We start from the raw sequence: 72,089 nt of genomic DNA, 5'->3' as shown, positions 1-72,089 counted from the left end.
GACCAACGGTCAATGTCAATACTGAAGATAATTCTGAGGACAATTTTCCTGAATACATAATACACAGAGGAGTTCGTTGCTACTGGATAGCTGTTGACGTTCCGAATGTTGTTCGCTGCTCAAAGTAATCACCTCGCTGTTATTTTGACCTCCTGCCTTGCCCAAAGCATAGAGATGTTTTATAGGGCTTCGCTTTTAAATGTTCCGCCCAAATAACTTTGTGTATAGGGCTTTGTTTTAAAAGTTTCCCTCTTTGTCCTGCCCAAGACAAATGAGTTTGTGTTTAGGGCTTTGTTTCAAAAATGAATCATAAATAAAGTGTCATTTTGAATTCCCTACATTATATGTTTTATTTTTGCTTTTTTCTGGAAATGGTAATCCTAAAAAACCAAAAAAAAAAAACCAAAAAAACTTTTTCAAAAAAAATCTGCATACACTCCTGCATTCATAAATTTTTTGAAATAAATATAAATCACATGTGCAGATTTACTATTGATAAACCCATTGAATGCAATAACCCTATGCCCTCTCCCAACTTTGAGTTTCCTGTGTTCGAAGCCGAAGAAGAGGAAGAAGAGGAGATCCCGACGAGATCTCTCGATTACTTAAGCACGAGGAAAGAGCCATTCTGCCTCACAAAGAGCCTTTAGAAAAGATCAACTTGGGTTCTGAAGAAGACAAAAAAGAAGTGACCATTGGATCGCTGCTTGATGCTGATATCAAGAGTAAGTTGACAGACCTTCTCAAAGAATATGTTGACGTGTTTGCCTGGTCCTACCAAGACATGCCTGGGTTGGATACCAATATTGTTCAGCATTTCTTGCCATTGAAGCCAGAATGTCCGCCAGTTAAGCAGAAATTGCGAAGGACTCACCCTGATATGGCTAACAAGATCAAAACAGAAGTTCAAAAACAGCTCGACGCAGGTTTTCTAGTCACCTCTGAGTATCCTCAATGGTTGGCCAACATAGTGCCAGTTCCGAAGAAAGATGGCAAAGTCAGAATGTGTGTTGACTACCGTGACTTGAACAAGGCCAGTCCAAAAGATGACTTTCCATTACCACATATTGACATGCTGGTTGATAACACCGCTAAGTTCAACGTCTTTTCCTTCATGGACGGGTTTTCCGGTTATAATCAGATTAAGATGGCTCCTGAAGACATGGAGAAGACATCTTTCATCACCCCATGGGGTACCTTTTGCTACAAAGTGATGCCGTTTGGATTGAAGAATGCAGGCGCAACTTACCAAAGGGCAATGACTACTCTCTTTCATGACATGATGCATAAAGAAATTGAAGTTTATGTGGACGACATGATAGCCAAGTCCAGCACAGAAGAAGAACATATTGAATACCTTTTGAAGTTGTTTCAACGACTAAGGAAATATCAGCTTCGCTTGAATCCTAACAAATGTACTTTTGGGGTTAGATCTGGAAAACTCTTGGGTTTCATTGTCAGCCAAAGAGGTATTGAAGTAGATCCCGACAAAGTCAGAGCTATTCAAGAGATGCCTGCACCAAAAACTGAAAAGCAAGTAAGAGGATTTCTCGGACGATTGAACTATATCTCCAGATTTATCTCTCAAATGACTGCTACATGTGGGCCAATTTTCAAGCTTCTCCGCAAAGATCAAGGGGTTGTATGGACTGAAGATTGCCAGAAAGCGTTTGACAGTATCAAGGAGTACCTATTATAACCACCAATATTGATTCCTCCGGTTGAAGGAAGACCACTAATCATGTACCTTACTGTGTTGGAAGAATCCATGGGTTGTATGCTTGGACAGCAAGATGAAACCGGTAAGAAGGAGCATGCTATCTATTACTTGAGTAAGAAATTCACAGACTGTGAGTCTCGTTACTCCATGCTCGAAAAAACATGTTGTGCTTTGGCTTGGGCTTCAAAACGTCTCCGCCAATACATGATCAACAATACTACTTGGTTAATCTCCAAAATGGATCCAATCAAGTATGTCTTTGAAAAGCCTGCCTTAACAGGAAGGATTGCCCGATGGCAAATGTAATTATCTGAGTATGACATCGAGTACCGTGCTCAAAAAGCGGTCAAAGGAAGCATTCTCGCCGATCATTTGGCGCATCAACCAATTAATGAATATCAATCTCTCAAGTTTGACTTTCCTGATGAAGATGTCTTGTACTTGAAGATGAAAGATTGTGACGAACCGTTACCTGAAGAAGGTCCTGATCCTGGATCAAGATGGGGCCTAATTTTTGATGGAGCAGTAAACGCTTTTGGCAATGGAATTGGGGCAATCATCATCACTCCCAAGGGTACTCATATCCCATTCTCCGCCAGACTGCTATTTGATTGCACCAACAACATCGCAGAATATGAAGCTTGTATCATGGGTCTCGAAGAAGCCATTGACTTAAGGATCAAGATCCTCGACATATATGGAGATTCAGCCCTCGTGATCAACCAAATCAAAGACAAGTGGGAAACTTACCACCCTGGCTTGATTCCTTACAGAGATTATGCAAGACGTCTGTTGACTTTCTTCAACAAGGTGGAATTGCATCATATACCTCGAGATCAGAATCGAATGGCAGACGCCTTGGCTACTCTATCTTCCATGTTCAAAGTCAATCATTGGAATGATATGCCTAAAGTCAGAATTACGCGCCTTGAAAGGCCCGCCTATGTGTTTGCAACCGAAGCAGTCATCGATGATAAACCGTGGTTCCACGACATCAAGCGCTTCCTTCAAACTCAAGAGTACCCGCTTGGGGCATCAAACAAAGATAAGAAAACTCTAAGGAGGCTTTCTGGCAGTTTCTTCCTGAACGGAGATGTGCTATACAAAAGAAACTTCGACATGGTTTTGCTCAGATGCGTGGATAGACACGAAGCAGACATGTTAATGCATGAAGTGCATGAAGGGTCCTTTGGAACTCATTCAAATGGGCATGCAATGTCCAAAAAGATCTTAAGAGCAGGATACTATTGGTTGACAATGGAATCTGACTGTTACAAACACGTGAAGAGATGTCACAAGTGCCAGATCTACGCAGATAAGATCCATGTGCCACCGACTCTACTCAACGTTCTATCATCTCCGTGGCCTTTCTCCATGTGGGGTATCGACATGATTGGAATGATCGAACCGAAAGCTTCAAACGGTCATCGTTTCATCTTGGTAGCAATTGATTACTTCACCAAATGGGTCGAAGCAGCATCTTACGCCAATGTTACAAGACAAGTGGTTGTGAGGTTTATCAAGAATAACATCATTTGCCGATATGGTGTTCCCAGCAAGATCATTACTGATAATGGTTCAAACTTGAACAACAAGATGATGAAAGAATTATGTGAGGAATTCAAGATTGAGCATTATAACTCTTCTCCTTACAGACCAAAAATGAATGGCGCTGTCGAAGCCGCCAACAAGAACATTAAGAAGATCGTCCAGAAAATGGTCGTCACTTACAAAGACTGGCACGAAATGCTGCCATTTGCTTTACATGGGTATCGTACTTCAGTGCGTACTTCAACAGGGGCAACTCCCTTTTCTCTAGTATACGGCATGGAAGCTGTGCTCCCCGTAGAAGTTGAAATCCCATCAATGAGAGTCCTCATGGAGACTAAGTTATCAGAGGCTGAATGGTGTCAAAGCAGATACGATCAGTTGAACTTAATCGAAGAAAAACGTATGACTGCTCTATGCCATGGACAGTTATACCAAGCAAGGATGAAACAAGCCTTCAACAAAAAGGTCCGACCTCGTGAATTTCGAGAAGGCGACCTCGTGCTTAAAAAGATCTTGTCTTTTCAACCAGATTCTAGGGGCAAATGGTCTCCTAATTACGAAGGCCCGTATGTTGTCAAAAGAACATTTTCTGGCGGCGCCATGACTCTTGCAACCATGGATGGTGATGAACTCCCACATCCTGTGAATGCCGATGCAGTCAAGAAATACTTTGTCTAAAAAAGAACAAAAGAACAGCTTGGTAAGTCGAAAACCCGCAAAGGGCGACTTAGGCAAAAATGAGCGTCTCAGTGGACTGAAAACCCGAAAGGGCGGTCCAGGCAAAAATTAGAGACAATAAACAGAAAAAATTCATCCTGGTAGATTGAAAACCTGAAAGGGAAATCTAGGCGAAAATTAAGGATTTATGACAAAGTAACTGCATTAGTCCGTACTTCGTCACCTGAGGAGTCTTTTTCATCAAAGGGTCTTCAAACAAATCATTGCCAATCTGAAGCGACAAGCACAGTTGGAACTCAAAGTTGTTAGGGGGAATAGTGGTTATTGCTTTCAATGTAGCCTTTTCCGCATAATTACCATTTCCAACTTTTGTAAATACTCCATGGAATCACGTCTTTAGCTGATTTCCATCCTATTAAATAAATTTGAGCCTTGTGCCCATTTGTTTGCAATCTCTAATTTCTTTTAGCTTGCAAAATGACGCTTTAATTGTGTTATTCGTTTTTGAAAGAAAAGAAAAAAAAGTTTTAAATGAATTTACTTTCCTTTTTTCAAAATAAAAGCAAAACTTTCCTTTGAGTTGTGAACAACAGAAGGAACATCAACAGCTATCTCCATAGGATGAATCAAAGATTATGATAGGAAAAGCTCTTCTATCCCCAGTGAAGAAGGTCTTTTATCCCCAGTGAAGAAGGTCTTTTATCCCCAGTAACGAAGATTTTCTATCTCCAGTGAAGAAGTTCTTCCATCTTAGTGAGAAAATATGCTCGTCTTCCCCAGAGAAGTTTAAAGCACGCAACACCATTCATCACCTGTGTTATCTACACCGTGTTGAAGAACATTTGCCAAGTATCTGGTTGTATTGCGACGTCGGTCCCTCTCCAGTATACTTCTTTATCTGTCAGTATTGTTAGCATGCATGCGACATTCATGACATTCATCATTCATACATATTTGCATCATTTATGCATTCTTGCATTTTTCAAATGTTTGCTTCGAAATCACTTGTTCAGGATATATCTATCCCAAAAAAGAGAAAAAAGAAAAAAAGAAGAGAAAAAAGAAAAAGAAAAACGAAGCAGATATGGGTGTGTCATCTCTCCAGTAGGTTGTCACCCATAAGCAGAAAGAACATCTTCTTTCTCCAGTTCCCCACTGAGATCATTCCTCGTGGAAGAAGGTTGCTTCAGTTTCTCCTTTCCAAACAAAGGAGAAAATCCCCAGTTGAGTTCATTCCTCATTGGGTACAAAGTCTTGTTTGACTGTCTCTTTCCAATTCATTCTTGGATAGAACCTTGTCTTTACCAGAGATTCAAATTCCGATTCCTCAAATAGAGTCGAGAAAAGTTGAACCAAAAACAATAGCCTCATCATCTGAGCATGAAATTCTGGAATCAGATACGTGATGTCGAAAAGGATGTCACGACATTACCTATCTGAACAATTCTATAATAATGAACAAGAAATAAAACAAATAACACAAGAGATTTGTTAACCCAGTTCGGTGCAAATACACCTACGTCTGGGGGCTACAAAGCCAGGGAGGAAGTCCACTATAAGTAGTATCAATTCAGAGTAATACACATCAAGACTACACCTTTCACTTAATATCTACCCAATGCAACTTCAATCTAAGCTACTTAGATCAGAGATCCTACTCGCTCCCCCTCAATCACAGCAGTTATGAATAACACTCAACAAATATGAAAAGAAGACACACTTCAAGGACACAACTTGATCTTGCTTAAAAGCTTCAATCAAGTACAATGGTACTCTTGCTTAAAAGCTTCAAGTACCTCTTACAACACAAACAAAAACACCTAGACCAAGACAACCATCACGATGATTGTTTGGCTCACAAGAAAACTAGAACTTCAAAAACCCTAATCACCAAACAACTTCTATCTCTCCAAAAAACTATTTTAGGGCTGCAGCTTCTTCAGTAATATATAGAGTCTTCAAAACGCAGCAGCTGGGCCTTGGATCCAAATTAGTCTTTAACCTAATTAAACTAATTTCCACAATTCAAGGAGCCAAAGATAATAGCAATCAAGTACGTTCTTGAAAAGTCCAATCAGATCATAATCTAATATTTCCAAGTAAGGCTCAGTCCAATATTTCCAAATAAAGCGCATATCGTAACAGATCACACCTACAGAATTAGTAACAGAATAATATGTAGCACTTACGGATGTCATGACATCGGCCTTGACATCAGGTAAAGGCCTGCACAAATAAAGGCTTCAATACATGTCATGACATCAGTTTTGACATGATAAAATCACAATGAGTTTTACCAAAAATTACAGCCAATCAACAACATCTACAGAGCAGTTTATGTCTCTTCCAAAAGATTTTTCCTCTCAAGGAAATCAATCATGAAGACCATTTGACAATCAAGGCCTTATTACTATTCACAAGGCTGAATAACCAGTAATTTCCCTAACAAAGTCTCCAGGATCATTTTATCACTCGGCTGATAATTGATCATGTCTTCAAAACCACTATCACGAGGCTGGTAGTCGGTAACCTTTTGTTCTGGTTATATTATTTAACATGTCTATCACAAGCCTGATAGTCGGTAATATTAACCGAACCTTTGAAACTCTTGTACCTTGTCAAGTCTATCACCATGCTGATAGTCGGTAATACAGTTTCATACCTTTCACCTTCGCATTATTAACAAGTTTATCCCTGTGCTGATAGTCGGTAATGTCGATAGGTAAGCTTTTCTTACAAAGCTATCATTCCCCGGTGAAGCATACACTTGCTTTCCCGAAAAGAAAAAACGGATTCTCTTCCTAAAACGGATTGAGACATCCTTCTCGATCTCTTGTCCCCAGTGGAGTCAGTTTTGATATCCCTCGGTAAAGATATCCTTGCATCATCCGCAATTTTGGTATCTTAGGTCCAAAATTCGCGTCTTCTAATATTTAAGTCTCTTCCACCCTATCAAAACGAAGATTTTCAATCTTCATGTCTCAGGTTGAAGAAACTTAAATAGGGGCATCTGTCATACCCCAATTTTTGACCTAAGATACCACCTCATATCATAGCATATGCATCATTTGCATCTCTAACAAATTGCATAGCTTGTGTTTGCTACTTGTGACTCAGCAGGGTTTAATCAAGAAATCACTCATCAGTACAAGCAACAATCAATTAGGGTTTTGTTCCCCCTTCATCTCAAATTAATCATCTTCATCAACAATCAACATTTGGTCCTCAAAGATTCATTTCAACAAGCTCAGGGACTTTGAATCAACCAAATTAGGGTTTTGACTGAAGATAGCATACCCCTGATTTTTGCTCAGGATTTGACCTAATGACTTGGGACATGACCTCAGGACCCCAAGTGAATCCTTTTTACCTAATCCATTGGTTCAAGACATCTCCTACACAAGGATTGATCAACAGTGAAATTTCAAATCATCAGAATAGGGTTTTAAACTATCAGGGACTGAAATCAGGGATCACATTTGGGAAACCCTAAAAATCCCCAGGAAGTCAATCAAAGGTTTCAATCATCTTCAAATAGTCCCTATGACAACATCCAATGGAAATTGTGTCTCAATTCAAGATCCACAATCATCAATTTCATCAGGTCGACAATTAGGGTTTTTTGACCTAAATCACCTGAACAACTGACTTTTTAATCAGAACATGGTGCCACAACTTAAACCATGGCTCAAGGTCTTCCAATAACTCAATGTGATCCATTCATACCACTCATTTGATGGGGATAGCTTGATTCATTTGAAATCTCCAGAAACGCGATTCGTCTGAAAAAAGTCAACTGTACAAGATCACCATTGACTTTTGGGGAATTTTGGTCAACCTTGACTTTTGAAGTTTTGAATCATCAATATATGATATATGAAGTCATTTGATCAAGAAAAATCAAGAAAATCAATCAAGAATCAAAAAGTCAAAAGTTTGACTTTCCATACTTAGAAAAATTCTAAGTGTTTTTCAATGGTTTTTTCCAAACTTTGGAAGGGAATTTCTCAAAATTTCACCTACAAACTGAAAAAAAACTTCCAACATGAAAGTTTTAGATTTTGATCCAATAAACAACTTTGTCACATATGATGATTTTCCAAAAGATCAACCATTTAAGAGATATGGAGCTTCAAAGTTGGCATCTTTTGAAAATTTCACTTAAAATCTCATTTTCTTCAAAGTTCATGGATCTTTTTCACCCATTTCCTTAAAGGTCTTGAAGAAACTTTCAACTAGGGTTTTGAAGTACATAACATGAGCTTTCCAAAATGTCCAAGAGCATGAAAAAACATGGAGTGTAGCTATGGTTTTGAATTTTGACATTAGAGGTCATTATGCATGAAATTACAAGCCATTTTCACTAAGTTCATACACTATATGGCCTATAATACAAGTGATGACACACCAATGCAATAATTGGAAGATATTTTTCTGGTTTGAGATCAGAATGGAAAGAGATAAGAAGCTTGGCAAAATAACCATGGTTAAGTCACTTTTAACCATATGCATTAAATGTGAAAGATTCCATTTTATCTCTTAAGCCAAATCATCACTCTTTGATCCACTTGCAAGGGCTTTGTATTCAGAAAGCTTGGCCTATAAATAGAGGTCATTTCCACTCTCCAAATCACACCAAAACCTCACAAATTATAGGCTTTCTCTTTCTTTCTTAAGTTGCAAGTTTCATGAGTTTCAAAGAGGTAGAAATCTCAACCTCCAAACCCTTGAAGTTCTGGCCAAAGTAATGATTCTAACATCTCATAAACATCATATGTGATATGTTTGATCCACTCACACACCCCAAATCACCCAAAAACTCAGAATCATCATCTCACCTCCATGTTTGCATAAATTGAACCTTAACATGCCAATTCTCACATCAAGCCATATCTGCCCAAACTATCACTTCTAACACCCTCCATATACTTCATATGAATGATCCAAACACTCACATATGACCTGTAACCTCATAATCTTCAAATTCGATTCACACTCCAAAGGCTCTGCAGATCGGGTTCCATAGCTTAGCACAGGTGAATTCAAATTGCTCCAAGCATCCAGACACCTTCCATAATCATCATTGAAGCTATTCAGATTGATACAAAGCACCTGTAACACCTCCAGATCAAAATTCAATTCTCAGTTTGGCCGTTTTTGAGGTAAGTACACTTGAACTTCAAACTCTATGAATCATGCATCATAAATGAAATATTGCTTTGCCATCTTGTTTCTGCACTATCACTGATCAATAACCCTTAATCAATTTCATAATTCATCAATCATACACAATTTCAGATTGAATGATAGAATTAGGGTTCTTCGTGTTCATCAGAAAATTGATAGCCTTAGAGTGAAAATAAATGAAATTAAAGGTCACCATCATGTTCCTTATGAAAAAACGAGTGAGATGGACCCTTTACTTGATCAATTTCATTCAGTTTCGAAGATTTTCAAATTCTTGTTGAGGGTTTGTTCTTGGCGCCAGATTTTGTTCAAAGGTTTTTTTGAAATTGATTGAAAATATATTTAATTGGGCGCGTGTTACTTACAAGCCACAAGCGTGGCTCAGTTGGTTGTTGTTTTGGCTGGTGAGAGTGAGGGCGTGAGTTCAAGTCCTTGTGGAGACAAAACCCAATTTTTTAACACTATTTTTCTTATTTTTCTTCACAACTTCATCAATTAATTTAACCAATCAAATTAACTCATTTTTTATTCATTTTTTACACACTTCTTATTTTATATATGTATTTTATGAATATCAAAAAAAATCACAAAAATATATTTATTTAATACATTTTTAATTAAGTTTAAAATGACATATTTTTAAGTGTTTTTAAATACTTTAAATATTGTTTTTTTATTTTGATTTTTCAAACTTAATCATTTGTAAATATTTTGTGATCAAACCCTAATCATCTAGGTGTTAATTAAGTATAATCTTTGTGTTTATTAATTTGATTTCTTTCAAAATTTCAAACCGTTTCAAAGCGAACGATCACCGTTTTTCAAAATGATAAACCATTTCTTTTTGAGTTTTTCTTTTCAAAAGAAACTATTGATTAAATCTTTTTGGGTTGATCAATTGATTTCAAAAATACCATGGGCCTCCATGTAGGTATAAGTCCCAAGCCCCTTTTTGTACATACTCTTTCCTTTTGCTTTGTACAATTTTTCTTTAAACAGAAAACTTCTTTCAAAACAAACTTTCAAACAGTTTTTCAAACGACGCACCTTTTAACAAAACAATCAACCATGTTTTATAAAATAAAACATGGGCCTCCACATAGGTATAAGTCCCGAGCCCTCTTGTAAATATTTGTTTGTATAACTTTTGAATAAACTCAATGGGCCTCTCCCCGAGTATAAGTCCCGAGCCCCCGTGTATACAAATGGATCATGCTTACAGGTATATTTCCTTCATAAACTCCATTGTATACACACACCTTGTCATATATATGTATAACTGTTCATATTTGTTCATGTTTGTCCATGTTTGTTCATACTTGTTCATATTTGTGATTGTGTTATATATACTTGTTCAACTTAGTACAACACTAGGTTCCCCATAGCCTCCTATTGGGCTTCGTGCAAAGAATCTCCCTAGTTTAGGTTAGGACATAGAGTATGGTTTCCCGGTGAAATCGCTCTAAGAGCTCAAACCAACTATACCACGCCTCCTCTTGGGCTTTGTACAAACGACTTGTCCCTCCCATAGCCTCCTCTTGGGCTTACAATGCAAGGACCCTCGATTGTCCCTCCCATAGCCTCCTCTTGGGCTTACAATGCAAGGACCCTCGGATAGCCTCCTCTTGGGCTTCGTACAAGGACCCACGGGCTTCTTATAAGCATCCCCAATATCCAAATCAAATACCCTAGGAGATTAGACATTTATCATCTCTATGATAGGAGTATCTCATCTATATCATCACAAACAATCAATCAATCAAATAACTCTTTTTTGCCACAAGGCTGGCTGATCAATCAAACCTTTTTTTTGCCACCATACTGGCTGATTAATCAAAGTTTTTGTCACAAGGCTGACTTCATTGAAACTTTTGCCACAAGGCTGGCTGATTAATCAAAACTTTTTGTCACAAGGCTGACTTCATTGAAAGTTTTTGCCACAAGGCTGGCTAAAAAACATCTTTATCATTCTAAGCACCATAAGTGGCATGGCCCAGGGCTTATAATGAAAATATTTTCAAACAAAAATCAAACAGATGTATGTGATGATATAGATTAGATACATCTAGCATTTAGATGACATTTGTCTCTTTTCTTTTGCTTCCACTAGCATAAGTGGGAACTACGATTGCTCTGACTTTCTCAACATCCCTTTGAGAATACGTAGGCACAAGGTCGTATCCTTGGAGAGCAAAACAAAACAAAAAAACCACTCAAACCTTAGCACCCGTAGACCCCGAGCTACAGATGCTCTGATTCCCTCTAAGGGATATGTATGCAGAGGATCGCGATGATCTTTGCGAGCATAATCAAACAAACACCTTAGGTCCCACTTATTTCACAAGAACCTCTCAATAACATGGAATGAAAAACATAACAAAGAAACCTATAGAGTACTATAGATACGTTGGGTGCTAATACCTTCCCTTCGTATAACCAACCCTCTTACCCAAAGATCTCTCCCCCCACTTTTAAGGTTATTGCAGCTTTTTTCCTTTTCCTACTTTGGAAATAATAAAAAGTTTGGTCGAAACAAAAGAAAAATCATTTTTTTGAGCACTCGAGCCCAAAGAAGGCATCAGGTGTCTCATCCCGAAAAAAGATACGATTTTTCCCCGCGACAAGTTTGTTTATTAAAGCTTTTCTTTGGTATAAATGTTTGAGACATCAATGTTTGTATCTAGACCTAACTTATCATCTTTCAAACTATAAGTTGCAGACATGGATTTAGCGTTTGATGTTTACTAAGTATCGGTTTTAAAACGTTATTTGTATTGTTTAAACGGTGGAGAAATCGTCGGTTAAACAATACGGTAAATCTAGCTATATCGTTGCGGACACGGACGATATAGACGTCGATACGTAATTATATTGATCGTTAGCAAGTTCATAGACATATATTTATAAGGAAACATACAAATTTAGGTCGATAAAATCGAATCTTGATACATTTTCTTTAACTTAGAACTTTCATTAATTTACTCTTTGCTACTAAATTGATTGAATGAACTTTTGCAAACTCAAAACTAAAGTAACATTAACTCAAGACAAAATAGGCTATAGAACGGCGGTGATATCACAATAATTCCTGTGGATACGATATAAGCGAAAAGTAAACCACAATACTCTTTCAACAATAAAACCACCATTCTTGACCTGAGAAATGACCCATAAGAGGTCAAGAAGTCTCTAAGCCTCCGAAGACACATGCACCATACTCATTCCCCTGATCCTGAAGGAACACATTCCTCATGAAGTTCTTTGTCCTACGAAAGAGAAAGGTATAAAGAAGATTATTATTATTATATTTATTGTCTTATTATTTTAAAATAAATTTATAAATATGATAATATTTTAATATGAGTATTTTAATAAATAATATTTAAATTATAAATAAATAAAATAATGCTAATGCTAACGAGTGCTCCCGGAACACCACTTAAGAGATTAAAAAGGTAACTTGCGCATTGTTTAATAGATTACAAAGATAAATTTTTTACCCAAAATATATGTATTAATGAATTGAAAATATAAATAATTAATTTTTTTAAAGAATATTGTGTGTATTCAATGCATTGAATCTAAAAATATTTTCTTTATTTAAAATGCTTAAACCATGCGCCGAAAATTCTCGTTAGCATGATAATATATTTTTTCAATTATTATTTATTGTTGATAAAGGAAAGACACTCGTTAGCATGATAATATATTTTTTCAATTACTAATTAGACAAATAAGTAGAGTAAGATTCTTCCAAGCTGATTAAAAATCAGACAAAGACCCAGACAAATTATTGAACTGAAAATAAAGGAACGACAATTTTTTTTCTTTTAAATTATCACTGTAACTAGACTTATCTTGATTGCAAGTTACACCGGTCCAATTATCATAAACACAGAAACTCATTCCAAATGAGTGTTCTTGAAGTTAGAAACTTGTTCACAAAATCAAGCAAAACTTCTTTATCCTCAACGGATTCACAATTTCCTTTCCACGTCTACACAATTAATCTGTTTCAGCAATAAGCTTAATACTGCATAGAATAGAATGAAATTACAAGAATGTAAGTATATATAAAAGTGAAATTACAAGAATGTAAGTATATACAAAACTTCTTTATCTTCAACGGATTCACAAGTCTATGTTACATTTTAAGACTAGACTCTGTGATGCCAACATTTAAGGTTTGAAAAACATAGTAGGATCATGCATAAAAGAAGATTAATTAAGATTTTTTAACTATTTGACTCTATGCTGCCAACATTTAAGGTTAGACCACATCTGATATGTTATAAGGTAGACAACCTGTTGATTTTGATTTGACTCTATGACTTTTCAGAAAAATATTTATCTGCCCTTACTCCTTTCTAACAGAATGCTAAGATGAATACCTGCATTGCTAACCTCACCTTTCTCTATACCTTCCTGCTTCACTCTTTGGGCCAATGTTCCAGAATTGGAATCCTATCAATATCACAGTGTAGTGGAATAAAAAAATTATCTACTCATTTGAATTCCAACTAGACTTTGTTCTGATGCTTTCGAAAAATGTATGGATGCATAGATTCAATCACCGATAATTTTGTTATCATTTTTTGTTCGGTTTCTTATCGAGTAATTCATATATGAATCTATTCTAAACGGGCGAGCTGAAAGTATTTGCAACATTTTCCTAAGTGTTTGAATACAGGCTGAATAGCTTGGATATTTGGCACTTATATCTATATAAAATTAACTCAACTCATTCAAACTTTTTCGCCTTTTGGTTTTCAATTTCAAAACCTTTTCATAAAACAAAATACGCTTTCTCCATTTCGCGACACACATTTGGATTTAGGCAGCAAAATTATAGTGTTAGAGTTGTACTTAGGAAGAATCTAACATGTTTTGAAGAACTGCATTACTTACATCATTCTTATAGGCCAGTAGGCGTGGTAGAAGACTCCTCCAAATCCATGAGGGCTAAGAGAAATGTATTTTCTAAGAATGAAAATCTTCATCTTGATCTCCTCTGAAGAAGAAATATTTGTGAGGAGTTGGTTCATTTTAGAGTCCACCAAAGAAGGAATCACCTCATCCACCATAGATAAATGTTAATATCTGCAAAATAAAAAATGTTTGTGAAATGTGTAACTAACTTCATGGTTTGACAACTCTTCAGGGTCATGAATTAGGTCCTAATTGTTTCTCAAGAACGTGATTGTGTTTTTGGAGTTTCTAATTTTTGCTGTTTTATGAAAGAAAATAGTATTTCTATCCCCCCTCGAAGTGCCATTTAACTTTAGATTTTTCTAACCAGATCATTTCTTTCTTAGCAAAGACTTGTGATAAATAATGTTTGGCCAATATTTCTTGATATCTAAGATTTACATTATTACAACCCAGGATGGATTGATTTTGAATGTTGAGTAGTCTTTTAGACGATGTTTAACAAGGCTATGAATGTTTCCAAATACTTCCATATTCCAAAACTTTGGCTTATTTTGAGCAGTTGCAACTTCATGCTAAGGATATACATGGGGAAGCCTATGACTGGAGTATACCAACATTTAGAAATGAAATCCTCACACTTGTTATAAAGAGCCCATATTCCTTAGAACCTGAAGTTAGAGGCATGCTTATGCAGTTATGCTGAGATAAACTAGCCTAAAAAGGAAAAAGATAATTATCCTACCTCAGTTTTGTCAAGGTTGAGACATTCATGGTTTTGCTTATTGTTAAAAGTTAGTGATTGCCAAAAGCCATGTCCAGTCTTCTTTCTACTAAACCACTTCCATGTTTACCATTTGACCAAGTGTAAGGGGGTCTTCTAGTAGGAATGTCAATTACACTGTTATGATCTGAGTTTTGACCAATTTTTTAAGTCTTCCATGTGAGTTTTGTTTGAAATATATTTTCCTCTATGCTCATGTGAGCCGGCATTTAAGTCTTATATAATGCACCATGGCATAGTATTGTTAAGTCGGTTGGAGGAGAGTTCCATCCAAAGTCTTCTTCTATTGATATGACAAGTGGAGCCATAAACAGCAGTGAGTCCAACTTAAATGGAGTCTTGAATGATTGTGAAGGAGACATGTTGTTCTAAAATTGAGGTTACTTGAGGATCACAAAACTTTTTGCAAATACACCACAAGTGGAAGAAGATTGATCCTCAGATTGCAAGCAAAAAATTTAAGGTCCATGGATTCAAAATAGTTGAAAGTCATGTTAGTTATGTTCATCCAGGGTTCTGCTATGAAGCAAAAGTCTGGCTTGTGTGTTTTGATATGATTCTTTAGAGCCAATATTATGGGGGGATCGAGTAAGGCCCTTACATTCCAAAATAAACTCTTTATTCTAAAGGCTTATAACAAGCATCATTTGCTCTTGTTATGTAAGTACATTTTGCTTTGGATATTTGCCTCAATTTTTTCTTCTTAGATTTTGAAATTACTAATTTAAAATCCTGTTGATTAGAGTTGTGTTCTCCATCAGAGTTAGTTAAGAATTCACCATCATTCATCTAAGCCATGTTGGCCCATGATTGTTTCAAAAAGTCATCATTATTATTGTGTTATAACCACCCTATCCTCCAAATTTTGTATTTTGGGTTGCATCCACAAATTCTGAATCATCTGAACTTACATAATCCAAAATGAAAGTAACTCATAGATCATTGAGCAATTATTAAGCAATTAGCTTGGCTAGCACGTTAACAACATTTAGCTTGGCTAGCACGTTAACAACATTTATAGCCTATAGGTGTTGAGCCCTTAGGCCATAAGGTTTTGCCATGGAGACTGTGTCCACAAGCTTCAAGGTCTAGCTTGTATTTTTCTTATGAAATAGTAATGGCAAGGCAGTCTCCTTTCAAACATGGCACTGGTAGTTAGTTTTGAGGGATGTTGCAGACATTAGTTGCCGCATCCGCAAAGATTTTGGTCTTTGTTATTTCCTTGGAGTCTTCACGTAGCTATTTGTGATTCCTTTTATTGTTACAAGTAGCATTGGTTTCACAAAATATTACATGTGGAAAAATGGATGACATTGCGTGAGAGAGAAGAAAGAGAAAGAAAAAGATGAAAATTACGTCAACAATGTTTTCCAACTATCTTGGAGCACCATTATTTCTTCTGGAACTAATAATATATTGATGGGAAACTTAACAATTAGTTATTTTTTTGTTTAAATTGATTTTGAATGACAATTTTAAAAAGAAAACCTAAATCGATTTAATTTTATACTATTTATTTTAGAATAATTTTGAATGTCTAAAATACAATATTATAAAAATGCGATAAAATAATATAGTTAACATAACATATAATATATTTAATATTAAATTTTAATATTATAAAATAAAATGTATTAAGTAAAATTAAATCATATGGAATAGTAAAAAAATTAAATTAATAAATTGTATTATTAATTTAAAAATCAATTAATAATAATTTAATGTAGGGCAACATTCGAATATATAAAATATTAAAATATAGTTTAAAATTTGTTCTAATTCGAATGGCTTTTATAAAATACATAGTCTATTCAATATTTTTAGAGGTCTCAAGTCACTTTTTAAAATGAAATCTTAAAATATATTAAAAATTAATTAAATTTTTATAATTGTAAAGAGTTAAATCAAAAATCAAAATGATCCGAAAGATTTCTTTTATGTACTCAATTTAGAATATATATTGAAATTACCTCATTTCTAAACCCTACCACCATACGTTATGGATTCATTCATTGTAACCTCTTTTCATCACCAAATCAAAAAAGTCAATAATGGAAATCGTAACCATCACCACCGACATCGCGTGAATGGGTTATCTTCATCGACGAAGAGTTTATCACCCTTCAAAAATGCAGATCTGCCACCACCGCTAATCGCTCACCTCCAAACCGCCAAAATCCCTCAGAACCTCACATGCCACCACATCGCAAAATCGGTATAAAGGAGGGCGTTCCGTGGTTGTCGACGTATCTGAACATCAATATGGAAGAAATCTAAAACCTCAACAACCTCGCCACCGAACTCAAGTGAATATTTACCTGTTCTGACACTCAATCTGTTGAAATGGCACCCTGATGAGTGGAGTCAACGCGGAGAGGCAATGCGGGTTTAGTGGTCAGATCTAGGCGACATATATTACACCAGGAGAGATTGCAGAAGAAGAAGAAGAAGATCTTCGCTAACATTCACTATTGCAGTGCAGAACCATGAAGCTAACATGATGCCGACCCCCCTAGTTAAAAGGTCTAAAACACTACTACAAATAACACATCTAACGTTGGCCGCAAAATGCTTTTAATCTCAGCTACATAGGTGAGGTAATAAAGGATGACAAGAAAAGCTATCACTTAACACATCAGTGTTCTAAAACTGAGGTTAGAATTTGATCCCCATCAACTGCATGTTTTGCATTTTCAAAACTGCATTACTTTTTACCTCGATTTTTTTATAGGACTTCTTACCTCGATTTTTATCAATAAAATTGTTAAATAGTACTAAATTTCAACAATATTAATAATATTTATTAGTTACTAGAGAAAAGATTAAACATTGAAAAACCAACCTTGAAATATTTTCTTACTCTTGCTTTCATTATCATTGTTTTTAATATGTTAAGTTTAAATTTCAGCACTTTGCATCCAAGATGAATAGTTGGGGCATTCATGTTTTGATTAGCTAATGAGACTTTCACGCGAATCACTAATGTTTCATGTGGATTGATGAGTTGACAATATCTTAACTATTGTTACTTTATAAATTGACACCAAAGATTCGTTACTTGATTTTTTCATCAAATGGGGCATAAATAAAAAATCAAAAAAAACACACTACTTTATTCCTCGGAAATACGAAAAAAAATCGGGTTTTTTTGGGAAAATAAAAAAATGAATTTTTTCCGAAATACAAAAAAATCGAGTTTTCCAAAACACAAAAAATCGAATTTTTTCGGAAAAACAAAAATCGAGTTTTTATGAAAAAAATGAGTTTTTCCGAAAATAAAAAAATATCGAGTTTTTTTCGGAAAAATAAAAAAGAGGTTTTTTGAAAAAAAATGAAAAATCTAGTTTTTTTAGAAAAAACAAAAAATCGAGTTTTTTTCGAAAATACAAAAATTCAAATTTTTGGATACACGAAAAATTGAGTTTTTTCAGAAATACAAAAAATTGAGTTTTTTTTTTTTAAAAACTAAAAATATTGAGTTTTTCGGAAATACAAAAAATCAAGGTTGTTGAAACTACAAAAATTTGAATTTTTTTCGAAAAACCAAAAATTAAAATATTTGAAAATTCAAAAATTGATTATTTCAAAAATAAAAAAAATCAAGTTTTTTTTCGAAAATACGAAAAATATCAATTTTTTTCGTAAATATGAAATATGGAGTTTATTTTTGAAAATGTACAAAAAATACTCTTATGCAAATTTTTTTAAAAAAAAATATTTGAATATATTTAAATTAATTTTTTTATATATGGATATCCATTTATTAAAATGATATTAATTGATGGATTGGGTGAATTTTTAATCTTAATGGATGAATTTGATTAAATATTTTTAAAATTTTTTAATGAATATCCAATCATCAGCCACCAGTCATAAGCTATAAGCTATCAGCTAGCTTATCAGTCAACCACTATTTTTATCAAACAGACTCCGACCCTGTGACACAGTCACTTACACTATTTGTTCCCGATCTTTGAAATTGTAATAGTTAAAGATGTGTACTATGTGCATGGATAATAATAGAGAAATGTTACTTTTACACTAAAAGTAACACCTACACCGTATTCTTATACGGTTTGATTTTCTAAAAAAATTTATCATTATTTTTTATTTGTTTTTATACAAAGAAATACATGATAATGCTCTATTTTATAGAGTGTAAATACATGGTGTAACATTTTTAGTGTAAGTATAGCAATCCTCATAATAATAGGAGTGTAATGCCATGTGAAACGGAGAAAATTTAGAGAATTTCTTTATCCACCCCCTATCTTCTTGGTGACCCCTGGTGAAAACCCCAAAATGTATCTTCGAAAATGCTTTTTTTATTTCAAAATTTGTCTTATTTCGGAAATGCATTTCCGAAAACAGGATTTCGGAAGTGCATTTCCGAAATACTGCGCGTTTGGCAGATTAAGCAAAACAACCCTTCCCCCTAATTCATTTATCCTAAATCAATTTCAAACTCAACCACAAAGAGATTTTCTGCAAACCAACTTCCAAGGCTACATCAAAGGCTCCATCTACTTGCTCTACTACATTCAAAAGCTTCCCAATCACTTCAATTTGTAAGTTTCTTAATCTCTAGATCCATGATTGAAATGAATGTTAGGGTTGTTAGAAATTACAAAAATGATATAGGGGTAGATTGTTAGTAGTATTTAGGTTGTTTAGAAGCATTATAACATGTTTGAACTACTGATTTTGGGGTCTGCCATGAAAGCTGCAGAAATGGAGTTCGTAGGGGTGTTTCGGAAATTCATTTCCGAAAACACCTCCCTCACTAGTTTCGGAAATGAACTTCCGAAATATGTCCAGAAGTGGTTTTTTTCAATGGTCAATTACTTCATCCATGCGTATCGGTGAATTCAAATTCATCTTTTTAGAAAGTATACAAGCACATGGAAGCCCGTACGTTTTTCTAATTGTGCACCCGCATTTAGAACTATCTGAAATCGTTGTCTCCGCTCGCTTCGCCTCATGAAACATAAAATTCAATCCCGAACGAGATATGTTGTAAATCAATTGCGAGAATAGATTTTGGCCCTTAAACCGGTGTTCCATAACCGTCTTGCTCCGATTAAAAGATGTTTGAATTTCATTGTGTTGATTTTCAAGCATTTCGTTCACGGTGTCCCATGCCCGACACAAATCCCCCTTGCTATCACCCAACCATCTCTTCAACGCCGCATGTGCGGATTCAACTCGGTTAGTTGTAGTGCAACAAAGATGTCTTACTCGATCCGTCCAAGCACAAACAACTTTTTCCTTTACTTTGTCAAGGATAGTGGATTCGACATAATGACAAAAAGTCTTAATAGAAACGCACAAAGACCTAAAGTGTACCAATTTCTCGGAATACAACTCTTCGAAACGTGCATCTAAAATCTCCCTCCATGTGGCCATAATCTTATCCACCACAACACCGACTTTGATGACTTTACCGTTTTCATCCGGTTTATCTTTCGTGCCTACCGCGGGTTTGAGCTTACTTCTCACGTTGCACGTTATGTGATACCGGCAAAGTAATGCAGCCGATGTCGGAAAGACGGTATCAACCGCATTCATCAAAGCATTGTCTCGGTCGGTAACAATGACACTTGGCATATTCTTTTGATCAACCAATAAAGACTTGCATATTCCCAAAGCCCGTGTAAAGTTATCTTCTTTTTCACATTCCAAAAAATCAAATCCAACCGAAAATGTCTTGTCCGTCAATGTCACACCGACAATCTCTGGAAGCGGAAGCCTATACTTGTTGGTCTTGTACGTCGAATCCATCACAAGAACGGTTGGAAATGTGTTGAACAATTTGATACTTTCGGGATGAGTCCAAAAAATGTCACGCACCGTAACTTTGTCCTCGCACGTTCAGAAATTTGAAATGTATTGGTTATCGCCTAATAGTTTCAAAAGTTGTTGCATTTCCGACTGTCGCACCCCAATTTTTGCCCTATGTATTTCATTCATTTGGATGTGTCGCACGCATTCATCGTTCAACCATCATATCGTTGCATATCGATTAAGGTCAACAAAAACACCTTGCATTTTGTATATTTTCATATTTTTCATTCAGGTTAAATATTTATCCGAAATTTCTTTTTTTAGACGGTAAATGTATGTATGTGTTTATTACTATTATCATCTAATTATTTCAAAAAAATTGTTGTGTTTAGTAATTTAGTTTAATTTTGTTCATTTTATTTTTTATTTTAATCATTTTTATTTTTATGATTATATAATAGAATTTATTGTGTGAAGCCCAAATCACATATATTTTTAAGTCCATTAAGAAAAAACAAAAATAGTCAAAACAAAAAAGGTCCTTCTTCACGGTTCAGTGTTCACTATGACCATGTCCCATTGCTGCTCTTCTCCTGCACTCTGCTCCAATACAAACAAACATAACAAGCCAAAATATTGCTGCTGCACAATACTACCAACCAAAATAGTCCAAGATGCCCTGTTATATATTGTCCCTATCAAGCCAGAAATTTCACCATTTTGTTCAAGCCATAAGCTGCATAAGAAAAGCATAAGATCAGTTAACTATTTTTGTTCAAATTCACCAAACTTTCCCCCCAAAACCTACTAATTTTCATCTATAAAGGGAGAGGGAGCAACATCAAGAAAGGGGAGAAGACTCACAACATAAAAACTCGGCCCAAACACTCAAAACCTTCGGCAGAAACTTCTCTCAAAATTCTTCAACCAATCTTTAAACCTTTAACTGCACCTTCACTCAATCTGATCCTCCAAAAAAAACTCACCAACACAGATACAATATCAATTCAGAACCGATTCATACATAGCTAAACCGCAAAGCCATCAAAACTGTTCATAACCTTCATTTGATCCTTCATTATTTCATCATTTACGGATTCATTTTCAAACCATCATAAATTCACAAACTTCCTTCACGACCACCACCTACAATCTCAACAGCACAACCTCCATACTCATCTGATACAAACCGCCAACATCATCACCATCGACAACCACCCATTACCTTTCACAATTTCTGAACAACAAATTCCTCTCAACGACCCGTATCAACCATCATCGAAACTTCAACAAACAAACGTTTCAACAGCACACCATCACCAAACCGCAAAAACAACAACCACACGCATCAACTCACACCCAGGCGAATAAGCAGAAGAGGAAAGATTGAGCGAAGTTCAGACGAAGCAGGGAAGAGCAAAGAACTTACCAACAGAAGATCATCCGCGAAGCTTTCAGAGGCGGTATTGACTTCGTTTCACTTTAAATTTATTTTATCTCTGCATGTTGATTCCATTTCTTCCTTGGACACTGATTATGCTTGTATGTAATTGAACTACATGATAATTTGGGGCTAGGTTTGATTTGGGGATAAGGGTATAGTGTTGTTTGTTTTTGTTCTTGTTCGATTTGAATCTCAACTTTTAATGAGGATTTTTGCTTGAGACGTGAGCGAGTGAGATCAAGAGACGAAGAGTGTTGTTCTGTTCATGAGAGCGAGTGAAGAAGAGAGTTTCGTATTTGTTATTGTTGCTTGTTTGTTCGTTGAGACGAGAGATAATCGCGAGAGAGAGAGAGCATTGAGAGAATGTTGGTGTTCTTGTTCTATTTTGCGAAGCAAAGAGAGAACTGTGAGAGAAGCGAAACAGTGAGAGAAGTGAAACAGAGAGAGAACGGAAATTGAGAGAGATGCTGAACTTGTTTTAGGGTTTTTTTCTTAACCCGCTGATTGTTAGAACGGAGATGGATTCTGGGTCAACCTGACCCGGCCCAGGTCCATCGTTTTTTTTCTTTCTCAACTATCTTGGGCCGTTTCCTTTGGGCCAACGCCCAGCTACTATTTACACTCCCTATTTGCATTTTTATTTTAGCCCAATTTATTTTTATTTTTTAATTTTGTTTAATCAATTGTCTTTATCTTCTAATATGTATATATTATAAAAAGTAAAAAAATATGTTTTTTATCTTAGAATTTTAGTTTCTCATGTGTAATTAAAAATACCAAAAACATTAAATTAATCTCGATCCAAAAAAAGAATAAATAAATCCTGGTCCAATGCCAAGTGGTTACGAATAATTTCTCGATCCAACATCGAGTTTTCTTCTTTTCAAAAACCTTTTTCTTAAATCGAAAGATCGAGTGACAAGAAGTGTACACCTCTTGAATACCTCGATTCTTTTGGATTAACTTTTTTTTTCAAACCTTTCATTAATCAAACCAAGAGAACAAGTGACAAGAAGTGAACACCTCTTGAATACCTTGATCTTTTGAATTAAAACAAATTAATTAACAAGTACAACAAGTGACAATGGGGCTCACTCCTGTTGAATACCTTGGGTAAAGACGCGCTAGGTGAACACCTATGCTCAATCCTTTGCTAAACGTCCTAAAAAAAAAAACAATCTTCGATTGCATTCAAACCTTTTTACCTTATGGCTTTTTTAAATTCTTTTCATAAATGAGACACTTAATCAATTTTCAATACGAACATACTTCCACATGTGAAGATCGAATATCTTCCACTCGAATGCGATGATGGCCAAAATCATGTCTTATCTTGATTTAGTCATCCATTCTTGTAGTGATCTCATATCCATGTGCGCGTAGTATTTCCATTTGAAAACGATCGAGTACCTCTCGCTAAAATCAATTAACAACCTTTCGTGGTTCGCCCGAACTACGATTGCTCTGACTTTCCCATTGCACTAGGGAATACGTAGGCACAAGATACAAACGTCTTGGCGAGCATAATAATAAAAAAATCTTTTCTTTTTCCTTCATAATAATAAAAAACCCTAAAAAACATTTCTTTCATCTTTTCTCGATTAATAAAGCATAAGAACCCAAGAATGCAAACATTACACTAACACTCAAACACTAAACTAACTAAATGGGTCCCATCGAGTACGATGGAAGTGAGGGGTGCTAATACCTTCCCCTTGCTTAACCGACTCCCGAACCTAAAATTTGGTTGCGATGACCATCTTATCCGTTTTCTTTTCATTCGTGGGTTTTATCGATATTTTCCCTTTCCTCCTTGGAATAAATAAAGTTCGGTGGCGACTCTGTTGTACTTCGAGCGCGCGATAACGCGTCGAGTCACATTTTTACCGCTACAGAAAGTGGCGACTCTGCTGGGGACATACAATCCTAAGAGGGTCAACCCTAGTTTAGTTTGTTTTATGTTTGAGTGTTTGCTTTTGTTTGTTTATTCTTATGTTCTTTATGCTTATTCTTATATTCTTTATGTTTACTCTTTTTTTTGTTTATGTTTCTTTACTCTTGCTTTATCGCTTTTATTTTATTTCTGTATATACTCATTTGTACTTATGGGAATGATACTCGAGTGAAGCTCTCAACCCGAGCTTTTGAAAAACAAGAGAAAAACATAAGTTAGGAGGTGGTTGTGTAGTGCTAGTCCCCAAGGTGAACACCTTGAATGGCTAATACGAAAACCCCACTTGGAGGAGACTTAGTCATGAGATTTGTCATAAGATGGTTCACCCATCGCATGACCGAAATATGATTTCGTCGCTAACTCCAATGACCTTTAGAACCCGCTCCATCTGTAGAGGTTATGTTATATCCAAAAAATCTAGAGCTAACCTTGTGAGGGGATTCTTGGGTAAAGAACTTAGAACTGTCCTAACTTAGGGAGCCTTCCTCAATAGGTTGTTTTTGTTATCAAGCTTTGCATCCAACATTGCACGACATTGCATATCATTTGCATCACGCCAGTACCTCATTCCAACTGTCTCTTTCATTCAGTTATCTATCAACTGTCAAACTGGTTCCTCCACACGAGTACGAGACTAGAGCCAACGTCAGACGAAGAATGGCGGACCAAGAACAACATAATGCTGAAGTTAGAATAGAGATTGAGGATTTGAAGTCAGGAATGACTAAGCTCACCGAGATGTTGCAAGTTCTGATTGCTAGAGGAGAACCACCTCAAAGGACTGTCATTCAAGAGGTCACCGACGATGTTGAAGACCCTATTCCTGTTCAGAGGCCCGCCACTACTTGGCCTGAGTTTGGTTTACCTCCGGATTATTCTCCACCTCACGCCACTGCTGCTATGATAGGTCAACCTTCACGACCAATGTTCCAAGCACCAATCATGACTGAGTCTCAGCCAATTATGCACACTACTGCCCAAACCGCTTATGGGAATCCTCTCTTTGAGTACCATGCTGGAGACCATCAAAGTGAAAGCCAAAAAGAAGCTGGTGATATTGATGAAGTCAAAGAACAGTATCAAATCCTGGAGAAAAGACTAAGAGCCATGGAAGGTGCTGGTTATTTTGGGGTTGCTGCTGAGAATATGTGTTTGGTTTCTGACCTGGTTATACCTGCAAAGTTTAAAACTCCTGAGTTTGAAAAGTACAAAGGGTACACTTGTCCAAGAAGTCATTTGACCATGTACTACCGCAAGATGGCTGCCTACACCAAGAACGACAAATTGCTGATTCATTGTTTTCAAGATAGCCTGACTGGTGCTTCCCTGAAGTGGTATATGGGACTGGAGAAGAGTCGTATCCATTGCTTCCAAGATCTGACTGATGCTTTCATGAAGCAATACAAGTACAATCTGGACATGGCACCTGATCGCCGACAACTACAAAACATGTCTCAGAAAGAAAGAGAATCCTTCAAGGAGTATGCTCAACGTTGGAGAGAGCTAGCTTCTCAAGTGGAACCTCCTTTGGCTGAAAAAGAATTAACCGGAATGTTCATGGATACTCTCTCACCTTTCTATTGGGAGAAGATGATTGGAAGTGTGTCCTCCAACTTTACTGACTTGGTGACCATTGGTCAAAGGCTAGAGGAAGGAATTAAGAATGGCAAGGTTGCTAATGTTGCAGAATCCTCTAGTGGGGCAAAGAAACCTTATGTAAACTTCTATAAGAAGAAAGATGGGGAAACCAACGCCATTTCAAATAATGATAAAGGACCTCACTATGATCAACCACTTGTAGCTGCTGTTGCTCCTGCTGTCAAAACCCAACCATTTCAAGTTCCTCAACGTCAGAACCGCAATAGGACTCACTTTGATCCTATTCCTATGACTTACACTGAGTTGTATCCGACTTTAATTCAGGAATCATTGGTGGCCCCTAGACCAACTCAGCCGAGAATAGCTCCATTCCCTCCTGGGTACGACTCGAATGTCAAATGTGACTTCCACGGTGGGGTAGTGGGTCATTCAATTGAAGATTGCAGAATTCTGAAAGAAAAAGTTCAAGATCTAATTGATAAGAAGATGATATCTTTCAAGGATACCAATCCTAATGTTGTCAACAATCCTTTGCCAAAACAGAGTGGCTGAGGACAAAGCAAGCCAAGTTATTTTCCTAAAGCCAAGTGTTTCATGATAGGACAACTCCTCCTCATCACTGATTAGTCACTAGGCCTTGTTTTCTTCTGTTTGCGAATTCCTTGTGTTGTATTGTGTACTGCATTGAACTTCGTTTGTTCCTGAATGTTAATTTTAATGAAATGAGCATTACATATTTGAATCAATCCATTTATATCCATTGTGTGCATCTTTATGCTTTATCTTTCAAAAAATATATATCTCTTGTTCACTTTCTTTATCAAACTTGTGTTTTATGCAAAGATTGGAGGGAGGATGATGAAAACAAAATACCCAAGTTGTTGAATTGTATGCTTTTAAATAGAACTTTGCTGATGATGTACAGGCATTGTTTCAATCCCCAAACACTGGAGAAATAAGGAAGTTAATCCCTAGTCAACCCCTTTGAGCCTAGAAGTTGGTGTTTCTTTCTGTATGAAAAACCCGCAATTTTAACCTGGGCAGGGTAGTTCTCAGTTAATTTATTTATGCATTCAATTTCAAGAAAATCATTAAGTACACCTTTCAATAAGGGTTTCAATCAAAAGTGACCAAGATGGTTATCATTAATCATTATCAAGGCAGTCACTATCTTTCCGATATAAAAAAAATTCAAAAAAGGGCCCGCTAAGTCAAAACCTACGAAGGAGACTTAGGCAAAACTGGGGCATCCCGCTAACTGTAATCCTAAAAAGAAACAGTTCAGGCAAAAGTTAGGGATATAAAACAAAAAAAGATAGGTCAATAAATTCCTTGAACAACCATAAAACATTGTGATTATCAAATGGAAGAGGTGACTGCCATCTCAAATATTCCCTTGGTCTTTAAACCATCATCATTATCATAGGTGCGATTCCAAAGTCTCTTGGAACCCGAATGCATAATTTGAGTTAACTGAACGTAGGATTGGAAGATCATCACAAAGAATGGGGTGGGTACAAATATACTTTGAGCCTAAATCCTTTGTTTCATAAACCGTGAACCAAGCCACGTTACAACCTTCAAAAGACCTAATTGAAGCAAGGTTTATTTTGAAAGCATACTACAACAAGGTTGCGTTAACCTGACTCTTAAAGATCTTTGCAAATCATTTGTTTTACCATACCTTTTGCTTTATCCATCAATTTGAATGTCTAGACAACTGTGTTTGGACCTTTGATTCATTTTTCTTTACATCAATAGCATCATTCCAATAATGACTTTGATTTCAAAATATGCTTTGAGCATTGCATTAAAATTACCATTTTTGAATGAACATTTTATTTGCAAGTAAGTACTCATCTTTTAGGAAGTTCAAACAGTCGAGAAACTTGATCAGTGATCCTATCAGGGGCATGTTACTTCAAGATCCTGTTGTTCAAGACCTGTACTGGGGCAAGTATTACCAACATTCATTTCAAGGACTGAAACAAGGATCAGTTTACAATCAGCCAATCAGGGGCAGTTTTCTTCAGCGATCCCCAAGCAGTTTATCAGTCCTTCTCAAAAGGATCATCAGTGTGACGTAACAGAGTTGGCAATGTTCTTGTGTTGAGGAATCAGAATTCCAATCTATCCTCACAAAAGAGTCTACCTCAATTGTCATAACCGGTTGCATTACATTACATTCACATCTCATGCATAGAAAAATTCAATATCATGCATAGAAACAAAATTCATACTCATTTGCATTCTTTCAAGGTCTCGTTGTTATCAAACATCTTACCTTGAGATCTAAGTCCAACTCACTTGGCATTTACCAAATCGGTTTCGTCTTATATTCATCAGTACATTAGCTGATAATGTCAACTCACTTTTATTCATCAGTACATTAGCTGATGTCATTCACCACTTGTTGCTATTATCAGTACATTAACTGATAATATACACTTTCATTTCCCGTCATTAGTACATTAGCTGATGCAGGACTTTCATCAGTACATTAGCTGATATCAGATGTCTCCTATTTTCTCTCGTCAGCACATTAGTCGATGATTGATCATGGTTGTTTCCTCCTTATCAGTACACTAGCTGGTATAGGACTTCTCTTCGTCAGTACATTAACTGACGTGAGCCTCTTTCTTCTTTCCTTATCAGTACATTAACTGGTATAGGATTTCCTTTCGTCAGTACACTAGCTGATGGCAATTCCCCCTTGTTTCCCTCATCAGTACATTAACTGATGCAGGCCGATTTGTTTCACATCTTCAGTACATTAACTGATGATATAATCGTTTTTCCTTCTTTAGTACATTAACTGAAGTCGTGTATCCTTTTCATCTTTTATCAGTACATTAGTTGATAAGAGATCTCCTTTCCATCTTTAGTACATTAGCTAAAGCCAATGGTCTCCCTTGCCTTACCAGTACATCAGCTGATATGGGTCGTTGTTTTCATCCAAAGCCAATAATTGGATGTCACAATCCACAATAAGGTGTTTTTCTCCGTCTAATGTCACTCTTATATGCTTCTACTGCCTTTTTACCCAGAGTTTTATCTCTCTTTTCCAAGTCTATCCATCATTAGTTTATCTTATTCCCCACAGAGAATCGAGTGTCTCATATCATATTGCATTCAAAAAATGTCCATTGCATTCATGTCATAAGCATTGTTGTGGCGATCTTAGGACAAAAATTGTGTACTTTGTATTTAAGTCTCTTCACATCTTTGATAGAAGAAACTTAAATAGGGGCATCTGTCGCACCCCAATTTTTGCCCTATGTATTTCATTCATTTGGATGTGTCGCACGCATTCATCGTTCAACCATCATATCGTTGCATATCGATTAAGGTCAACAAAAACACCTTGCATTTTGTATATTTTCATATTTTTCATTCAGGTTAAATATTTATCCGAAATTTCTTTTTTTAGACGGTAAATGTATGTATGTGTTTATTACTATTATCATCTAATTATTTCAAAAAAATTGTTGTGTTTAGTAATTTAGTTTAATTTTGTTCATTTTATTTTTTATTTTAATCATTTTTATTTTTATGATTATATAATAGAATTTATTGTGTGAAGCCCAAATCACATATATTTTTAAGTCCATTAAGAAAAAACAAAAATAGTCAAAACAAAAAAGGTCCTTCTTCACGGTTCAGTGTTCACTATGACCATGTCCCATTGCTGCTCTTCTCCTGCACTCTGCTCCAATACAAACAAACATAACAAGCCAAAATATTGCTGCTGCACAATACTACCAACCAAAATAGTCCAAGATGCCCTGTTATATATTGTCCCTATCAAGCCAGAAATTTCACCATTTTGTTCAAGCCATAAGCTGCATAAGAAAAGCATAAGATCAGTTAACTATTTTTGTTCAAATTCACCAAACTTTCCCCCCAAAACCTACTAATTTTCATCTATAAAGGGAGAGGGAGCAACATCAAGAAAGGGGAGAAGACTCACAACATAAAAACTCGGCCCAAACACTCAAAACCTTCGGCAGAAACTTCTCTCAAAATTCTTCAACCAATCTTTAAACCTTTAACTGCACCTTCACTCAATCTGATCCTCCAAAAAAAACTCACCAACACAGATACAATATCAATTCAGAACCGATTCATACATAGCTAAACCGCAAAGCCATCAAAACTGTTCATAACCTTCATTTGATCCTTCATTATTTCATCATTTACGGATTCATTTTCAAACCATCATAAATTCACAAACTTCCTTCACGACCACCACCTACAATCTCAACAGCACAACCTCCATACTCATCTGATACAAACCGCCAACATCATCACCATCGACAACCACCCATTACCTTTCACAATTTCTGAACAACAAATTCCTCTCAACGACCCGTATCAACCATCATCGAAACTTCAACAAACAAACGTTTCAACAGCACACCATCACCAAACCGCAAAAACAACAACCACACGCATCAACTCACACCCAGGCGAATAAGCAGAAGAGGAAAGATTGAGCGAAGTTCAGACGAAGCAGGGAAGAGCAAAGAACTTACCAACAGAAGATCATCCGCGAAGCTTTCAGAGGCGGTATTGACTTCGTTTCACTTTAAATTTATTTTATCTCTGCATGTTGATTCCATTTCTTCCTTGGACACTGATTATGCTTGTATGTAATTGAACTACATGATAATTTGGGGCTAGGTTTGATTTGGGGATAAGGGTATAGTGTTGTTTGTTTTTGTTCTTGTTCGATTTGAATCTCAACTTTTAATGAGGATTTTTGCTTGAGACGTGAGCGAGTGAGATCAAGAGACGAAGAGTGTTGTTCTGTTCATGAGAGCGAGTGAAGAAGAGAGTTTCGTATTTGTTATTGTTGCTTGTTTGTTCGTTGAGACGAGAGATAATCGCGAGAGAGAGAGAGCATTGAGAGAATGTTGGTGTTCTTGTTCTATTTTGCGAAGCAAAGAGAGAACTGTGAGAGAAGCGAAACAGTGAGAGAAGTGAAACAGAGAGAGAACGGAAATTGAGAGAGATGCTGAACTTGTTTTAGGGTTTTTTTCTTAACCCGCTGATTGTTAGAACGGAGATGGATTCTGGGTCAACCTGACCCGGCCCAGGTCCATCGTTTTTTTTCTTTCTCAACTATCTTGGGCCGTTTCCTTTGGGCCAACGCCCAGCTACTATTTACACTCCCTATTTGCATTTTTATTTTAGCCCAATTTATTTTTATTTTTTAATTTTGTTTAATCAATTGTCTTTATCTTCTAATATGTATATATTATAAAAAGTAAAAAAATATGTTTTTTATCTTAGAATTTTAGTTTCTCATGTGTAATTAAAAATACCAAAAACATTAAATTAATCTCGATCCAAAAAAAGAATAAATAAATCCTGGTCCAATGCCAAGTGGTTACGAATAATTTCTCGATCCAACATCGAGTTTTCTTCTTTTCAAAAACCTTTTTCTTAAATCGAAAGATCGAGTGACAAGAAGTGTACACCTCTTGAATACCTCGATTCTTTTGGATTAACTTTTTTTTTCAAACCTTTCATTAATCAAACCAAGAGAACAAGTGACAAGAAGTGAACACCTCTTGAATACCTTGATCTTTTGAATTAAAACAAATTAATTAACAAGTACAACAAGTGACAATGGGGCTCACTCCTGTTGAATACCTTGGGTAAAGACGCGCTAGGTGAACACCTATGCTCAATCCTTTGCTAAACGTCCTAAAAAAAAAAACAATCTTCGATTGCATTCAAACCTTTTTACCTTATGGCTTTTTTAAATTCTTTTCATAAATGAGACACTTAATCAATTTTCAATACGAACATACTTCCACATGTGAAGATCGAATATCTTCCACTCGAATGCGATGATGGCCAAAATCATGTCTTATCTTGATTTAGTCATCCATTCTTGTAGTGATCTCATATCCATGTGCGCGTAGTATTTCCATTTGAAAACGATCGAGTACCTCTCGCTAAAATCAATTAACAACCTTTCGTGGTTCGCCCGAACTACGATTGCTCTGACTTTCCCATTGCACTAGGGAATACGTAGGCACAAGATACAAACGTCTTGGCGAGCATAATAATAAAAAAATCTTTTCTTTTTCCTTCATAATAATAAAAAACCCTAAAAAACATTTCTTTCATCTTTTCTCGATTAATAAAGCATAAGAACCCAAGAATGCAAACATTACACTAACACTCAAACACTAAACTAACTAAATGGGTCCCATCGAGTACGATGGAAGTGAGGGGTGCTAATACCTTCCCCTTGCTTAACCGACTCCCGAACCTAAAATTTGGTTGCGATGACCATCTTATCCGTTTTCTTTTCATTCGTGGGTTTTATCGATATTTTCCCTTTCCTCCTTGGAATAAATAAAGTTCGGTGGCGACTCTGTTGTACTTCGAGCGCGCGATAACGCGTCGAGTCACATTTTTACCGCTACACCGACCTCGGGCCCATTTTCAAGACTTTAAGATTGCGCCGTTCATTGTATACTTGCTTGATATTTGAAATGCTATCCGGTTTTTTTTGCTTCAAATCGACAAGTATGTTTCTCGGCGCCACTTTGATTATCGATAAATCTGAAATAACATTCTTCTCTTCGCGGGACAACCGACACGCCGTTGGATGCCCATGTAGCTTGGCTTCCAAGGCATGATTATGAATTCCACAAATGACGCTTAAACGCCACAAATCATCAATCCTCCGAGTCATGCGCAACTTAAACGGACACCCACACTTTCTCGATCCCGTGTATTTGTGTTTTAACACCCGATTTGTTGGTACATACTTTCCACCCATCTCGCAATTCAAAACGACAAAAGCTTTCCGTCTACTATTTCCAATGTCGGACCTTAATATAACAATGCCAAATCCAAGTTTACTAGCTTCTCTACGAACCCAATCAAGCAATTGTTCACGACAAGCGAAGCTACTATCATTTGTAAATTGTTGTCGTACATCCACCGCATCGATCATGGATTTAACATCGTTAACCGGATCGTTATTAACGTTGACATCTTTCGGAATTACTACGTCATCGGCGTCAATGTTGTCTGGATGCACCATACCTAACATATGCAAAAATATGCAAAAATGGTCAAAACATTTTTTTTTTAATTCTGCCAGACATTATTTCGGAAGTACATTTCCGAAATTTGTTAGGTGACTTATTTCGGAAATGAACTTCCGAACTGACAGAGTTTTCATCTCTTAAATCAGCAACAATGTAGTGAAATAGGGGATGAAATGAGAGATGTTTACCTCAAATTGTAGCTTTCTATGCTCCCTTTAACGTGATCAACGGTTTAAAACTTGATTTTGAGACGAAAAATGGATTGATATTGATGGAAGTTTTGGAGAGGGTTTGGGTTTGTTTTTGATAAAAATGATGAAATAATGAAGGAGGGAAAATGGTATATGAACAAATTATTTTGGAAATGTACTTTCGAAATAATACCTGACTATTAAAACCAACGTATATTTTGAAATTTCATGTATTTCGGAAATGCATCTCCGAAAACACCAAAAAATTGGTGTTTTTCGGATATGCATTTCCGAAATCTGAAAAAATCTAAAAAAAAATACTTCGAAGATACATCTCCGAAGCAGGGGCAAGTTGGGAATTTCGCTGGGTCATCCCATAGGGGGTCAATAAAGAAATTCTCTAAATACTTCATTATCAATTATTAATAAGGTTATTTTAGTAAATGAGACTCATTTTAATTATTGAAATCAACATAATTAATCATTTTTTTAAAAAGTGTGGAAATCTCAAAAATGACACCTATTGTGAGAAGGAGAGAGTAATAATTATGTTTGCTAAATGACTATGTTGCCTTTGACAATCTACCTCTAATTGAGTTTAATTATGATAAATAAATACTTTTGGTAGTACTCCTACATTACTGATAGATTATATCAATAATCTATTATAAATATATAAAATGTAAAGTACCTGGTAATTACAAGTTAAACCAACTGATTAAAAGCTAAATCCAATCTAATTACAAGGGTAATTCTGACTTAATGCAAATTACTTGATTTATGTTGATTTGACATTAATTACCACTGATGTGGCACACAAAGAAATTTTTATGCATTTTATATTTATTTTTATATTCCAGTAACTAACTAATAAATTGAATCGAACGAATCATGGATTTGAACAGCCAACGTAAATATTTTGTTCTTGGAATGAGAAACTCACTATTTACGTTACAAAAAATCTTTTCCCAAGATTCAGTCATTTAATTTTCGTCTAAACCATATTAATATGGTTGCATACATATCAAACCCTACAAACCTTACATTTATGCTTCTTCCAAGTTCCAGTATGCCGACCTCCCATTGTCCTCCCCCATCATGTAAGTTCTTTGTTATCATATTTACAGATTTGGCCGCTTATTGTTGTTTTCTGTTGCTTGAAATTGGAGATGTTTTTAGATCTGGAGATTTGGCCGCTTAATATGGTTATTTTCAGATCTGGAGATGTTTTTATTTTGGCCGATTTTAAGCTTGAAATTATTGAATGTTCTCTTATAAATCATTAACAATCTTTTATTTGAATGTGCTCTTATAAATCATTAACTATTTTTGAATTATTGCTCGATAGTTATAATCAGCAGTTCATTTATCTGTTGTAAACATGAATCTTTCATGAACCTATAATCGACAGTTCATTTGATTACTTTTTTGTTGAAGTTGGTGGAACAATTACACTCACATGACCGGTACAAAATGATATTTAAGTTTTTGAATTTTGATTTGATGTAGTTTTGCACTACTGATTGATGATTATTCCCTTTTATTTTCCGTGTGTGCAGGCCATAGCCAAGAAACTGGTATAAATAAGTGGCAAATGAGTAACATCCATCATTGGAGGAGGCGACTTTGTAGCCGCCGTGGAGAAGGCTGGACTAGCAGACAAGTACCTGTAGTTGTCGTTGTGTTGCCTTCAAAAACCCCTACTCCTCAAAATTCGCCTAAGATGAACATAACTTTTTGAAAATCATGCAGGTGAATTTACTCTTTCAAAGCTATTTAACACACACAATCTTACTTCTTAGATAGAGTTTATGATCTTGCTATTTGTAATGAAACGAAGAGCTCAAGGTAGAATTTGATTAAATGTAAGTAACAAATTTGAACTGGTATATAGGGGTGTGCATGGTTGGTTATTTTCAAAAACTAAACCATAACCATTTTAAAACCATTTAAATGGTTTGGATTTATAACCATAACCACATTTTAATCAAAACTGGTTATAAAACCGGTTATAAATTTGGTTATGATTATATAACCGGTTTTTAAAAAAAATCCAGTTTTAAAAATTATTTGTGTTGATTTTACCTTAAATTTCTATAGTTTTTGACTATTTTCAAATTTGTTCAAATTCATCAATGAAAATCCAGTTCAAATTTGATTAAATGTGATTTATAACCATAACCAGTGGTTATATGTGATTTCTAACCATAACCAGTGGTATATGTGTTGATTTTAAATCACATTGATGAATTTCTTCAAATTTCTATAGTTTTTGACTATTTTCATGGTTACCTGAGAATTTGAAATGAGTGTCGACATAGTCTTCACAAGCAAGCTACCAGAGAATTTGAAGTCTAAAATGGTTTTAGCTATTCAGTAGCATGCATTTTTGTCTGACATGTTTGGTTTTAAAAATACTGATAAGAAAGTGTTCAATGTGTTTTAACAAGGTGATATTGGTTTTAGTCTGTTTTAGGGTTAAATTGATACTTGGAGCTTTTAGTCCGTTTTCTGCTATTGATTTAAATTCTTTAAGCTTTTCTTTTATTTTGAACTTTGCAGCAGCAACAACAACAAGAATACTAACTTATTTCTTTCCCTTCCTTTAGAAAATTATATTCCCCACATTTAGACTCAGAATCAGAATGTGGTCGGTCAACGGGTGTTGGTCCTAGAATCGTTTGTATCCAAGACTATCCAGCAGAGCTTCAGGTTTTTTTTAATCTTTGAACAATAAAATTTGTCTCTAAGGCAAAGAGCAACGTCCCCATCGCCTGCAACCCGTTATTGTTTTGATGCAGTCCACACTTTGGTTCTTTTCAATTTCTTTTAGCAGATGAAGTATTGATTAACTAAGGAATGTGACTTATGTTAACTGAATAGATTTTCTTTTTTGGTTGTAACATACTTCATAGCTTGTATTGTTAGAACATGCAATGTGTCATCATTCAAAATGAGATTTTGCATGCTTTGATTTACATATGAATACTTATACATTAAGAGTGAGAATATGTTGATTTTCAAAAATATCTCTAAGTTCTTATATATAATTAATTTAATTTTTAATTATTATCATTATATATTATTGTCAAGCATACTAAATTTTATATAAATTTAAAATTATTATTATTAGTTACATTTTTTAAAAAAATTATTATATTTTTATTTAAAATTATTCAATGAAATGTCAATTATTTAAATTTTGTAGAGTTAAACTTTTATGATGAAATTCTCTTAGATAAAAAAGATAGAGAAAATATTCATTTAGAACTGAAATTTCAAGATACTATGGAGTGTAGATATTCATTTATAATTGAAATTTGACGGGGAGTTGTCATATATTGTAGGTTTGTAAAAATTGTAAATATGATATAATAAGAAGAATTTAAAACTGATATTTGGCGGATAGATGTTATAAATTTTAGGTTTGGAAAAATTGACTAATTAATATCTAAAAAGAATTGTTATTTGAATTGGAAAAATGATTTTATTGAAATATGTAGTTTTAAAATTAACTTATCTGTATTCAACTGAGTTTTGTTAAGTCGTCTAGATTCACGGGTAAATGTAAACGTATTTATGAGATAACAGGTGTAAATTGTTCATTTTAATCTCCATCTTTTAAATATTTCTCTTAATGTTGTTTTATCTAATTAAAGTTAGAGAATCGACTATACGATTTATTGTAAGTATGAATCAATGTTTAAAAGCTGATCATATTATTAGCATATATTTATAACTATGTTAATGTTAACCAATTAAAATGAATTCAAACTTTATAAATGATGATTTGGTAGACATGTGATGTGAATCCAGACGAGACCCGTGCGATAGCACGGGTTTCTTACTAATAGACTAGTTAAAAACGCACGGGTTTCTTACTAATAGACTAGTTAAAAACCTATTAGTATTTAATTTGATTAAAATAAGTATCATTAAAAAAAACAGAAAAAGGAAGCGCAATTAGTGGCATTTGGACGGATGGGGAAGCTTCCATGAAAAGGGAATAAGAAAAGCTAACGGACAGTCGCAAAAGTCAGAAAAAAAAGAACGACGAAGATATTCGGTAAACTGTTCTGATTATGATTAACCAAATTAATTATTCTTCCTTACGCCGTTTCAAACTGTCCTACAATCACACTGTCAATTAATACGAAATAGCATTTAAATATTCATATTGAAAAAACATGTAATGCTTAGAATAATTCGATATAAGAATTAAGAAGTACTATAATGAACAGAAGAAAAATTCGATATGCATTTTGGTGGATTAAAAATTGTTCGGAATAGTAAACCGGCAACTCGCTAAGCTGGTCTCTCTGAAAGGTCAAGACTCAACAGCGAAAGACAGAGACAATGAGAAGGGTAATCTAGTAAGCAACAGTTGGCATTCGTGGGGTCCACATCTGCATTTGATTTATTTAGGATAGTTACTTAAAAAACAAACAAATGCATTCAATTACAGCAGTTTTTGCATCTGATTCCCCCAATCTACTACTCTCGATCTGGGTCCTTACCTCTCTCCTTCACTGTCCCACCGTATTCTTCTTTTATTGAAAGAAATATTTCATAGCAAAATAACTTTGCCTAGTTGCCTTACTCTACTTAACTTGCCGTAACAAAGAATGGGGGACTTCTTGTCTTTTACCATTAAATAGTAAAATTAATTAACTACTAGCTTCATCCATGATTTAAAAAAAAAAACTACTAACTTCATCATTAAATATGGGATTATCTTTCTTTTTCAGTTTGTAATAAATATTAGTATGTAAGATCATTAACCGATTCCGTCTCAATTGTTAAAAAATATAAATAGTCAATAACTACTAATACCTAGTTGTTTCAGTGGTGATTGACGTTGAATTTGATAAAAAAAATTACGATTGGATTCTTATCAGGAGGGAATTTGACTCACTTGATTTCTGGAGGGAGCTGATTCCACTTGAGAACTGACCCCCGAGGTGAACTATACCGATAATGATAAATAAAAAAATATTATATTAATAGTTTTAAATAATAAATAATTTAAGGAAAAAGTATTAAAGAGGACACATAATAATATAAGCTGGAGGGAGTATTAACCATTAAATTTAAATTCAAAAAACTTGTTACTTTGTATGAAAATAACACAAGTCAAATTTCAAACGAATTTAATGATAAACAGGTTAATTTCTTTATTAATACAACCCCTCTGACATTGTTCGTGATCATTAATTTAATTTAAATTTATAAAAAGAAAGAAGAAAAAAGAAAAGAAAAAGAAAGCAACAACTTCACATGGGTTAGCTTAACTATCCTCTTTCTTCATCTAAATACTCTCTCACGCAACTCTCTCACACCACACTCTCTCATGTTCTTCCATTCTCACAATGTCTCCTTCAAAATCAAAGCTCAAAACCCTAATTTCTCTCTCTAAACTCTTCCTCTCTTTCTCTCTCCTCCTTCACACCGCCATTGCCGATGACGGCGTTTTCATGTCAAAGCTCGCGAAATCACTTTCACCAACTCCGACAGGGTGGACGACGGCGAGCTCATTCTGCACCTGGAACGGCGTGAAATGTGACGATTCTAACCGCGTTACGTCCATCAACGTAGCTTCGAAGTCACTCACCGGAACCATACCTTCCGATCTGAACTCGCTTTCTGAACTCACGACAGTCTCTTTCCAGTCCAACTCACTCACCGGCGCGTTACCCTCACTTGCTAATCTAACTAATCTTCAATCGGTTTTTCTCAGTAGTAACAACTTTACTTCAATCCCCGATGGTTGTTTTCAGGGACTTACCAGTCTACAGAAACTTTCCATGACTGGAAACACCAACCTTAAACCGTGGACGTTTCCTGCTGAGTTGACCCAGTCTTTGAATCTCGTTGAACTCGACCTTGGACAAACGAATCTCATTGGTTCCTTGCCGGATATATTCTCTCCATTGTTCAGTTTGCAGAAGCTTCGTCTTTCTTACAACAACCTCACCGGAGATTTACCGAACTCGTTTTCAGGATCAGGGATTCAGAACTTGTGGCTCAACAATCAGCAAGATGGGTCTGGGTTCACTGGCTCTCTCGATTTGCTTTCGACGATGTCTCATTTGACTCAAGTGTGGTTTCAGAAGAACAAGTTCACTGGCCCCATTCCTGATTTATCAAACTGTACTAATTTGTTTGATCTTCAGCTTCGCGATAATCAGTTAACAGGTGTTGTTCCGCATTCTCTGATGAGTCTAGCTAGTTTGACGAATGTTTCATTGGATAACAATAATTTGCAGGGTCCTTTTCCTTCTTTTGGGAAAGGTGTAGAGGTTGCTCCTAATGATGGGATCAATAGCTTTTGTAAAGACACTCCCGGTCCTTGTGATCCGAGGGTTACTACTTTGCTTGATGTTGCTGCTGGTTTTGGGTATCCTCTTCAGTTGGCTAGTTCTTGGAAAGGGAATGATCCCTGTCTAGATTGGAGCTTTGTTGTGTGTTCTGGAGGGAAGATTATTACCGTGAACTTAGCTAAGCAGAAGTTGAATGGAACCATTTCGCCTGCATTTGGGAATTTAACTGATTTGAGGAATTTGTATCTGGGTGGGAACAACTTGTCTGGTTCCATACCGGGGAGCTTGACGGGTTTGACTCAACTTGAAGTTTTGGATGTGTCTAGCAACAATCTATCTGGAGAGATTCCTAAATTTTCTAATAAAGTGAAGTTCAATTCTGCTGGTAATGTTTTGCTTGGGCCTTCTGGAGGTGATAAGGGAAGTGGAACTACTCCGCCGAAGAGTCCTGGTGATGCACCAAGTGGAAGTCCATCGAGAAAGTCAGGTGGTTCTTCGCTGTCACCAGCTTGGATAGCAGGTATAGCTGTTATTGCTGTGTTTTTTGTTGCAGTGGTGTTGTTTGTGTTTTGTAAGTGTTATACTAAGAATCGGAGGCATGGGGAATTCGGGAGGGTTAATAATCCTGAAAATGGAAAAGGTGAGGTTAAACTTGATGTCATGAGTGTGTCCAATTCTAATGGATATGGTGGAGTTCCGAGTGAGTTACAGAGTCAGGGAAGTGAGCGTAGTGACAACCTTCAGGTTTTTGAGGGTGGAAATGTTACTATTTCAATCCAAGTTCTTAGGCAAGTCACCGGTAATTTCAGTGCAGATAACATTTTGGGTAGGGGAGGATTTGGAGTTGTTTATAAAGGGGAATTGCATGATGGAACTAAGATTGCTGTGAAGAGGATGGAATCTGTTGCAGTGGGAACTAAGGGATTGAATGAGTTCCAAGCAGAGATTGCAGTTCTTACTAAAGTTAGGCATAGACATTTGGTTGCTCTTCTAGGATTCTGCATTAATGGAAATGAAAGACTTTTGGTCTATGAGTATATGCCCCAAGGAACATTAACACAACACCTGTTTGATTGGGGTGAAAACGGATGTGCTCCTTTGACTTGGAAACAAAGAGTAGCAATAGCTTTGGATGTTGCACGGGGAGTGGAATACTTGCACAGCTTAGCTCAGCAAAGCTTCATTCACAGAGACTTAAAACCTTCCAACATACTATTAGGTGATGACATGAGAGCAAAGGTTGCAGATTTTGGGTTGGTTAAAAATGCACCGGATGGAAAATATTCTGTTGAGACAAGGCTGGCAGGAACATTTGGATATTTGGCACCTGAATATGCAGGTATTGAAAGCCTTTAATTAAGCTTGTCTTGAGTTTTAATAAAGCTCTTATTTGTTTCCATTTTTGGTCATTAGCTATCTATTAGTAACTGCACTTAATGCCATGCTTTGTTTAAAAGAGAAGCTTTCAGAAAGCCAAAAACATTTTGAAGGAAAATTTATTGATGTTTAGTTCCTAATATATATTTCTGAACTACTTGGTGTGATGTTTTTTCCTTTGTGGTTGACAATTTATCATGTCTGTACCTTATCATTAGATTTTTTCCATTTAAATTGTTTTTTCATATGCATCTTTTGATGGATACTTTCAGGGCTGATAATATGTTTTCCCATTTAAACATAGATAGATTGTTACATGTATGTCAACCATCTGGCTACATCAAATATTGGGTTAATCTATGAGTTTTCCTTTATCCTTCTAATACTGTATCAAACTTTATAAAGAAAACAGGAAGGGGAAAAATTAGATATGATTGATATCTTAGGAAGATAATTTGTTAATATTTTTATTTCTTACCAAAATCTATTAATAGTATGTGTTTTCTTAATTAACTGGAAACATTTAATAGAGTTTATTGATTACTCTTTAACCAGCTTCCTTCTTGCACTTGTTAGTAGGACCTTATATTTATTGTTTTGTCACGGGTTTGGGTTGCAATTGTACTTAGATTTAGCTAGAGCGAAATTATTATTTAATCAGATGTGAATGGTTACATTTGCTTTATGCTGGGTCTATTCCTGACTTGTAATAAGTAATAACTGTAATCATGTTCCTTTGCAGCCACTGGAAGAGTGACGACCAAAGTAGATGTTTATGCATTTGGAGTAGTTCTGATGGAATTGATTACTGGTAGAAGGGCATTGGATGATACTATGCCTGATGAACGATCCCATTTGGTTTCATGGTTCCGCCGGGTACAAGTCAACAAGGAGAACATCCCTAAAGCAATCGATCAAACATTGAACCCCGACGAAGAAACCATGGAGAGCATATATAAAGTGGCAGAGCTAGCAGGCCATTGCACTGCTCGCGAACCATACCAGAGACCAGATATGGGACATGCAGTGAATGTCCTGGTTCCTCTGGTAGAGCAATGGAAGCCCACCAGTCATGAAGAAGAAGATGGTTATGGTATTGACCTTCACATGAGCCTCCCTCAAGCTCTGCAAAGATGGCAAGCCAATGAAGGCACTTCCACGATGTTTAACGACACATCTTTCTCTCAAACCCAATCAAGTATTCCTGCAAAACCTTCCGGATTCGCCGACTCCTTTGACTCAATGGATTGCCGATAACTAAAATGACAACCTCTAATTGCTTCTCAGTTGGGATTGAGAAAGTTAAGCTGTTCTGATCTAGCAGAATTACGGAAATTGTATCACAAATTTAATTTATTTATTTTTAAAATGTCAATTTTTTGGTGTTCTTGCAATCTTTCCTGATGTATAAGTCTGATATGGTTTATTGATTTTTTAAAGCTAGCGAGTTGGTTTTAGTGTTTGGTATTCTTAGATAGAAAATATCATAGAAATGTTAATTGTATGATGTATATAACATCTTTTAATTATCAGAAGAATATTTGCTGTATTTTCTTGTCTTGTTTAGTGAGCAGTTAATGATGTTTGTCCCTTTTCTTTCAGCCCAAGCATTTGTAAGGTGCAATGATTCCAATTCATTGTCAGCAATACCGCGTAAATCATCATCAATTAGCCAACTGGAGAATTTCTTATCTAAAACTAACGATTCTTTTGTTTACTTTTTCTTTTTGATATTGGCTGTCATGATCTTTTTCCTTCACTTTTTCTCCTTTCTCATGGGTCCACACCCACCACCTTCTACGCCATAATAGAATTCTCATTTGATGAGTCTACACGTTTGCGCATGTCACGTTAGTTAGAGCTGAACAACAAAATAAATTACACTATAATATCATTAATATGGTCGTGGATAGGTAAGTTTTGAAACAAAGCACATGCAGGGGATCCATTTGGAAACAACACATGCAATGAAACAAAGCACATGCAAGGGGTTCCATCTGGAAACAACACATGCAATGATTTGACTTTCTATATTCCAAACACCTTCAAAGCAAGAACCTCTTGCGCGGCGTAGTGGCGCATATACAACACGCCGGGACGAATTTGTATGGCTCGTTTGGCAATTATAGCTTGCACATGACTACTTTTTCCAATAGAAACTATCTTTAAGTTAAAATACAATAAAAACACCCAAAAAAATATCACCAACACTCCATGATTGTAGAGAAAAAAAGTAGGAAATATCACTAACACTCTATGATCGTAGAGAAAAAAGCATAGGAAATAGTTAAGAATAAAAAAAGTTGACGACCACCAAAAAAAAGAAGATAATAGTCGATTGTGAGAGTTAAATTTGATCAATTGATTGAGCGTTTAGAGATGGAATGTTTAGATTGGTCAACTAATAAGTGAGCTAGTTGTTAGAGATCAAGTGATGGTTAAGAAGTCGAACATGAATGATTTAAAAGATTATTAGGTCACTCAAGAAGGGATACATGTTAAACTTTTAACTAAAACAAACTAAATTAAAATCGGCTACATCCATTTTTGCTAACTCAAGATTATATAAATTAAGATTAGTAGAACCAAAATCGTTTGAATAAAAATCAAGTGAACTAAAGTTGATTAAATGTAAGATCTGTTAAGTTGTAGTCCTATTTTAAAAGTCATTAACCAACTGTACGTTAAAAGTTGATTTGTAGTTAGTTGGTGATTAGAGTTAGTTAAGTAACATGTTGTTCAAGTTTTGTGTGTATAGACGTATAGTGTTTGTCGAGACCTTTGTATATAATCACCTTGATATTTCACTGAATTCTATTTCATTTTTGACAACAAATTCATTCTCTCTTGCTTGAATTTTTGAATTTCAGGATGTTTTTGAAATTGTGAATGATAGACTTGCAGCATTAAAAAACAATGTAATAAAGGCGCAAAGAACAATGCGTCATGATATAAGCTCTTCCCCTTGATCTTGAGCCAAATCAAGTATCTTCCAAGAGCTTATCTTTGATTCCCTTTCTGCAGTGTTGTGAATTGCTCGAACCCTTGTTCTTCAACTTCTACACTCAGCTGAATCGTTGATGAAGCCTCTTGACAAAAACCCCAAAAATTCACCAATCTTGGAGGACAAAATCCGCAGATTTTATTCACCAATAACCCCACAAATCTTCACCCACTGGGAACCTTAAATTCCTTTCCATGGACGTTATCGATCTTGATCACAAACCCTCACCACAAGAATTGTTATGTGTAATTGTCTTGATTAATTTCGAATGGAAATTCGTGGAGATAAAAAGTTAAAAGAAAAATCAAATAGAATATTTAAGAGCACCAACTTACTATACAAATGTTTGTTTCATTCATCGATGCATAGAAATTAATCAAGCTACTCCTATAAAGTTGTGCATATTTAATGCATCAATGTTGGGTGAATTTGTAATTATAAAAACTATATTGCAATAATTAAAGTTTATAATTTTTTTAATAAATTGATGAGTGTCATATTATTTACCAATACATTTATGACATCTCAAATGGGTAAAGTTACCCTTTAATTCTTGTTGGGTAACCAAGTAGGCACCCATTAACTAACTAACTAACTAACATGATAACTAACTCTCTAAGTTAGTTATTTCTGTTTTGTTATTGGATGGTTTGCATGGCATGTGTGGCATCATGTATATCATCATTCACAACCCCCTCAAGCTGGAATGAATGTCAATCATTCCAAGCTAGGCTTGTAGACTGTTGAAAGGATCCGAGTGGAGAGATTTGGTAAGAATGTTCGCTACCTGTTCCTATGTTATGACAGGCATGAGATGAATCGTCACTGCTAGTAACTTCTCTCGCACGACATGACAATCGATCTCAATGTGTTTGGTTCTCTCGTGAAAAATGAAATTTGCAGCTATGTGCATGGCAGACTTGTTGTCACAATAAATGATGATAGGCATTGTATGTGGTATTTGAAAATCTACAAGAAGATAAATGATCCAAACACCTTCACACGTAGCTTAAGCTAATGCACAATATTCAGCTTCAAAGGAAGATCTTGAAATCACAACTTGCTTTTTACTCTTCTAGGTAATGAGTGATTCACCAAGAAAGAAACATGTTTAAGAGGTGGATCGTCAAATGTCAGGGCATGCACCCCAATCTGAATCAGAGAATCCTTTTAGACAAAAAGGAGAAGTGGAGTTGAATTGTAGACCTTGACCTATGTTATTTTTGAGATACTTCAGTGCATGTAGGCCTGCGAGCAAGTGTTTATCTGTGGGTGCTCCAAGGAATTGGCTGAGCTTGCTTACAACATAAGCAATCTCAATTCTGGTATGAGTAAGGCACAATAGGCAGCCAATGAGTCTTCGATATGTGGTAGGCTTAGATATAAGAACTCCAAATATTTTGTGAAGTTGGAGGTGAGGTTGCATAGGAGTAGTGTATGGCTTGGCACCAAGGAGGCCGACATCATGGATCAAATTGAAGGCGTATTTCTTTTGACAAAGAGAGACCCCATGTACACTTCGAGCAACCTTAAAACCTAGGAACTATTTAAGAGTTCCTAGATCTTTACTGCGGAATTTGGCATCCAAGAGGGCTTTGAGTTGGTGAATCTCATTAAGATCAGTTCCTCCAAAAACTAGATCATCAACATAAACTAGGATAACAGTGAAGCCTTTTGGAGATTTCTTGTTAAAAAGAGAGTAATCATCCTTGGATTAATTGTAACTTCAAGAAAGGAAAGTGTATGTAAGCTTAGTGTTCCATTGCCTACTAGCTTGTTTCAAACCATAAAGTTATCTTTTGTAATTTGCACACAAGATCTGGTTGAGGCAATGCAAGACCTAATGGAGATTTCATGTAAACTTCTTCATTTAGATCACCATGAATAAAGGCTGTATTGACATCAAGTTGCAAGAGTGACTAATTATGAATTGTTGCAATGGCCAAAAGTACCGTGATGGTGGTCATATTCACCAATGGACTGAAAGTATCCATGTAGTCCAACCATTCAGTCTGAGTAAAACCCTTTGCAACCAATCATGCTTTATACCTTTCAACAGTTCCATTAGCATGTAATTTTACTTTGAACACCCATTTACATCCAATTGTTTTCTAGTGTGAGGGTAAAGGCACAAGATCGAATGTCTTGATTTTAATTAGAGCATGTAATTCAGAGTTGATGGCATTTCTCCAATTAACATCACAAATTGCAGTCTCATATGTTTTAGGTTCATGAAAAGTAGACAGGTTTAAAGTGAAGTGTTTGTGTGCATGAGATAAAGAATCATAAGTAAGAAGTGAAGAGATGGGATACTTACATGTAGAAGATGACGTGGAAGCAGCTGAATTATGATTATGGTTTATATTTGAGAGTAAGTTGCAGTGGTAATCTTTTAGGTAAGCTGGGGGTTGCACTTGTCTACTAAATTTTTTGACAAGTATGTTGACAAGGATATGAGGTGTAGGAAGGTTTGCCTCAAGTGAATGTGTATGGTCGTGATTAGGGATGTTAGAAGTATCAATTGAATTACTATCAATGTGATGAGGTATTGAAGGAGAATTTGTGGTAGGGTTGGATGAGGGTTGTCTTGGTAATGCTGTCATAAAGGCATGATCAAAGAAATCATCCAACTGTTTAGGGTAAGGTAATGAGGTGGGGTTATTTCTGTTTTGGTTTGAAGGAAGGTTAAATTTGTATGGAAAGTGTGACTAAAAAAGTAATATCTCTGGAAAGAAACAATTCCATGCAATGCAAGTCAAACAGTTTGTGTCCTTTAACACCAGGTTTGCAGCCTAACTGTATGCATTTTCTAGATCTTGAATCCAATTTCTTTTTGTTGGCTTTTAAAGTGGCTGCATAGCATAAAGAGCCAAATACTTTTAAATTGGACATGTCAAGAAGTTTGTTGTGAAGTGTTTGATATGGTGACTTGTGTTTCAAGAAAATGGTGGGTAGCTTATTGATGATATGCATAACATAAATAACAACACGAGCCCATAATAGAATAGATAGGTGGGCTTGGAATAAAATGGATCTAGTAATTCCTAGAATATGTTGGTGTTTCCTCTCAATAATGTCATTTTGTTGAGGGGTACCAACACAAGATGTTTGATGACTAATGCCAAATTGCTTGTAAAAATCAGTGAGAATGAATTCATTGTCATTATCAGATCTGATGCACTTAATTTGACTATTGAATTGGATTTTAACCATTGCTACAAATCAGTGGTGTTGTTTTAGATTTCAATCTCATAAGAAAAGCCCAAGTAAATCTGCTTTTGTCATGAACCATGATTAAAAATATCTATATCCCATCATGGATGATGTGGCCAATGGACCCCATATATCCATGTGCAATAGACCAAAAACTGACTGAGATATATGAGAGCTAAGGGAAAAAGGTAAATTCTTTTGTTTTGCATAAAAATACACATCACATGGCACATTAATATTGATAGGTTTTATAAAGGAAAGCTTTTATTGATTTCAAGTAACTTGGCATGTGAAGCATCTCCAAGTCTAATATGCCATAAGCTACACTTAGGGGATTTACCTATAGAGTGAGTAGCAGTTGAGTTAATGTAATGGGTTGGTGGAGTGTTGGGCAAGGTAATTGATGGAAATGTCACAAGGTACAATCCATCATGCACTTCAACTGTGCCAATCATCTTCTTGGAGGTTAAATCCTGTATAACACAATCAACATCATTAAAAACAAGTTGACAATGGATATTTTTAGTCAATTTGGGAACAAATATGAAATTAAATGCATAATCAGGAACGTATAAGATATCAGTGATGTAAAGTGAATTGTTAAACTTTATAGTTCCTGAGAAACTGGTGGTGACAAGGCTACCATTTGGTAATTTGATGGTTATAGGTATAATTTTTATAAGGCATTAAAAATATTTTGGTGTCAAACATACATGATCAATTGCACCTATGTCCAATTTGAAAGTTTCAAGTTGAAATGAGTTAGGAAGTGTGCAGATAATACCTGCACCTAGATCATGTTGAGATGTTAAGTGGTTAATGCCATGAGATTGTAATTGTGATGTTTCTTGGAGTAAAGTCAATAAAGATTTGTGCTGCTCTGGAGTAAAAGCCAAACCATGAGAAGCATGTGCATTTGCCTCAGAAATTTCACATGATTGCTCAATTGATTAATCAGATATAGTAGCACAATGACTGAGCGTACCATTTTGCTTCCAATGAGGGGGGGGGGGGGGGTATCCATGTTTTTTTGAAGCAAGAATCAATAGTGTGGTTGGTCATTCCATATTGAGTAAATACACGATTGCCTCTACCTCTGCCACCAGAAGATTTACCACCTCTAGTATTGCCTCTACCATGAAAATTGGAGTTTGTTTTGTATCGAGATTCACGAGCATGTTGGTACTTATTGGAATTGGGTAGAGCTAGCATCTTAAATTCATCAAGAGGGATTCTGGCTTGTCTTTTTTGTGGAATAAGCAAAGAATATACTTTGCAAATGTTAGGGAGAGGATCCATTAACATGCTCTGAGATCGAATTGTTGAGTATTGATCATTTAATCCTTTTAGAAAACAAGTAACTTGATCACTATCTTTGTATGCACGAATATTGATGATGACAAGGCATGTAGAGTCACATGAACAATTAGGATTCGGTATAAAATTATCCAATTCTTGCCACAAAATCTTCAGTTTTGTGTAATAAGACAAAATGGAAGTATCATATTGTTTAAAGGTGCAAATCTCTTCTTGAATATATGAGATGCGAAACACATCTCCTTGATAGAATCACTCCTTCAATTCATTCCACATGCCATATGCATTATCCATGTGATATCATGTGAACATGCAATGTAAGAGAGCAACTCCATGTATGGAACAAATTGTTGTTATAGCTTGATAAAGAAGAAAACAATAACATGCATGTGTGAAGAAGATGAAAGAAGAAAATGTATTTCTCAATCTCGATTAATTACATCAATGAATAGTTCTTATATAGCTAGTGTATCATTAACTAACTAACTAACTAACATGATAACTAACTCTCTAAGTTAGTTATTTATGTTTTGTTATCAGATGGTTTGCATGGTTGCATGGCATGTGTGGTATCATGTATACCATCATTCACAAAGGGTGTGTGGGATACACTCGAGAGAGCTCATGGTTGTGAAGGCAAGCTTCAAAATGCCCATATTGGATGAATAAGAGTTAGTGACTAAATTCTTCACAAGATTGGTAGTGGTGACTAATCAAATGAAAGCATATGTTAAAATTGTGACTGAGTTGATGAAGGTTGACAAGGTTTTGATAACCTTAAACCTAAATTTGATTATATTATACTCTATCTAGTCCTATTTATAAGATACAATTTACTTTTTAGATTCAGTGAATGATCAATATATACTGTCTACCCAAATACATTTATTATTCAATGAATCTAAAAAGTAAATTGTCTCATATAAATAGGATCAGAGGGAGTATATAGTCTTTCTAGAAGCACATGAACTAAGAATGACACAAAGGAATTCAGAAATGTTGACTGAACCAATTTTGCATGCTTAGATAAAGAATAAGATAAAGGATGATGCGAGAAGCTATATGGGAAAAGAAAAGTGGAAGAATGAGAAATAAGTCTTTGAAAACTTCAACATGAATATTGATGAAAATTTAGCAAGTGTGCTAAACGTATCGAAGTAATAAAATTTATAAGTTTATCGCCATATGGATTGAGCTATTTTAATAAAGTGATTTGCGTGCTATTGAAATTAAAATGGGCGGGGGGGGGGGGGGGGGGGGGGGTTGGGTTTTAGATTTAATAGAGTAAAATAAAATGTAAATAAAATTGGTGGAAAATTTGATCAGATTAATAATGATTAGACCTTGTTTCGAATCCCCTGTATGTCACGGTTGATGATGGCGTCTATTTGCCCCTAAGATGATTTATCAGTGATTAAGACAATTTAACTTAGCCATTATATCCAATTACTTGGTTTATAACTCACTATTCTATATTACGCTTCTGTTCACTGGTGTTTTTAGCAAACAATCACGAGTTTAGTTGACTTAAGAGATTAATTCGAAAAATCTCGGAGACATATTGTGCAAAAATGGATGAGTGAGAAAAAAGTGTTTGTTTTCGGTTTATAACGCTTGAAGAATAAACAACTGGAAACATACAATAAACTTTAGGAAAAGATATATAAGACATAAAGTAAATGACATTTAATGTAAATGCTTTAAATGTAAAATATTTGGAAAAAGTTTAAAGGATGTTGACGCAGACTCACATATCTCACAAACTGTTTTACTCGATGATTTGGGTACTTTAGTTCTATAGAGAGTTGGTGAGGATTTGCGACTCTGAATATAATGCAAAAGCCTGCATTATACACTATTACAAAGATAACTTCCAATGACGATTAAATCCTAAAGACCTGACATGTATCCCACTACTTAGGCTTTCGCGCTCTAACTTGCTTCCACTCATTACAAGAGTATAACAGCCGATAAACCACATATTATGTTGATAACTGTTGTTGATAGCTGCTTCAAAATTCTCAATTATCTTCAAGAACACTGATCCGCTGTCGCGCGGATCAAAATCGAGTTGTTTTGAACAAAACCGTAGAAAGCGACAAGTGACTCGTGTATTGTATCACAAGGATTCTCGTTGATTATTAACCAAAGGTAAATCTATTTAGGGGGGTTGTTTTAGATTTCGATTAAACAAAATAGTGAAAATAAGTGATTATCAAAATAAGCTGAAACGATTAATCTACTGTTTTGGCTTCCTAATTTATCATCGATCCAAATAATTTCCAACTCACAAGCGGATTCTATTCCCTTTTCTATTATAACAACAATTATACAAGCGCAATTGATATTGATGTATGTTCCTAATTCCCGAATTAAGCAAACGAATTATATATAGCAATCGTGAATTAAGCAAACACGACAAACATACGCGGATTAAGTAAACACGATTAAAGTATAGGAACATGCAACCATCGAAATAAATCAATTTAACCTTGGATAATATTGAATTAAGAAAACAACATATCAAAGATTAGAATTGAAAGGAAATAGATTAATTGGAAAATATAAGAACTCCAAAGTATCGGCGGAAACCGTTTACAGCAGATTAACCTCTAAGAATTAGTTCTTCATGATCAAACGTACAAGCTCTCAATCGTGAATAGTAAAATCTTCAATAGTGAATGGTACCACCTGGATACTAGACCTATTAGGAATAAGCCAAAAAATGTTTATGACCCAACTGGGTCGAATTACAAAACTCGGCCCACTAGTAACAACCCAGAAACTGAAAATAAAATAGTGCTGCAGCTTCAAACGTAAATCTGGGATTATAGGCTCCGATTCTGACTTTGACTCCAACACGAAAGTTGTAGCTCTTTCTCTTAGCTTTCCGGAGATTATTAGAACGCCTCAATCGGATTCTCGGAGCTCCAGTTATAATCATTTTAGTGCAGACTGCTAATGCTGAAAATAAAGTGCGAAAATCAAATAAAACCAAAAATAATCTAAATTAGAAAAACATTATAAAACATAAAAGTAAACAAAGAAAATCAAAGAAATGCTTAAGAACAAACATAGGAGAATTTGCAGTAAAATGCACTGATCAAACACCTTTTTAGTCCCCCCACAATGTTTGTCGAAACATATCTTCACTTAACCGTCTCTTTATCCTTAGAAAATATGCTAAGTCCTAGATAGTTGGTAACCTTGTCGAATCCAACTATTTTGTCGAAAACTCTTTTCGAGGTTTTGAATAAATTTTGAGGAGAAAGTGATCTTAATCTTGTGGATATGTTCTTGAAATTCTTCCAAACCATGTGTCAAATAGAAGAAATGTGGCGTTTTTTGTAGCTGTTCGACACCACTTGAAGTTGTCTGTACACGTCATCTCAGCAAGACGCATTTATAATAGACACTTGTTTTCTTAAGGACAAGTGCAAAACCTTAAATCACTATTTTTTTAATTTTTTACATCATACATCAAAACATAGTCTTTTTAATTTCTTTTTTTATTTATTTTGTCACTCAACCTCAAACCCTATTTTTTTCACTCGCTCCTATCTATCACCATACATTTCACCAATGTTCCGCTGACGACCTACCATGCATTGTTTCATCTAACTGCGCACTTTCATATTATAATCCCATATTCCTTAACCATGAGATTCACATATAATTTCATCCCATTCCCATCCTCAAGAAATATAAAGTTTGGGTTACAAAACCTTATTCCGATTAATCACATTAACATAGCTTCAGTTGTTGCAACCAAAGAAATGTAAATCGAGGAAGGATATCATTAATAAGAGAAGAATTAAAAGCTTAATTGAAAGAAATATTTGGTTTAATGAAATTAGGTGTAAATTAAAGGATATTTTATCAAAAGTTTATAAAAAAATTAAAGGATATATTACACCAATTATATTTAAAATTAGGTGTACATTCTCTTAAATTCTGTGTAAATATCTAACAATTAACACCTGTTATATACATTATTAGGTGTAAGTTCCTTAAAATTCAATATAAATATATGAAATCTTACACCGGGTATATAAAGGAGGATGTAAATTCTTTGAAATTCAGTATAGAAATATCTATTAGCTTACACCTATTATATATAAAATTAAATGTTATATACTCTCTTTTTACACCCATTTTAAAATAGATGTAAATTCTTCATTCTGCATCTTGTAAAATCAAGTGTAATATATACAAATAAAAACAGGTGTAAATACTTTGAAAATACTTCTAACAAGTTTTGTTGAAGTACTTGATTGGATTTTGCGAGAACGACTTGTCATTAAATATTGTGGAAATACTTTCATTGGCTTGCCATCTTTGCGGAGCTTGAGGAAGACTCGAGTGAAGGTCAACATCATAACCATCTTCTTCTTCATGGTTGCTAGGCTTCCATTGCTCTACTAAAGGAACCAAGACATTCACTGCATGACCCATATCTGGCCTCTCATATGGTTTGTGAGCATTGCAGTGGCCTGCAAGCTCAGCCACCTTATTTATGCTCTTCATGGTTTCTTCATCGGGATTGAGTGTTTGATCGATTGTGTTGGAGATATTTTCGTTGTTGACCAATACTCGACGGAACAATGAAACTAGATGAGATCTTTCATCAGACATGGTATCTTCTAATACCCTTCTACCCGTAATCAGTTCCATCAAAACTACTCCAAATCCATAAACATCTACTTTGGTTGTAACTCTTCCAGTAGCTTCAAAGAAACATGATTTACGGTTATTACATGTCAGGAATAGGCCAGCATAAAGCAAATGCAGCCATTCACATCTGATCAAACAATAGTTGGGTCCAGCTAATTCTATGTACAAATGTAACCCAAACTAATAACAAAATAAAAACTATCCATCAAGGAGATGTATATGGAAAAAATAGCTCATAAAAAAGGACAAACATAATATGCAAATTACCAACCACAAAGTATGAAGAAAGCTAATGACCAAAAATGAAATAAATAAGAGCTTTATTAAAACTTAAAGAAACTTAATTAAAGATTTTCTATACCTGCATATTCAGGTGCCAAATATCCAAGTGTTCCCGCCAACCTTGTTTCAATCGAAAATTTCCCATCCGGTGCATTTTTCACCAACCCAAAATCAGCAACCTTTGCTCTCATGTCATCATCCAATAATATGTTGGAGGGTTTTAAGTCCCTGTGAATGAAGCTTTGCTGAGCTAAGCTGTGCAAGTATTCCATACCTCGCGCTACATCTAAAGCTATTGCTACCCTTTGTTTCCAAGTCAAAGGAGCACGTCCATTTTTACCCCAATCAAACAGATGCTGTGTTAATGTTCCTTGAGGCATATACTCATACACCAAAAGCCTTTCATTTCCATTAATGCAGAATCCTAAAAGAGCAACCAAATGCCTATGCCTAACTTTAGTTAGAACTGCAATCTCTGCTTCGAACTCATTCAATCCTTTAGTTCCCACTGCAACAGATTCCATCCTCTTCACGGCAATCTTAGTTCCATCGTGCAACTCCCCTTTATAAACAACTCCGAATCCTCCCCTACCCAAAATATTATCTTCACTGAAATTTCCGGTTACTTGCCTAAGAACATGGAATGAAAAAGTAAAATTTCCACCCTCAAAAACCTGAAGGTCACTTAGCTCACTTCCGGGAACTCCCTGATTCTGTAACTTGCTTGGAACTCCACCAAGCCAGTTTTTAGAATAACACTTACCAAACACAAACAACACCACTGCAATAAAAAACAAAGCAACAACAGCTATACCACCAATCCAAGCAGGTGACAGCGAAGAACCACTTGACTTTCCCGATGGACTTCCACTTGGTGCACCACCAAAACTCTCTGGCGGAGTTGCTCCACTTCCCCTATCACCTCCAGAAGGCCCGAGCAAAACATTACCAGCAGAATTGAGCTTCACTTTAGTAGAAAATTTAGGAATCTCTCCAGATAGATTGTTGTTAGACAAATCTAAAACCTCAAGTTGAGTCAAACCCGTCAAGCTCCCCGGTATGGAACCAGACAAGTTGTTACCATCCAAATACAAATTCCTCAAATCAGTTAAATTCCCAAATGCAAGTGAAATTGTTCCATTTAAATTCTGCTTAGCTAAGTTCACAGTAATAATCTTCCCTCCAGAACACACAACAAAGCTCCAATCTAGACAAGGATCATTCCCTTTCCAAGAACTAGCCAACTGAAGAGGATACCCAAAACCAGCAGCAACATCAAGCAAAGTAGTAACCCTCGGATCACAAGGTCCAGGAGTATCTTTACAAAAGCTATTGATCCCATCATGAGTAACCTCTACACCTTTCCCAAAAGAAGGAAAAGGACCCTGTAAATAATTGTTATCCAATGAAACATTCGTCAAACTAAGTAAACTCATCAAAGATTGCGGAACAACGCCTGTTAACTGATTATCACGAAGCTGAAGATCAAACAAATTAGTACAGTTTGTTAAATCAGGAATGGGTCCAGTGAACTTGTTCTTCAGAAACCACGCTTGAGTCAAGTGAGACATTGAAGAAAGCAAATCAAGAGAACCAGTGAACCCAAAACCATCTTGTTGGTTGTTGAGCCACAAGTTCTGAATCCCAGATCCTGAGAACGAGTTCGGTAAAGCTCCGGTGAGGTTGTTGTAAGAGAGACGAAGTTTCTTCAAACTGAACAATGGAGCAAATATATCCGGCAAGGAACCAATGAGATTCGTTTGTCCAAGGTCGAGTTCAACGAGATTCAAAGACTGAGTCAACTCAGATGGAAACTTCCACGGTTTGAGGATGGTATTTCCACTCATGGAAAGCTTCTGGAGACTAGTGAGTCCCTGAAAACAACCATCGGGGATTGAGGTGAAGTTGTTACTACTGAGAAAAACTGATTGAAGATTAGATAGATTAGCGAGTGAAGGTAACACGCCGGTGAGCGAGTTGGACTGGAAATCGATTATCGTGAGTTCAGAGAGTGAGTTCAGATCGGAAGGTAGTGTTCCGGTGAGTGACTTGGAAGTTAAGTTGATCGATGTAACGCGGTTAGAGTCGCATTTCACGCCGTTCCAGGTGCAGAATGAGCTCGCCGTCGTCCACCCTGTCGGAGTTGGTGAAAGTGATTTCGCGAGCTTCGACATGAAAACGCCGTCATCGGCAATGGCGGTGTATAGGAGGAGAAAGGAAGAAATGAAGAGTTTAGAGAGAGAATTTAGCGTTTTAAAATTTGAGTTTGAGTGAACCATGGTGAGCAAGGAAGAACATAAGTTATTGCTTTCTTCTTCTTCTTTTCTAAATCTACATTAAAGGAATGATTGTCGAACAATGTCCGGAGTTGTATAAATAAAGAAGAGTAATGTTATACAGCAAATTCTAGTTGAAATTTTACCAAGCGTGTTTTACAAGTTTTGTGGAAAATGTTGTGCCTAAAACATTTTGTTAGACTTGTGAAAATGGATCCTGATCCGCTGACGTTAACGCGGGAAAGTCAGGGCACCCTTTGGACTTATTTTATCTCTTGGATCAATCATCACAATCAAAGCATGCCACGTTACTGATTTGTTTTATTTTCTTTAGAAAACATCTATTTATTATTATTTATTTATAAATATAATAAAGTAATATACTATCAAAATTAGAAAAAAAAATTTAAATAACTAGGTTTGATAAAAAATATACGAAAAAAACCATGTTTTCGGAGTATTTACCAAACTGTCTAGGTTTTGGATATCAGAATACTGAATGCGCCAAATGAAATGGCGTATAGGTGTAAATTTTGGGTGCATGCGCCAAATGAAATGGCATGCCCTAAAATCCCAAAGGTTTGCGCCAAATGGAATGGCGCATAAGTCTAGGGTTTTGCCCTAGAAGCCAAACCATTTGGCGCCTTAGTTCAAGGCCTTTTTTTTTATTTTTTTTTCATTTTTTTTAATTCATTTTATTGGAATATATTAAATTTAAAATTTTTTTTTATTTTATTTGTTATGATATTTACAGAAATAAATTTGAAAAATATTTTTTTCGCCTTAAAAATGTAATGCAGAAAACGAAAATCAAAATTGTAACATCGATTACAATATAATTTAAAAACTAAACATCGATTACTATATAATTTAAAAACTAAACATCGGTTACAATTAATTTCAGAAACGATAGCAAAGATTAATGAAAAATACAACAAAATGATCAATGACGTCCATCACCAAGATAGCCATCTGTTCCGCAACCTGGTCTTGTAATGACACGTTTACCGCGATCGTTGATTCCGCCGCGAATATTGACACCGCCTCTTGCCCTAGCTCTACCCCCACCCCTTCCCCTTTGTGCTTCTTGTTGGGTTTGTGTCACGGGGGCTGGTACTGGGATGTCGCGTGGATCGCTGTCTATGAATTCGTCGACGCCCCCATAATTATCCGGAAAACCGCTGTTGTAAAGTCGGCTACCCATTCCCTCAAATGTGTTTATTCGTGGTGGTGGAGTGGGGTGGGAAAAGACTTCCGGTGCATAGCATCCCGCAGCACTAGAACTACCTTGGTTAAAGCCGAATTGGTTTGTAGGTGTTGCGTAGCCGGAGGGGGCGCCACGGTAAGAGGATTCACCATGAGGACCATCGTCGGGACTAAGATGAAGGCTAGATGAACCGGGAGTTAGGTTTTGGCCAAATCCCCTTGAGGACCCAGCAAATGTTGTAAATCCGAATGGTTGTGAGTGGGTCTGATATTGGTCCGAGGAAGGATGGTGGTCTTCATACCCTTGTAATGGTTGAGATTGGGATTGGAACATATTTGATAGGCGGATGTTGCGTGCGGAACGGGAAGGAGTACTGAAAATATTTTGTTGTTGTTGCTGGAGTTGTTGTTGTTCCTGGAGTTGTTGTTGTTGTTGCTGTTGTAGGTGCTGTTGTTGGCGTTGTTGTAGGCGTTGTTGTTGTCGTTGCTGTTGTCGTTGTTGTTGCCGGAGTTGTTGTTGTTGTTCGTGTTGTTGTTGTTGTTGTTCCTCTTCCGGTTGTTGTTGTTGTGGCAAGATGTAGTTCTGTGCACGGGGATCAATTAAATAGAACGGAGCTGCAAGAAACAAGTTAGGGGATGTGGCTGTACGATACCAACTCATGTATTCAGGAGAAGGTTTCATTTCATGGTCACTAACGGGGAAGTTTAGGACATACTGGCGACGGTTCTTCCACATCTGGCGCTGATCGGGTGCAAAATCCTTCCAGTGTTGGTGTGTCCATTGATGGTTAACTCTTTTTAGGTGCCACACTCCCAAGTCAACAGGAGGGTCGGGTATCCGTTGACGCATCCCAAACTGAAGCATCACCCGGTCACTTTGATGCATTTCTATTATGTTGTACCGGATTAAGCAACACTTTGTCGTCCAAATTTCTGCATCCTGAGCTCTAGGCTCATACTCGCACTCGAGATATGGTCGCCATATGAACTGCATGCATGAGAGTTATACGTGACTGCCGGAAAAATTATTTATGGAAAATACTTAAAATAAAAGAAGAAAAGAATTAGAGATAATACCTGATGTTGTCCAAGGTGATCAATTAGCATGCGGTACATTGTGATATTTGACCGCGGATTAAGTGTGAAGTCCATTTTTTTCACACAATATCTACAACGAAAATATAATGATTTAGTTAGAATGGAGTAGAATGTGTAAGGAGAAAATGGTATACTAAAAACTTACCTCAAGGCATACGGAAAGTCCCAACTTCCGTTGTTAACCGGGGCCAGTATGGGCATCCTCCACCACCCCCACACCTGCACCAACAGGGCGCATCCATAGAATGTGCAGGACTCAGCAACCGCGTTTTTGCATAGTGACTGGTACAGGGTAGCCAGAACCGCAGACCCCCAGCTGTACAGACCAACTCTACTAAAATCCATTAGCAAACGAAGATACATAAAGTTAACCGTGTTACCAGTGCTATCTGGGAACAAAACGTTTCCAATAAGCAACAGTATGTAACACCTAGTTTTCTGCAGTATGGTCTCTTGGGGAGACGCATCATTCAAGTGAAAATTTTTATAATAATCCTTTAACCTCTTGAGGTTAACACCTTGCCCCCTAGCACCAACGGCTCCTTCTATCAAGTCTATCCCAATTGCCTCATGGCATAAGCAATTCGCCTGCATAACACAACCATTAATTGCCTTACCATCAACAGGAAGGCCAAGTAGCATATGAACGTCTTCAAGGGTGATGGTGCACTCCCCTGTTGGAAGATGGAAGGTGTGTGTCTCTGGCCTCCAGCGTTCTAGCAAAGCAAGAACAAACTTGAGGTCAATAGAAGACTCGGCGATCCTGCTAATCGGACCGAAACCAGCAACGTTCAGGTATGGTATAATGCGGTCGTCCGGAGCGATGGTAGCGTGACTACGAGTGCGAAAACATTGAACGTTCTGAAAAGAGTAAGCATGCCCAAAAAAATCAGTTAGTTTATCAGGGACAGTTGCATGATTTTAAAGTAATACTAATACACTTACGTAGGTAGCGATGTTCTGGGGGGTTCCTCTGTGTGTTTCGCCCATGGTTAGGAGAGACATGCTTGAAGGCTGAAAATTCGTAAGCTGATTGCAAAAGGATTGTTCTAAGAGTAGATGAGTGATTATGGTGATGTATCTCCAGAATTCCAAGTGCTTTATATATTGATGAGGAAAAAAACGGTAACATCATGCATGCTTGACATGTCAACACAGCCATAAGTGTTTGGTGTTGCTTCTGCAGAATGTGTTGGCATGCATGCAGTCAAACTTTCGGTGACAAGGCATGGTGGGATGCATGCAGCTCAGGTCTAGGTGACAGCTCGAGTAGCATGCATGCAGGAGTAGGAGGAATCCTGGCAGGAATCTGATCAGGAATCTTATCAGAAATTTTTGCAGTCGCATGCTTGTTAACAGTAACTCCAGGCTGGTTTACAGTAACTCCTGGAATCGTTTCAGCACTTGCAGGTGGGGACCATGTGGGGCCAGGTGGTGGTCCACACCAACAAGGGATGCGCCAAATCAAATGGCTTCCTAGAAGAAACCCTAATGAGGAAATGAGGCTACGGCAAGACGTCTATGCCTCTATAAATTAGGGTTTCTTGCGCACTGGTACCCACACTGAAAAATGAGAACTCGAATTAGGCCAGATGGGTCGCACCGGACTTTTGAGCCTCCACCTCCTGTTAGGCGTCTGAATTACCAACCGGACGTTCGTAGAAGGAACGAATACGTTATCTTCTCGGCAGTCAAACCTCCCATGCAAGTGATGTTTTGGAATATCCAAACCATGGATCAGCTTAAGAGAAACATCCTCAGGTTTTTGGACGGAGAGTTCAGTCCAGGCGAACAAATCCGATCTATCAAGAGACTTCGAACAAGGGGAGGTGTTTTTCTCGAAAGGCAGCGTTGGTGGGAGACTATAGAAGACGACATCCAATGCACTCTAATGATGGAGGACAGAGAAGACATTGTTTTGACCGTTGTTATATCTTAGGCGCTACAGTTTCTATATCATTTCAGTAACTTCGGTACCGTTCAATTAAATGCTCTTAGCATATCTGTACCTTTCAATTAAATGTTGTTAACATATTTCAATGAAATGATATTTTATTGTTACAAAGTTTCCAATTATTATTTAAGTTATTAATAATTAACAATAAAATTTCCCTCTGCCTTGCACCCGCTATAAATAGAAGTGTGCGTGTGGAGTTGAAGTACTAACTCTTCTTTCAATCATAGTGTAAACACTTAAAAATGAACTCTGTTTGGGCTGTGGTCTTCTTTGAGGAAGGTAGTCACATGCGGGTTTGCCTTAACCCTCACTGGAATTTCCAGAGAATTCTTAGAGCCATCAACACTGGGTTTCGTCAACTAGATGGTCCAACCAGAAAAGTTAAACAGCTAGATTACCGATGTCCATACATTACGTTGACGGATAATAACCCTGAAGGCACGTACATGTATTATTGGGATCGTGTGAAAGACGATGTGGACGTGGATCTAATGTTTTGGACACACAGTGGAGAAGTTAACCGAGGCATTGAAGATCCCCTTGTTATTGCAGTGACACTTGAGTAGCTTAGATTAACTGTTGTTTTATTTGTTGCAAAGAGTGAGCGTGTACTACCAGTTGTTCTGTGTTCTTTTCTCTTCTTTTCTATTCTGCAACTTAACATCGTGATTTACCGATGGTTTTGTGTTGTCAACGCAGGGTCATTGAATTAAAATAAATGTGGTTGTTGTGTTAGTTGTTTTCGTCTGGAAAATATTTACCCTAGCGGACATGTACAATAATTAACATACATATATATGGTAATTTATATACGTAATTATTAACTATATTTATAATTAGTAATATATATTATTAAAATACATATAATTATTAATTACAATATTTATATTTATTAAATAAAATATATATACGTAATTATTAGTTAAATATAAACAGACCTAGATCAGTGTGTCTGTCTTTTGTAATCAATTCGGAATCTGGTGGCAGACATAGATCAGTGTGTCTGTCTTGTATAATCAATTCGGAATCTGGTGGCAGACCTAGATCAGTGTGTCTGTCTTTTACAATCAATACGGAATCCTGTTGCAGACCTAGATCAGTGTGCCTGTCTTTTATAATCAATTCGGAAGATAGTGGCAGACCTATACTAGTGGGTCTGTAAGAACCACCACATAAATATATATATATATATATATATAAATAAATATTTATATATGCATAAATAAAGATATATATATATATATATATATATATATATATATATATATATATATATATATATATATATATATATATTTATATAAATAAATATTTATATATGCATAAATAAAGATATATATATATATATATATATATATATATATATATATATATATAAATAGATATATATAAATAAATATATATATATGCATAAATAAAGATATATATATATATATATATATATATATATATATATATATATATATATATATATATATATAAATATATATGCATAAATAAAGATATATATATATATATATATATATATTTATATATATATTTATATATATATATATATATATATATTTATATATATATTTATATATATATATATAAATAATTATTGCAGAACTAGCTGCCAGATAGGGTTGCATGCATGCTCTGCCTAGGGGAATCGTTACAGGAATCTTATCAGGAATCCTTTCAGACGCGTGATGGGGTACAGGACATAGATCAGCGTGTCTATGTGTTGAGATAATGCAAGGACATAAGAAGCACAATTTATACGACATTCAATATATACTAAACATTACAACTCACACCAACAATTTTACCTAATCTGACTTGAGCTTACAACACCCACACACTTTCCCCTCCAAAAATGACTTCATCAACCCAGTATCTTGTCCATGCCCATCTAAACGGTGAGACCTACTCTCATGAGATAGCCGGTTTTGTGATGAGAAACACTCAGGTTGTACCATTGTTGTTGAGCAAAAGAGCAACATTTTCGTACTTCATTCAGCGACTATACTCTAAGATTGCAATGGGTCCTATTGCAAGCGTTTTTTACCAATGTCCCAATTTCAATGAAGACAACACCGTCAAGTTTTACGAGATGGAAATTGCCAATGACGAAGACTTGCAAGATATGTTTACCACCCACGAATACTCTGGGTTGGATTCCATCGAGCTGTACGTTACTCTTCAGGTTGAGACACAAGAAACTAATGTTGTCCAGTCACAAGTTATTGACCCACCAGTCAACGAGCAAGACGAGGTTGACGTCATTGACGAGGAACAAGACGATCTGGAAACTGAATTTGACGACATGGTCAACGAGGAATCCGACGACGAGCAGCAAACGTTGGTGCCTCCAGCTCATGCGTACGCACCTCCAGCACATATGAGTAACTTGAACCTCCAAGGTGACGAACCATCATCTGACATCTTCTTCACACCCTACATCCAAAATGACGAAGAATTAAAGGAAGGAGACAAGTTTCCTTCTAAGGAGGCATGTCTGAGAAGAATAAAAAAATGGCACATGGCGAACAACGTTGATTTTGAAGTAGACCGTTCAAACCTGGAACGGTATGTAATCACTTGTAAAAATCCAGAGTGCGGGTTCAGACTGTTGGCCTCTTATAGGAAGAGAAGTAATGCATGGAAAATAGGGTCGATTACGCAGAAACACACGTGTGTCAACCCTAACAATTCCCAGGATATACAAAACTCAGTGCCGATCTTATATGTCAGGAGATCTTGCCTCTCATAAGCTCTGATCCGTCTCTGAAGGTTAAAACTATAATATCACACATCGTTACAACCTTCAACTACACTCCATCTTACAGAAAGGCGTGGGTTGCAAAAACAAAGGCAATTGAGACAGTCTACGGCAACTGGGAGGAGTCATACAAAATTCTTCCCCGATACCTCAATGCGCTACATAGTTACGCACCCGACACTGTTACTATTCTAGAGACACTGCCCGCGCATGCCCCGGATGGAAACCCTGTCCAAGGAAACGGAATATTCCATCGGCTTTTTTGGGCGTTCAAACCTTGCGTCCGAGGTTTTGCACACTGTAAACCCATACTTCAAATTGATGGGACATGGTTATACGGCAAATACAAAGGAACCATGCTGATGGCGGTTGCACAAGACGGGAACAGCAACATATTTCCAGTGGCATTTGCTATCGTCGAAGGTGAAACAGCGGCGGCTTGGAGTTTCTTTCTAAGGAACCTCCGAGAACATGTTGCTCCCCAGCCTGACATATGTTTAATCTCTGATAGGCACGCTTCCATAGAGAGTGCTTACAATAATCCAGCGAACGGATGGCATGACCCCCCTTCAAAACACGTCTACTGTATTCGCCACATCGCCCAAAACTTCATGCGGAAGATCAAGGACAGACATCTAAGAAAGGCCCTAGTCAATGCTGGTTATGCATTGACCCAACCCACATTCCAACATTATCGGAGTGAGATTGTAATGACAAATCCAGAGGCAGGTACTTGGGTAGATAATCTTTCCAGGGACAAATGGACAAGGGCTTACGACAATGGCGTGCGATGGGGCCATATGACAACCAATCTCGTGGAATCCATGAATGGCGTTTTCAAAGGCATTCGTAACCTTCCAATCACAGCACTGGTGGAGGCCACATACTTTAGGATGGCTTCACTCTTCTCAACAAGAGGCAGGAGATGGGGTGATGTTAGGCAAGCTGGTCAACTATTAAGCGATAGTTGCATGAAATTTATGCAACAGCAATCGGCAAAAGCGAACACTCATCAAGTGACTTCTTTCGACCGATTCAATCGCACGTTCAGTGTGCGCGAGACAATTGACCACAATGAGGGACTGCCAAGGCAACAATATAGGGTTCTTCTTGACGAAGATTGGTGCGACTGTGGAAGGTTTCAAGCTTTTCGTATGCCATGCTCACACGTCATAGCTGCATGTGCGTATGCCCACCGCGACGCTATATCACTACTGTCTCCGATTTACAAGACTCAGACGTTGCTCAGAGTTTACAGTGTTGCGTTTCCTGTGGTGGCCAAGGAGGATTACTGGCCTGAGTATGATGGAGAGGTAGTTTGGCACAACGACGCAATGCGGCGAAAGAAAAAAGGGCGTCCCAATAGTACACGGATTAGAACCGAAATGGACGTCCGCGACAAAATGGAACGAAAATGCAGCATTTGCCGTCAGGTGGGGCACAATATAAAAAGATGCCCTAATCGTGGCTCGACAGAGTCGCAAGTTTAGTATAATCTGTATTTTTTTAATGCAATGTATCAGTTTCGCTTACCAACTCTTGTAACCGTTCATCGGTCTTTCATCAATAAATTGAGCTTTAGTAAAAAACCGATATCGATAACGCATACATTATATAGGGTTACTAAAAATTTTACGAACTCGATTTCTCAGACGTTTTTACGAAAATAAAAGACCGGAATAAAAAACGGTGCGCGAAAATACCCAAAGGGGTTTTTTTTTAAAAAAAAATAACCCAACACATAGGAGCCATATGAAATGGCGCCTATGTGTGGGAACCTATACCAATGCGCCATTTGAAATGGCTTGCCCTAATTTTCCCTTCTCATGCGCCAAATGATTTGGCATGCAACACATGTATGCGCCATTTCATTTGGCGCATCCATTTCCCCGGGGACCCAAACCTAGACAGTTTGGTAATTACCCTGAAAACATGGTTTTTTACGTATTTTTTTTATTAAACCTAGTTATTTAAATTTTTTTTTCTCAAAATTACCTAAATGTTCTAACTAAATTAATTCATAGGTGGTTTTCATACACCTAAATATCATTACAAATGCATAATCATTACTTAACAATCATACCATTTTTAAATACTTACTATTTATTTCATTCCTTAGAAACATTCGCGTGATTGGGAAACCCTACCAAATTTGAATTTTATCTTGGAAACATTTACGATCCTTCAAATTTTTCTACTGTCATTTTGTTAGCGGGAGATTTCGACCTACAGTTAATGTCGATTTAAGGATACCATGTTTTGAAGAATAGCATGAGATATATAGCTTCATAAGGCCATTTATGAGTTCATTCTTATGAAGAACTTAATGTTATGTTGAAGTGGAGTCCAAGCTAAGTTGCTTTAAGTTCGAAGGAATAAAAAGGACTTAGAATATTTTTCAGACATTTTGGAGGAAACTCTTCAACGGTCATGTTGGTTGCATTTTGAAACTTCGAGCGGGAAAGATTAAAATTTGAAAGTAATTCGTTTAACCAGAAGGACGCGTGAAAGTCTCAGAAGATCGAAGCGTAGACGACTGAAAACGTGCCATATTCCTGTTAGGAGATCGTTAGGGTCGAATTAGTATAAATAGGGATCTTAGTGTTAGGATTCAGGGTGTTCAACTTGTACAAAATCACTTAAAATTACTCAAGTACCAAGCGTAAGAGAAAGAGTTTGCTGATAATGTACGTGTAACACCCGTATTACTTTCAATGTTGTTTTCACTATATCAATACAAGTCATTTATACATCTCTTTCAATTTCCTTTATATTTCAACCCAAATCTTTAAGTTTTTACTTCCTTTTACATGTTCTTTTACTTTCCTATAAACTTTAAACTTGAAACCTTTTATTTTGGTTACTTAGAGTTCATAGTCGAAGTCATTTTTTATTATTTACATATATCACAACCTTTAGAAAAGCCTTGAATACCTTTGTCAAACGAAGTAGATATCAAATATGAATTCAATCATAAAGATAACATTACTTAGACATTTTCCTATGATCAATCTAGTCGATCCTGTAAGTTACCAAACATATAGAGTTTGGAGGACTAGTGGTTGTTTACAAGAAATCACTGTAAACACATTTATAAAAGTTTTGCTCCATTAATCTCATTCCTCTACAATGCACATTTCACTCTTGTTTCTTCCTTCATTGGTTATAAATTTACCTATGACTACTAAACAAAGCTTGTCACCGAGGATGTGAAGGTAGCCAAAGATGAAAACAATGGTGGAAGAGTGTATGATTTACATGCTAAAGTATTTGATGCAAACTTTGATCTTAAATTATCAAAAGATCTGCATGATGCTGAATGATTTTCAAAAGCAACAGTAAAAAGGTTGAAATGAAATAGCGATTTATCTTTTTTTTGTTGTTGTTATTATTGCATTTGATTTGTAATACCTACCATATTTACACGAGAGAACGCCTGGAAGAACTAATTCGAAGATAGTAGAGATAATCCATATAAAGATAGTTTGATCTTGAACGATCCATTCTTCATATTCATCAAATATTTTGCCTTCAACTTGATCTTGCGTTGTTTTAAACTTCAACGAAATGCCAGAGTTCATGACCACTTTATGCACTCTTTAAGAAAGAATAACACCCTCTACTTGTTGATTCCATAGCAGGTAATTACTCTCTTATAATTTGATCGAGAGTTTCAGACAGAAATGGTGTGAGAAAGAATAATCAGGCGCATTAAAAGCAGAGTGTTGTGAAGGTTGAAGCATGCCACCTACAGGTGTAATCAGTGCAACATGTGAAGATTCTTCCATAGAGACTCAAGCAAAAAGATGAATATGCATGTGAGAATTTAACTAGATAACAGAAATTTGTTAGAGAATTTAAAGAGAGCAGAAGGAATCGACTCGACGATTAATACCATGATAGAATATAATTATCATATTATTCATTCAATCGTCTTCAAGTTGCAAACAACCATAACCACCAGTATATAGAAAGTATATAGATAGTTACACTAATCTATGCATGACGGTTTTCTCATAATCACATACATTCATGCACATGCTAACAATTACATGCGTGAAGCTTGCAACCTAAGCTATCCTCCTAATAAAGATTACGTTCAAAAAAAATTTCTATGAATTAAATTAATTGCAGTTAAATTCACTTAGTTCTTTGACCACTTACCTCTTCCGGTTAATTGAAGTGTTTTAAAAATGGGATTGGTCATCGATTCGGTCAAAATACTAAATAATCAAGGCATCATATCTCTGGTCGGATCACTAGATCATTGTCAAACTGAATGACTACTAATTCGATTTATATAGATTAAAAAATAAAAAATATTTATAAAGTATAATTTTTGACATAAATTTCATAACTATAAAATCTACACACACAAAAAATCTATAAAAATACTCATGAAATAAATTGAATAAAAAATTTCAGCTTTCAAACTTTCCAATTTTTTTAAAATCAAAATATAATATAATTATAAACTAAAGTAAGTTCCAAAATTTTTGTTTCTTTTCATTTTTATATATTTTTTACTAATCAAAACGACATCGTTTTGACGTGTTAGAAAATAAACATAAGATCAACTGATTTGCTTGGCATTGGCTCTTCTATTAAATTTAGATCGATGACTGGTGTGGCAGACCTCTCCTGTAGGATACCAACATTAGAACTCTTGAAGCTCACTCCTTTGATGTCAATTTTATTATGATCGAGTTCATTCATCAAGAGAACTACTCTCTTCCTCCCAACTGGATCACTATCTTTCATTTTCTTAGCCATGGAGTTTTGACTCATTCACCATTTTGTATAGACAAAGACAAATTATCTTGAAAAGACTCCACTGATGGTGCATTGTCCCTTAAGGAACATTATGTCCTCAAAGCCACTCTTTCCATTAAGCTTGATTGGTCCAAGATCATTTGGAATGTGAATATTCCTCCTTCCAAAGTCTTTATAGTGTGGCACCTATTTCTCAATAAACCGTCAACTGATAAAATGATTCAAGCAAGAGGTTTTAGCATGACTTCCCAATGTAGTGTCTGCAAATATCATCCTGAATCAACCAAAAATGTCTTCTTCCAATATTCTTTTGCTCGCAGAATCTGGAAATGGCTTGGAGAAACAATAAACCCCTCCATCGTACTCAACTCCATTACTGATTTTGGCAGTTTTGTATACATAGTAGGTGTCCTCAATGAGCAGTGATCATCAAGGTAGCCTTGGTTTACTTTGTCAACTAAATATGTAATGTTAGAAACATGAAAAAAATACAAAAATGAGGTTTCTAATTGCGAAGCATCAATAGCAAAAATTATAGCCCATATTTCCTTGACAAGATACAATTCATCCACTACAAAAAAAAAAAAAAACCTCAGTAGTGACGTGAATATCACGCCACAAACCAAAAAAACACATCACAAACCAATATTTGCGAAGTGAAAATTCACGTCGCAGGAGGCAAGGTGGCAACTTTTAGTGACGTGATTTTCACTTCACTATTTAGTGAAGTGAAAATCACGTCGCAAACTTTGGATCAGAGACTAATGCATTTTCAGTCAGAGCAGGCGTAACAGCGTTTGGGTCAGAAAAGCATCTTTAGTTGCGACGTGATTTACATGTCACTACTTAGTGACATGGCAATCACGTCACTAGATTTGCCTAGGAGTCAACTGAAATGCGCATTTAATGTCTAATGTTGCGACGTGATTTTCATGTCACTACTTAGTGACATGGAAATCACGTCACTAATTTTTTTTTTTTGCAAAAAACCAAATATATATATATATATATATATATATATATATATATATATATATATATATAATAAACTAAATATATTAAAATTTATAAATTAATTCAATAAATTAAATATAAATCTAATATTAAAATTAAGAAAGTAAAATTATAAATCAAATATTACTAAATAATGTAATTATAATTTAATTAATAGTTTACACAAATTCAAAATTAAAAGTTATAACAACAAAATAAAAACTAAACTAAATCAACAATCAATCCGGGTCGGGAAACTCATCCTCATTTAGATTTTCCTGATCAGTCGGCGCAGAATCCCCCATATTTTGGTTTCCACCAAAGGATTGCATAAATTGTCGCATTTGTGCCTCCATATCCGATTGTCTTTTCGCCATGACCTCCATTTCCCGCTGATGCTCACTCCGCATTGCCATCATTTGGGCCTCCATTTGGGCTTTCAGTGTCGCTTCACGTTCCGCCGCCTCACGCCTCACCTCATTTATCGCCAATTGTCTTATAGTGTCTCTCTGTTCATCTGTTAAAGTTACAGGACGTGAACCTCCTTCCCCGTCGAGAACTCTTTGATATAGAGTTCTATCATCAGATCTCAAGGTGCCTGCCAAATTTCCACCACCAAAAAAACACCCGTTAGGCCCCTTGCCGCCAATGACTTTACTCCAAAGATAAAAATCTACATCTGGATGAAGCGGCTCTCCCGGTCTTGGAGTATACTGAGGATTAGCAGTCAGAAATTGTACAAGTAATGCCTGATAATCATCCTACACATACAAAAAAAAGTTAAATATAATTTAGTTGCCAACTTCGACACATTTTCCCGCTGATGCTCACTCCGCCTCGCCATCAGATGGATGCCGCATAGTGTCTGGACTTGTTTTGTTTGTATGATGCCATGTCATCTGACTTGCACTGTGCATTGAAGCAAACATTCTTTTTAACCTTGAAATTATCGGAAGATAAAACATGGACTTTTCTGCTACACGGTCTTGATTAGTATTAATGGCTCTACTGCGAACTTTATATCTTGGACTCATACAAAATTTGCATTCCTCCAACAATCCATCCTGAGTACCAAACTCATTGTCATAAAACAACATACAACCATTAATGCAACAATCAATCTTTCTTACTCTTAAGCCCAACTTCGACACCAACTTCTTTGCTTCATAAAATGTTGTAGGTAAGTTGTCTTTCATTGCAGTTGAGTCCAGCATCATTTTTACAAAGAATTCCAAACACTGATCAGGAATATTCCAATTTGACTTGGCGGCCAATAATCTCACACATTGATAACTTGGAGTCAGACGAACCGTCAAACAACGGCGTATTCATCTCATTCAACAATTGATAAAATCTCTGCGCTTCTTCGTTCGACATCTCTTCCCCATCACAATCTTCAGGTTGATCATAGGTCACATTCACACCAAAAGCATCCTCAACCATGTCACCGATCTGATTAAAGTTTTCCTCATATTCAATAGGCGGTCTTTCCTCATATTCCATTGACGGACGACTACTTGAAGCATGCGTACTGCTAGTCTCTGGTACGTTACTCGGCAATTTTTCACCATTAAACGTCCAGACCCAATAATTTTCCATGAAACCCCTTCTATACAAATGCCTGACCACTTCATCTGGGTCACTAATTATAGGTCTACATTCACATTTAAGACAGGGACACCTAACTCCTCCTTCGCTTCGACAACATTCTTGAGCAAACGCCCACGTGATAAACCCGTTAACTCCTTCTATAAAATTGGGTTTAAGTGCACGTCTTCCTGGTTCCACTCTATCGTACATCCAACTACGATAATACAAATAATATTCCAATCGTCATTCTCTTTTTAATAACAATAATTAAACATGTACTTATATCAACTATAAGTAAATAATTAAACATTTACTTATATCAACTATAAGTAAATAATTAAACATTTAATTATATCAACTATAAACAAAATATTATTATATTATTTTTCAAAACAAAATAATATACTTCACACTGTAATAAACATTTTAAAAACAAAATAATATATTATTTTTTAATAACTATATGTAGTAACCTTCATTTAAAATGTTGTTTAAAAAATACTAATTCACACTATTTTGTTCTTAACAAACTTATTATTCCTTTTAAGAAATATAAAATATAATTCTAATCCATTGTATTTTATTTTAAATATATACCTAATATATTTCATTTCTAATAACATTAATTTCATTTCTATTTTGTTCATCAATTTTTATGATCTCTAATCATCAAAATTCAATTATACCAAATATACAAACTTATTATACCTAATATATTTCATCAATTTTTCATCATCTCGAATCATCAAAATTAAATATTCAATTAAAATTTAATATTCAATCTATTCAATCTATTTCAACTCTAATCATCAATTTTTTTACTCTAATTTACAATCTAATTTTCAACTCTAATTTTCTACAACCCTAATTTACTACAAAACTAACATCCATCAATTTTAACCTTCAATATAATTTTCTACAAACCTAATTTTCTACAATCTAATTCATCAATAAAAAAAATCCTAAAAAAAATAAAATGCCAAAATTACCTCTATCTTCCTCTATCAATCTTCAAATATCTTCAAATATCTTCCTCTAATCTTCAATCACAAATATTACTCCTAAAAAAAGTTTATAACACAAACAAATAAATTATAAAAGTTAAAACGAAATTAACAAATTAAAACGAAAAATGAGGAAGAGATTTCATACTTACCTTGAATGGGGAAGAGATTTTGGGAGAAAATGAGGAAGAGGGGTTGGAGAAAATGGGGAAGAAGGGTTGGAGGAAATGAGGAAGAAGAGAAAGAAATGGGGGAAGAAAGAGTTCTGGAACGAGGGAGGGGAAGAAGCTTTTTGGCAAATGTAATAAAGAGTTTAGCAACGTGATTTTCACGTGTCTAGGTTGCGAAGTGAAAATCACGTCGCAACTTCTTAAAGCAATAATTGTGTCAGTCAACGTTCAGCATTAAATATGGCGTGGTATACAAAAAATAATTGCGACGTGAAATACACGCCGCAACAACAAAAAATGAAAATTTGAAATTCCCCCCTTTGTCAGACTACTTTATCTGTTTTCAATTTTTTTTAATTTATTTAAGTGTTGCGACGTGTTTTTCATTTCGCAACTTTTTTAAAAAAATAATATTTAAAGACACCCCATGTGCCAACGTTCGTTTTAGTTTTTTAATATAAAAACCCTATAGTGACGTGATTATCACGTCGCAACTCACTTTTTTGAGTCACGTGATAATCACGTCGCAACATTTAAGTGGCTATATCACACTTTTCTTGTAGTGATCTCTCACCTCATCATTGACTTCAACCTCAACAAAGCTTTTAAATTCACCCTCCTTAGGCTTCTCTAATTAAGGAGATTCTCTGGCATCCTCATATATTTGATTGGAAAAAATGCAATTGTGATGGCACCCTCATCCATAATCTTCACACTACTATTTGTGGTGGTATTTTTAGAGATAGCCATGGTAACTTCATGCTTGCCTTTGTTGAGCCATTGGTTTGGAAGTTTTCCTTCCATGATGAGACATAGCATAGTCCCAAGAACTATTAAGATTGCTAGAGATAGAGCATGGTGAAAGCTTTGAATTTAAATGGGTTCCATTTGGTGGTCAAAGCTTTTTCAAAGGATACTATGGTGCTTTGGAAGTTAAGAAACAAGTGGAGTGCTTTAAGAAGTTAACTGCAAATATGTCTTTTTTCATCTCCCATTTATAGAGATGAGAATAGATGTGCGGAATATTTTGCTAGTTTAGGTCACACTTCTATATCCATACTTTTTTTTATATCATTCCTTTGTAGATTAAGAATGACTTTGTAAGAAATAAGTTATGTTTTTTTTTTTTAATATATTGATACCTTTTTTAGAATATAGCCCTTTATTAAAA

The 72,089-nt window shown here is 35.9% G+C and overlaps 2 protein-coding genes across 2 annotated transcripts; one reads left to right on the top strand and one right to left on the bottom strand.

Moving 5' to 3' along the window:
• Positions 1 to 38,137: 38,137 nt before the first annotated feature.
• Positions 38,138 to 42,198, top strand: LOC131640601 (receptor-like kinase TMK4). Its single transcript, XM_058910985.1, has 2 exons — positions 38,138 to 40,556; positions 41,337 to 42,198. The coding sequence occupies exons 1-2, from the start codon at positions 38,267 to 38,269 to the stop codon at positions 41,849 to 41,851; spliced, it is 2,805 nt and encodes a 934-aa protein (XP_058766968.1). The 5' UTR covers positions 38,138 to 38,266; the 3' UTR covers positions 41,852 to 42,198.
• Positions 42,199 to 52,083: 9,885 nt separating this feature from the next.
• Positions 52,084 to 55,516, bottom strand: LOC131640599 (receptor-like kinase TMK4). The gene is made up of 2 exons (XM_058910983.1): positions 53,164 to 55,516; positions 52,084 to 52,855 (listed from the first exon to the last, which is right to left on the bottom strand). The coding sequence occupies exons 1-2, from the start codon at positions 55,361 to 55,363 to the stop codon at positions 52,377 to 52,379; spliced, it is 2,679 nt and encodes an 892-aa protein (XP_058766966.1). The 5' UTR covers positions 55,364 to 55,516; the 3' UTR covers positions 52,084 to 52,376.
• Between the last annotated feature and the right edge of the window lie 16,573 nt (positions 55,517 to 72,089).

This window comes from Vicia villosa, unplaced genomic scaffold, assembly GCF_029867415.1.
Source record: "Vicia villosa cultivar HV-30 ecotype Madison, WI unplaced genomic scaffold, Vvil1.0 ctg.003222F_1_1, whole genome shotgun sequence".
Classification (NCBI taxonomy): domain Eukaryota; kingdom Viridiplantae; phylum Streptophyta; class Magnoliopsida; order Fabales; family Fabaceae; genus Vicia; species Vicia villosa.
Note: the sequence above shows the minus strand (reverse complement) of the source record. Positions and strands in the feature narration are given on the sequence as shown.

Excerpts from the sequence above, each read along its gene's own strand:
- LOC131640599 (XM_058910983.1), bottom strand. The coding sequence starts at position 55,363 with ATGGTTCACTCAAACTCAAATTTTAAAACGCTAAATTCTCTCTCTAAA. Across the intron at positions 52,856-53,163 it reads TTTGGCACCTGAATATGCAG|CTACTGGAAGAGTTACAACC; the intron begins GTATAGAAAATC and ends GTTTCTTTGAAG.
- LOC131640601 (XM_058910985.1), top strand. The coding sequence starts at position 38,267 with ATGTCTCCTTCAAAATCAAAGCTCAAAACCCTAATTTCTCTCTCTAAA. Across the intron at positions 40,557-41,336 it reads TTTGGCACCTGAATATGCAG|CCACTGGAAGAGTGACGACC; the intron begins GTATTGAAAGCC and ends GTTCCTTTGCAG.